Genomic DNA, 72,089 nt, shown 5'->3' with positions numbered 1-72,089 from the left:
ATGATGAACTTATTGAGATGAGAAAAGCTGGTATGAACTCGACCTCTCTTGTTTTTGTAAATATGATTAGTCCATCGTTCCTGATTTAGCCTATTATGAAAGAAACATATTTGCAATGACAATAGAGATTGTAGTTGCTTATGCCACGCTCAATTAGCTAGGAGTTTATAATGGTTTACATTGCGTGCCAACATGCTATTAAAATGGTTGTGATGTGGTATGATAGGGTGGTGTCCTCCTTTGAACGATTCGAGTGGCTTGACTTGGCACATGTTCACGCATGTAGTTGAAACAAAATCAACATAGCCTTCACGATATTTATGTTCATGGTGGATTATATCCTACTCATGCTTGCACTCAATGTTCATTAACTTTAATGCATGTTCATGGCTGTTGTCGCTCTCTAGTTGGTCGCTTCCCAGTCTTTTGCTAGCCTTCACCTGTACTAAGCGGGAATACTGCTTGTGCATCCAATTCCATAAACCCCAAAGTTACGCCATATGAGTCCACTATACCTTCCTATATGCGGTATATACTTGCCGTTCCAAGTAAATTTGTATGTGCCAAACTCTAAACCTTCAAATAAACATTTTGTTTTGTATGCTCGAATAGCTCATGTATCAACTAGGGATGTCTGTATCTTCCATGCTAGGCGGGTTATTCTCAAGAGGAGTGGACTCGCTCCTCACTCACGAGAAAATGGCTGGTCACCGGGATGCCCAGTCCCATGCTTTATGCAAATCAAATCAAAATATCTGCAAACAAAACTCCCCCGGGACTCTTGTTAGTTGGAGGCACTCGTTGTTTCGAGCAAGCCATGGATTGATGCTTGTTGGTGGAGGGGGGGGGGGTATAAACTTTACCATTCTGTTTGGGAACCGCCTATAATGTGTGTAGCATGGAAGATATCGAGATCTCTCGGTTGTTATGTTGACAATGAAAGTATACCGCTCAAAATATTATTCATATATATTTCAAAACCGAGCTCTGGCACCTCTGCAAATCCCTGCTTCCCTCTGCGAAGGACCTATCTATTTACTTTTATGTCGAGTCATCATCCTCTTATTAAAAAGCACCAGTTGGAGAGCACTGCTGTCATTTGCATCCATTACTGTTAGTTTACATTGAGTATGACTTGAATGGATCTCTTTTACCATGAATCACGATGTCTAGTCAGTCCTTGATCTTTAAAGGTGCTCTACATTTATGTTTTGCGGTCTTAGAAAGGGCCAGCGATATACTATCTTGTTATATATATTATGATTGTTTTGAGAATGTGTTGTCATCCGAGATTTATTATTATTGCTCGCTAGTTGATTATGCCATTGATATGAGTAAACATGAGACCTAAGTGTTATTGTGAATATGGTTAGTTCATAATCTTTGCTAAAAACCTAAATGCTGGCTTTACATATTTACAACAACAAGAGCAAACAGAGTTTGTAAAAGTTTTTCTTTATCACTTTCAGTTTATCAACTGAATTGCTTGATGACAAGCAAAGGTTTAAGCTTGGGGGAGTTGATACGTCTCTGTTGTATCTACTTTTCCAAACACTTTTGCCCTTGTTTTGGACTCTAACTTGCATGATTTGAATGGAACTAACCCAGACTGGCGCTGTTTTCAGCAGAATTGCCATGGTGTTATTTTTGTGCAGAAATAAAAGTTCTCGGAATGACCTGAAAATCAACGGAGATTATTTTTGGAATATATAAAAATACTAGAAGAAAGATCCACCTCAGGGGGCCCACACCCTGTTAACGAGGGTGGGGGTGCGCCCTACCCCCTGGGTGCCCCCCCGCCACGTGGCCCCCCTGACGCTCCACCAACCTCAACTCCAACTCCATATATTCACTTTCGGGGAGAAAAAAAGTCAGAGAGAAGGATTCATCGCGTTTTACGATACGGAGCCGCCGCCAAGCCCTAAACTCTCTCGGGAGGGCTGATCTGGAGTCCGTTCGGGGCTCCGGAGAGGGGAATCCGTCGCCATCGTCATTGAGGGAGTCTTGGATTCGGGGGTATCCGGACAGCCGGACTATATCCTTTGGCCGGACTATTGGACTAAGAAGATACAAGATTGAAGACTTCATCCTGTGTCCGGATGGGACTCTCCTTGGCGTGGAAGGCAAGCTTGGCAATACGGATAGGTAGATCTCCTTCCTTGTAACCGACTCTGTGTAACCCTAGCCCCCTCCGGTGTCTATATAAACCGGAGGGTTTAGTCCGTAGAACCAACAACAATCATACCATAGGCTAGCTTCTAGGGTTTAGCCTCTCTGATCTCGTGGTAGATCAACTCTTGTACTACTCATATTATCAAGAACAATCAAGCAGGACGTAGGGTATTACCTCCATCAAGAGGGCCCGAACCTGGGTAAACATTGTGTCCCCTGCCTCCTATTACCATCCGCCTAGATGCACAGTTCGGGACCCCCTACCCGAGATCCGCCGGTTTTGACACCGACATTGGTGATTTCATTGAGAGTTCCTCGGTGTCGTCATCGTTAGGCTTGATGGCTCCTTCGATCATCGATAGCGATGCAGTCCAGGGTGAGACTTTTCTCCCCGGACAGATATTTGTATTCGGCGACTTCGCACTGTGGGCCAACTCGCTTGGCCATCTGGAGCAGATCGAGAGTTACGCCCCTGGCCACCAGGTCAGGTTTGGAAGCTTAAACTACACGGCCGACATCCGCGGAGACTTGATCTTCGACGGGTTCGAGCCCCTGCCGATTGCGCCGCACGGTCACGATGAGCATGGTTTAGCTCTACCATCGGACAGTGTTCAGGAGACCGCACCGGCAACCGCTCTGACCCTCAATTCGGAGCCAATTGCGCCATCCATGGACGGGTGGATAGACCCCGCCACGGAGGCCGCATTCTCAGCGGCGATTGAGCCGAGTATCGACCTTACCCTTCACGAGAGCCGTGACGCCAAACCGCTGGATTCTTCCTCGGCCACGGACTCCGAACCGCCTGCGCCCGTGCCTATCGAATTCGACTGGGCGCCGATCATAGAGTTTACCTCCGCGGATATCTTTCAGCACCCGCCCTTCGGCGACATACTGAACTCATTAAGGTCTCTCTCCTTGTCAGGAGAGTCCTGGCCGAACTATGTCCGGCAGGATTGGGATGCAGATGGCGAAGAAATTCGCCGCCCACATACCACCCACTTAGTAGCCACTGTCGACAATTTGACCGACATGCTCGACTTTGACTCCGAAGACATCGACGGTATGGACGATGATGCAGGAGACGAACAAGAACCACTGCCCACATGGCACTGGACAGCCACCTCGTCATATGATATATATATATATATATGGTGGACACACCCAAAGAAGGCAATGGCGACGGGACAGCGGAGGATGACCCCTCCAAGAAGCAACCCAAGCGCCGACGTCAGCAGCGCTGCTCTAAGTCTCGCCAAGGCAAAAGCGGTGATACCGGCGCAGGAGATAATAGTACTCCGGACAGTGCTGAAGATGACGACAATCCCCTCCAGCAAGATTTAGAGCAGGAGGATAGAGAAGCCAACCCTCCCGAGAGAGCGGCAGATGGAGAGGCGGAGGACGATAATTACACGCCTCCCTCCAAAGACGAGGCAAGCCTTGACGATGACGAATTTGTCGTGCCTGAGGATCCCGTCGAGCAAGAGCGCTTCAAGCGCCGGCTTATAGCCACAGTAAATAGCCTTAAGAAAAAGCAACAATAGCTTCAAGCTGATCAAGATTTGCTAGCTGACAGATGGACTGAAGTCCTTGCGGCCGAGGAATATGAACTCGAACGCCCCTCCAAGAGTTACCCAAAGCGCAGGTTGGTACCCCGACTGGAGGAGGAAGCATTAAAACCTACATCTCCAGCGTATGACGCGGCTGATCGGCCACCTCGTGGCCGCGACAGAGAGGCATTTCAGCCAAAAGCTCAGCCTGCACCCCGACGCCACTCAAATAAAAATGTCAAGGCACGGGGAGACACACTAGACCTGCGAGACATATTGGAGGACAAAGCAAAACACGCAAGATCGATCTATGGATCACGAGGGCGCGCCACTATGCGAGACGATAACCGTCATGCCGGATACAGTAAAAGTAAATCCGGCCGGGCCGAACACAGCGGACAAGACTCATTTGAGCTGCGTCGCGATATACCCCAGTACAGAGGCGCCGCACACCCCCTATTCTTCACAAACGAAGTAATGGATCACCAAATCCCAGAGGGTTTCAAACCCGTAAATATCGAATCATACGACGGTACAACAGATCCTGCGGTATGGATCGAGGACTTCCTCCTGCACATCCACATGGCCCGCGGTGACGATCTACACGCCATCAAATACCTCCCACTCAAACTCAAAGGACCAACTCGGCATTGGCTCAACAGCCTACCAGCAGAATCCATTGGCTGTTGGGAAGATCTGGAAGCCGCATTCCTCGACAACTTCCAGGGCAATTATGTGCGACCACCAGATGCTGATGCAATAACATATCAAAGAACCATGGTACTTCGGATACCAAGGATAGCAATGGCAGGTCACGTCGCAACAAACACAAGCGCCGCATCAACAATGACAATACCGAGGATACGACAGTCAATGCCGGGTTCAGAGGCTCTAAACCCGGTCAGCGGAAAAGGCATTCAAAAGAAGACTCTGGGCCCGTCCAGTTTGGACCGTATACTCGATCGCTCGTGCCAAATACACGGCACCCCCGACAAGCCAGCCAACCAGACCAACAGGGAATGTTGGGTGTTCAAGCAGGCCGGCAAGTTAAATGCCGAAAACAAAGATAAGGGGTTACATAGCGATGACGAGGAGGAGCCCCGGCCGCCGAACACCGGAGGACAGAAGAGGTCCCCCCCACAAGTGCGGACGGTGAACATGATATACGCAACCCACATCCCCAAGAGGGAGCGGAAGCGTGCGCTAAGGGACGTATATGCGTTGGGGCCAGTCGCCCCAAAGTTCAACCCATGGTCCTCCTGTCCGATCACCTTCGATCGCAGGGACTACCCCACTAGTATCCGTCATGGCGGATTTGCCGCACTGGTCCTAGACCCAATCATCGACGGATTTCACCTCACTCGAGTCCTTATGGACGGCGGCAGCAGTCTGAACCTGCTTTATCAGGACATAGTGCGCAAAATGGGTATAGACCCCTCAAGGATCAAACCCACAAAAATGACCTTCAAAGGCGTCATACCAGGTGTAGAGGCCCATTGCACATGCTCAGTCACACTGGAAGTGGTCTTCGGATCCCCGGATAACTTCCGAAGTGAGGAGTTAATCTTCGATATAGTCCCGTTCCGCAGTGGCTATCACGCACTGCTCGGGCGAACTGCATTTGCGAGATTCAATGTGGTACCGCATTATGCATACCTCAAGCTCAAGATGCCAGGACCTCGGGGGGTCATCACAGTCAATGGAAACACAGAGCGCTCTCTCCGCACGGAGGAGCACACTGTGGCCCTCGCAGCAGAAGCACAAAGCAGCCTCTTCAGGCAATCCACCAGTTCGGTGATTAAACACCCAGACACCTTCAAGCGCGCCCGGAGTAATCTGCAACAAGACCGCCTTGCACGTTCCGAGCTCACATAGCAATGCGGCCCCCACCCCAGTCCCAGCCAAACAGCGAAATCTGTGCCACGCGTACATGATTACGCATTGAAAATACCATGGGCATAGGTGGGGGGCACGACTACGGTACGCCCCAAAATGCAGCTCAACCGCACTAGGGGCTTCCCGCCTTATTATTTTCTCTCTCTCTTTCAGGACTTTACTCTCTGGAAACCCCGTCCGGCAATACGATTGCTGGACACACGATACAACAACCAAGGAGGCAGAAAGCTACGACGCATCATGGAATTCCTAGGTGGTCTCTGATAACGAGTGAAATACCTGCTTTAAATACCATTCCTCAGCTTGCCCTTGGAGGGGACATGTCAAATAGTCCTACTTTTTGCTTATCGCACTACTTGTATCATTCTGCTTCGACGCACCTTTTCGAGTAAACAATGCATAGCACTAGACTATTACCGCATTCTCTATTCTTTTTATATATATGTTCATTCATGACATCCAGCACCCGTACACTCTGGTATGGCCAATACGCCAGGGGCTTAAGCATACCCCATAACACGGCGTGAGAAGTCCGAACACTTTCGACAGTGCGGCACCCTGAACTTATAGTATTATATGCATCAGCTCCGAATCATGTCTTGGGTCAATAGTTGGGTTTGCCTGGCTCCCATGTTTTGGTACCTTACGTTCCGCTATATCGGCTAAGGTAGCACTGGGAGAACTACTGCGATTGTGCCCCGGTTCATCTGGGCAAGCACCTTAGTAGAGAAAGCTAAAATTGACTGTCATGATAAGGCGAGAGCTGGTGGCTGTTCGAGAGGTCTCGAGTCCCTAAAGACTTATGCTGCTTAGGGCGAGGAGTCGGCTTTGTCCAGCTTAGGCGTGTATAGTGCCCTGAATTCGGCCTTCCAAATACTAGGGGCTTCGCCAAAATTTAAAATTGTAGACTTCTATGGCTAAGTGAGAGTGATAAAGCATTATAGTCCGATTGCCTTGTTCGTTGCACTGAGAACCTCCCTCGAAGGACCCAACAATGGGAAAAAGAGTGCTCAGATTTATCCCGAACACCCCAGCACTCGTGGCATGGGGGCAGAAGCCGACGACTGGTCATCTCTCAGATTTGATAAACAGCCGCACAGAAGGTAATATTTTAAATTCAAACAAGCGTTGCATAGCGCACATGAACAAGTTTTCATAATACAGGATCACACGAGCAAGTTCATTCAAAAATTACATCCTTCGCACACTCGTCCGCCACAAGACGGGCACCCTTCAGGACACCCTCATAATACATCTCAGGGTGGCGATGCTCCTTACCCTGCGGCGGTCCCTCCTTCACCAGCTTCTCGGCGTCCATCTTGGCCCAGTGCACGTTTGCACGGGCAAAAGCCCGGCGTGCACCTTCGATGCAGATGGACCGCTTTATGACTTCCAGCCATGGGCAGGCATCCACAAGCCGCCTCACCAGGCCGAAGTAGCTATTGGGAAGGGAGTCGCCAGACCACATCCGGGCTATAAGGCCCCTCATGGCCTGTTCGGCCGCCTTGTGCAGCTCGACCAGTTGCTTCAGGTGGTCGCTCACAGGCATCGGGTGTTCGGTCCCAGTATACTGAGACCAAAACAACTTCTCCGTTGAGCTTCCCTCCTCGGCCCGATAGTACTTTACGGCATCCGACACGCTGCAGGGTAAATCTGCGAATGCTCCTGGAGAGCTCCGGACTCGGGTAAGTAATAAGTAATTTACTTTCACATGCTTGCTTTGCATAATGAATGCCTTACCCGCCGCTATCTTCCTCATCGCCTCAATTTCCTGGAGGGCCTTTTGGGCTCCAGCCTTGGCATGCTTTGTGCTCTCGAGGGCCGCGGCAAGCTCGGACTCTCGCGTCTTTGAGTCAAGCTCCAAAGTCTCATGCTTCTTCACGAGAGCCTGGAGCTCTTGCTGCACCTCACCCACCCGTGCCTCTTGTTTCTCCCGCTCAGTGCGCTCCTTGGCCGCTTTGTTTTCGGTCTCGGACAACACTTGCTTCAGGGTCGCCACTTCGGTCGTGGCCCCTGGCACATCCATGATGATCCTATCATTTTGCATCCGCATCATTTTTTTATATATATACATATAGACAAGGTATTACTTACCTTTGTTCTCCTCGAGCTGCCTCTTGGCAAGGCCGAGCTCTTTCTCAGACCGCTCGAGGTTCTGCTTCAGTGCGGCGACCTCCATAGTCAGTGCAGCAGAGGTCAGCAGTGAAGCCTGCATACGCATATAGACATACTTGAATTAGACTCCTGCAGATATTATTTGATCCTCTATTCGGCTTTTCTTTGTGAACACCAAACAGAGCATCAGGGGCTACTGTCTATGCGGTAATATTTTCCTATATTTTAAACACTTACCTCAAAGCCTGTTAGAAGGCTGGCACATGCTTCAGTCAGTCCGCTCTTGGTGGACTAAACCTTCTTGATCACTGCACTCATAATAGTGCGGTGCTCTTCGTCGATGGAAGCGCTCCCAACAGGTTGTCCGGTGCCTCTAGATAGACAGAGGTCACCAGCACGGGCAGCTTGCCCCTCTTGCCGCCTGCCGGAGTCCGGAACCACTGGAGGTTCCGGCGCGGTGTTCGGCTGAGGGCCGAACTTGGAGCCCTTGGGAGTCTTGCTCCCTTTGTGCCTAGAGTCCGGAAGGTCTCCTTGAGGCGCCTCCGGGACTATCTCCCCCGGCTCGGTGCCCCTTGAGACAATACCTCGACATTGTCCGTAGGGCGAGGAGAGGAGGCGGATGGAAGTGTATCACTATTCATATCCGACGAGTCCAAGGAACCGTCCGACGAGGATACGTCGATACGGGCTCGGGGCGGACTGCATGATCATATTCGACGTTAGGAGAAGCAGTGCAATAAAAGTATGCTATGAGTTACTCTAGTATCCAAATACTTACGACTTCACCAGGGGCTTGGCCCTGAGTAACCACTCATCTTCGCTGTCGGCGGCGGTGGTGGAACAGTTTGGAAGGAGAGTCCTTCCCTTCTTGGACCCTTCAGCCTCCCCGGTTGGGGCGACCTTCCTTTTCTTGTCTCCCCCGGCTGGAGGGGGAGAATCTTCATATTCCTCCTCCTCATTTTTACGGGAGGAGTGCGTCTCGGAGTTATCGGACGATGAGTCCGATACCACCTGGCGCTGGGAACTCTTTCGGGTTCCCGTGGCCTTCTTCTTGATCTTCTCCGGCACCTCATAAGGAGTCGGAGTCCGCATCTCCGTCAGGAGAGCGTCTGCAGGGTCTTCGGGCAGAGGGGCCGGATAGTCAATCTGCTCCAATGTCTCCACCCAGTCATGTCAAAGGCATGGGAGCTCAGACCCCGCACATGGTTAAGCTATGGGAAATAAATACCCTAGCAGATGTACAGAACTTACCGGATTCGTAGGGCGCTTCACGCTTAGCCCGCGGTCCTCGGTAAGGGGAGGGGGGACCTCGGCGCCCTTGAACAGCACCTTCCAAACGTCCTTATGTGTCATGTCAAAGAGCTCGCGTAGAGTCTAGTGCTGGGCTGGGTCGAACTCCCACAAGTTGAAAGCCCGTTGTTAACACGGGAGGATCCGGCGGAAGAGCATCACCTGGACTATGTTGACAAGCTTGAGTTTCTTGCCTATCACGTTCCGGATACACTTCTGGAGTCCGTCCAGCTCCACCGATGAGCCCCAGGACAGGCCCTTCTCCTTCCAGGAAGTGAGCCACGTGGGGATTCCGGATCGAAACTCGGGGGCCGCCACCCAGTTGGTGTCGCGCGGCTCGGTGATGTAGAACCACCCCGATTGCCACCCCTTTACGGTCTCCATGTAGGAGCCCTCGAGCCATGTAACGTTGGGCATTTTTCCCACCATGGCTCCGCCGCATTCCGCTTGTTGGCCGCCTACTACATTCAGTTTGACATTGAAGGTCTTCAATCGCAGGCCGAAGTGGGGCCGGATGCAGAGGAAAGCCTCGCACACGACGATGAACGCCGAGATGTTGAGGATGAAATTCGGGGCCAGATCATGGAAGTCCAGCCCGTAATAGAACATAAGGCCGCGAACGAATGGATGGAGGGGAAACCCCAGTCTGCGGACGAAGTGGGTGAGGAAAACCACCCTTTCGTGAGGTTCCGGGGTAGGGACGATCTGCCCTGCGGCTGGCAGCCGGTGCGCGATATCCGCGGCTAAGTATCCGGCCCCGCGCAGCTTTTTGATGTCTCCCTCCATGAGGAGGAGACCATCCACTTGCCTCCGGCTCCGGACATGTTTGGAGAGGGTTGAGGAGAAGGATGTGGACTTGGGCGCTGGAGCTCGAGTGCGCGAGAATGGATGAGCAAGGAGGAAGAAGGCGTGGGTAGAAAAAGGTGAACCCTTATCCCTTTATAAGGCGGACTAAACTATGCGCCCCCACCAGCCTGGTAAAACTTGCTTATCCCCCAAGCACCGTAATTGATGGCGCAGTTGGGTTACCCATGCCCGTATTGATGGGAATCCCATAATAAGGGGACACGATCTCTGCTTCGACAAGACGTGCCAAGGAAACCGCCTCGCGAAACACGCTGAGGTTGGTTGTGAAAAACGATTCGAATGGTGACCTGGCTGTGGTGTGATGTGACACTGCAAAATGCGTCGGCAGATTAGATTTGTGAAAATATTATTCTCTCTACGGTTGTATGTGGAACTTGTTTTGTAGAGCCGGACACGATCCTCGCGTTCAAAATCTTCTATGAAGTATTCGGAGGAGGAACCCGCCTTGCAATGCCGAAGACAATCTATGCACCAGACTCATCGTCATTGAAGCCTGGTTCAGGGGCTACTGAGGGAGTCCTGGATTCGGGGGTATCCGGACAGCCGAACTATATCCTTTGGCCAGACTGTTGGACTAAGAAGATACAAGATTGAAGACTTCGTCCCGTGTCCGGATGGGACCCTCCTTGGCGTGGAAGGCAAGCTTGGCAATACGGATATGTAGATCTCCTTCCTTGTAACCGACTCTGTGTAACCCTAGCCCCCTCCGGTGTCTATATAAACCGGAGGGTTTAGTCCGTAGGACCAACAATAATCATACCATAGGCTATCTTCTAGGGTTTAGCCTCTCTGATCTCGTGGTAGATCAACTCTTGTACTACTCATATTATCAAGAACAATCAAGCAGGACATAGGGTATTACCTCCATCAAGAGGGCCTGAACCTGGGTAAACATCGTGTCCCCTGCCTCCTGTTACCATCTGCCTAGACGCACAGTTCGGGACCCCCTACCCGAGATCCGTCGGTTTTGACACCGACAGTCATCATCAACCTTCCTCCATCACCAATTTCATGATGCTCACCGCCGTGCGTGAGTAATTCTATTATAGGCTTGCTGGACGATGATGGGTTGGATGAGATTTATCATGTAATCGAGTTACTTTTGTTAGGGTTTGATCCCTAGTATCCACTATGTTCTGAGATCGATGTTGCTATGACTTTGCTATGCTTAATGCTTGTCACTAGGGCCCGAGTGCCATGATTTCAGATCTGAACCTATTATGTTTTCATCAATATATGAGAGTTCTTGATCCTATCTTACAAGTCTATAGTCACCTATTATGTGTTATGATCAGTTAACCCCGAAGTGACAATAATTGGGATACTTACCAGTGATGATCATAGTTTGAGGAGTTCATGTATTCACGATGTGTTAATGCTTTGGTCTGGTACTCTATTAAAAGGAGGCCCTAATATCCCTTAGTTTCCAATAGGACCCCGCTGCCACGGGAGGGTAGGAAAAAAGATGTCATGCAAGTTCTTTTCTATAAGCACGTATGACTATATTCGGAATACATGTCTACATTACATCGATGAACTAGAGCTAGTTCTGTGTCACCCTATGTTATGACTGTTACATGATCGATCGCATCCGGCATAATTCTCCATCACCGATCCATTGCCTACGAGCTTTTCCATATATTCGTCTTCGCTTATTTACTTCTCCGCTGCTACTGTTACAATCACTACAAAACCCAAAAATATTACGTTTGCTACCGTTACCTTTTGCCACCGTTACCACTACTATCATATTACTTTGCTACTAAATACCTTGATGCAGATATTAAGTTTCCAGGTGTGGTTGAATTGACAACTCAGTTGCTAATACTTGAGAATATTCTTTGGCTCCCCTTGTGTCGAATCAATAAATTTGGGTTGAATACTCTACCCTCGAAAACTGTTGCGATCCCCCATACTTGTGGGTTATCAAAGGTTGCGGCGGTGGAATTAGGTTTTCGTGGTGCTCCTCGATGTTTTCAGGGTACGTAGGTATATATAGGAGGAAGAAGTAGGTCGGTGGAGCCACGAGGGTCCCACGAGGGTGGAGGGCGCGCCCAGGGGGTAGGCGCGCCCCCTGCCTCGTGGCTTCCTCGTTGATTGCTTGACGTCCACTCCAAGTCCTCTGGATCACGTTTGTTCCAAAAATCACGCTCCCGGAGGTTTCATTCCGTTTGGACTCCATTTGATATTCTTTTTCTGCGAAACACTGAAATAGGCAAAAAAACAACAATTTGGGCTGGGCCTCCAGTTAATAGGTTAGTCCGAAAAATAATATAAAAGTGTATAAATAAGCCCATTAAACATCCAAAACAGAATATATAATAGCATGGAGCAATAAAAAATTATAGATACGTTGGAGACGTATCAAGCATCCCCAAGCTTAATTCCTGCTCGTCCTCGAGTAGGTAAATGATAAAAATAGAATTTTTGATGTGGAATGCTTCCTAACATATTTCTCAATATAATTTTATTTATTGTGGCAAGAATTCTCAGATCCGAAAGATTCAAGATAAAAGTTTAATATTGACATAAAAATAATAATACTTCAAGCATACTAACTAAGCAATCATGTCTTCTCAAAATAACATGGCCAAAGAAAGTTCATCCCTACAAAATCATATAGTTTGGTCATGCTCCATTTTCTTCACACAAGAATGCTCTCATCATGCACAACCCCGATGACAAGACAAGCAATTGTTTCATACTTTAGTAATCTCAAACTTTTTTCAACTTTCACGCAATACATGAGCGTGAGCCATGGATATAGCACCATGGGTGGAATAGAATATAATGAAGGGGGTTATGTGGAGAATACAAGAAGGAGAAAGAATCTCACATTGACGCAGCTAATCAATGGGCTAGGGAGATGCCCATCAATTGATGTCAATGCAAGGAGTAGGGATTGCCATGCAATGGATGCACTAGAGCTATAAATGTATGAAAGCTCAACAAAAGAAACTAAGTGGGTGTGCATCCAACTTGCTTGCTCACGAAGACCTAGCGCACTTGAGGAGGCCCATTGTTGGAATATACAAGCCAAGTTCTATAATGAAAAATTCCCACTAGTATATGAAAATGACAAAACAAGAGACTCTCTATCAGAAAGATCATGGTGCTACTTTGAAGCACAAGTGTGGAAAAAAAGGATAGTAGCATTGCCCCTTTTTATTTTTTTTTGGGCCTTCCTTTTTTTATTTGGCCTTTCTCCCTTTTTACGGGACAATGCTCTATTAATGATGATCATCACACTTCTATTTATTTACAACTCAATGATTACAACTTGATACTAGAACAAGATATGACTCTATATGAATGCCTCCGGCGGTGTACCGGGATGTGCAATGACTCATGAGTGACATGTATGAAAGAATTATGAACGTGGCTTTGCCACAAATACGATGTCAACTGCATGATCATGCAAGGCAATATGACAATGATGATGCGTGTCATAATAAACAGAACGGTGGAAAGTTGCATGGCAATATATCTGAATGGCTATGAAAATGCCATAATAGGTAGGTATGGTGGTGTTTTGAGGAAAGATATAAGGAGGTTTATGTGTGATAGAGCATATCGTATCACGGGGTTTGGATGCACCAGCGAAGTTTGCACCAACTCTCAAGGTGAGAAAGGGCAATGCACGGTACCGAAGAGGCTAGCAATGATGGAAGGGTGAGAGTGCATAATCCATGGACTCAACATTAGTCATAAAGAACTCACATACTTATTGCAAAAATCTACAAGTCCTCAAAAACCAAGTATTACGCGCATGCTCCTAGGGGGATAGATTGGTGGGAAAAGACCATGCTCGTCCCCGACCGCCACTCATAAGGAAGACAATCAAATAACACCTCATGTTTCAAATTTGTTACACAACGTTTACCATACGTGCATGCTACGGGACTTGCAAACTTCAACACAGTATTTCTCAAATTCACTACTACTCAGCTAGCACAACTTTAATATCACTATCTCCATATCTCAAAACAATCATCAAGTATCAAACTTCTCTTAGTATTCAATGCACTTATATGAAAGTTTTTTTTTAATATCAAAAGCAAAATTACCATGCTGTTATAAAGGACTATCAAAATAATATAAGGTGAAGCATGAGAGATCAATTATTTCTATAAAATGAAACCACCACCGTGCTCTAAAAGATATAAGTGAAGCACTAGAGTAAAAACTATATAGCTCAAAAGATATAAGTGAAGCACATAGAGTATCTAATAAATTCCGATTCATGTGTGTCTCTCTCAAAAGGTGTGTACAAAAGATGATTTGTGGTAAACTAAAAAGCAAAGACTCAAATCATACAAGACGCTCCAAGCAAAACACATATCATGTGGTGAATAAAAATATAGCTCCAAGTAAAGTTACCGATAGACGAACAAAAGAGGGGATGCCTTCCGGGGCATCCCCAAGCTTAGGCTTTTTGGTGTCCTTGGATTTTACCTTGGGGTGCCTTGGGCATCCCAAGCTTAGGCTCTTGCCACTCCTTGTTCCATAATCCATCAAATCCTTTACCCAAAACTTGAAAACTTCACAACACAAAACTTAACAGGAAATCTCGTGAGCTTCCGTTAGCGAAAGAAAACAAAACACACTTGAAGGTACTTTAATGAACTCATTATTTATTTATATTGGTGTTAAACCTACTGTTATTCAACTCTCTATGGTTTATAAACTCCATTACTAGCCATAGATTCATCAAAATAAGCAAACAACACACGAAAAACAGAATCTGTCAAAAACAGACCAGTCTGTAGTAATCTGTAACTAACGCAAACTTCTGGAACCCAAAAAATTCTAAAATAAATTGCTGGATGTGAGAATTTATCTATTAATCATCTAAAAAATAATTAACTAAATATAACTCTCCAATAAAAAATGGCAGCAATTCTCGTGAGCGCTAAAGTTTCTGTTTTTTACAGCAAGATCCAAAAAGACTTTCCCCAAGTCTTCCCAAATGGTTCTACTTGGCACAAACACTAATTAAACACAAAAAACACAACAAAACAGAGGCTAGATAAATTATTTATTACTAAACAGGAACAAAAAGCAAGGAACAAAAATAAAATTGGGTTGCCTCCCAACAAGCGCTATCGTTTAACGCCCCTAGCTAGGCATAAAAGGGAAGATAGATCTAGGTATTGCCATCTTTGGTAAGCAATCCATAAGTGGCTCTCATAATAGATTCATATGGTAATTTAATTTTCTTTCTAGGGAAGTGTTCCATGCCTTTCCTTAACGTAAATTGGAATCTACTATTCCCTTTGTCGGATGTGGGGTTTCGGCAAACCCTTAAGGTTCGAACACTGGGGTGCGTGCGAAGTCTCTTCCTCCCACCGATCTACGCCCTAGCTCGCTAAGATCTCACGGACAAACTCGATGCACTCGCAACACACAAAGACACAAGATTTATACTGGTTCGGGCCACCGTGTGGTGTAATACGCTACTCCAGTGTGGTGGTGGTGGATTGCCTCTCGGGCTGATGATGAACAATACAATGGGAAGAACAGCCCCCTGAGATTGAGGTGTTCTTGTGCTTGGCTAACTTGTGTGGGTGGGAGTGATATAAGATGTCCTCTCTTGCCTATGGTGGTGGCTAGTCCTACTTATAGAGGCCCTGGTCCTCTTCCCCAAATCTTGAGCAGGAAGGGAGCCAACAATGGCGGGCAAATTTGAAGGGGGACAGCTAGTAGAAGCTATCCTGACAAAAGGTGGTATGTGCCTGCGAAAGGCTCTGGTGGTGACGCCGTCTTGGGCTTCACGATGACCTCCGTCATGTCGTCCTTCTGGTCTTGGTCTTGTTGCACCAAAATGGCAACCTTTGCCTGATGCCTCGGTACTCCTCGCCTGCGCTGGTTTCCTTAGCACCAAAGAGGAAACAAGGACGCTGCGCGCGCTGGCGCCCGCCTGGGTTCGATCGTCATGGCTCATGTCATGAGAGCCTCGTGAGGTTCGCCTCGCCTTGATATCTCCGCTCCTCGTGAGCCTGCCTGACTAGGCCGCTCCAGAGGAGGTCTTGTGTCATCCTCCTCGCGAGGCTTGGCCCCTCGCGAGGGTCTTGGATGCCTTGTTGATGAAGATGGGCTGTACGGCCTACTGGCTTAGCCATGCAGCGGGCCGTAGGCAGGCAAGTCTGGGGACCCCCGTTCCCAGGACACCAAGAGTAGCCCCCGGTCCCAAGGCGCGCTCGGGCTTGGCTTCACGGCGAAGCCAAGGGCCAAGTACGGAGCACCGCGGGCCCCAAAAGCCTGCGACCTCGGTCGACGCGTGGCGGTTAATTGGACGTGTGTGTCTCCACTTCCCCACGCTGCCTCAGCAACTGCTCGACCTGACAAAAGGCTTATCTTTTTCACTCAGGACTGGGTATCCATGCCAGGTGTTATACCGGTAGCTTCAGGTGGTATTCATGTTTGGCATATGCCAGCTCTGACCGAAATCTTTGGGGACGATTCTGTATTACAATTTGGTGGAGGAACTTTAGGACGTCCTTGGGGAAATGCACCTGGTGCAGCAGCTAATCGAGTGGCTTTAGAAGCCTGTGTACAAGCTCGTAACGAAGGGCGTGATCTTGCTCGCGAAGGGCGCAGGCAACACTTGCCTTCATTGCTTCTCCCTTGCCTTGCTCCAGATCCCCTTCCTTGCTCTCCGCCACCGCTATCTCCAGATTCGCTCCAATCTCATCCCGTAGCTGCGATCCATGGCATTGCGCAAGGCCAATGCTTCCTCAGTGCCGGCTTGGTATGAGCCGGCCCTTGAGGCACCCACCGTCATGGAGAAGAGCCTCGCCTCCATACGCCTGCTGATGGCGGGCGAGAGCAATGAGTGGGGGACGACCGAGCTCCGGCTTGCCTCCGACGCGCCGGAGCTCGAGGGAAGCACCTTCTTCCCCTTCTTCTCGAGCAACATCGCCGTCGGGTTGGTTCCTCCCTTCTCCGATTTCTTTTACGAAGTCCTCGACCACTACAGGCTGCTGGCGTTGCATCTCCATCCCAACTCTGTCCTCCTCCTTTCCATCTTCGCCTACTACTGTGAGGCGTACCTGGGCGTGATACCATCTGTGGCGCTCCTGCGCCATTTCTTCTTTCTCCGTGTCAGCGAGGGTAACATCTCTGGATGCGCTAACTTCGTTGCATCCGGCAAGGCCAACTCGATCTCGAGCACCGGGAAGAGGGACGACAACATTCGATCCAAATGGGTCATGATGGACGCCAAGTGCGCCAATCCGTGTCTGGCATTGCCCACGGTGGCGCCCTCTTTCCACAGGGGATGGCCCAGGGCGGAGCTTGCTGATGAGCGGGCCTTGTTGGTGTTGGGGCAGATGGTGACCGACCTGAAGCCGGGCAATGTGAGGGCGGCAAAGGTGACGGGGGTCATGCTTCTGAGGGAGTTCTTGACCCCGCGAGTAGCTCCACTCTAGGCGTGTGCACGCCCCCTGTGGGAGCTTGAAGAAGAGGGGAACATGACCCGCCTGAGGCCAGGGGCCCTGCGTGACGATGAATTGGCCGCTGTCCTATGCCTCATAGTTGGGGACAACCAGGAGTACCCACCAAGCGCCTTAGTCCCCCTGTTCCAGCGCAAGGATAGGGAGGAATTCGTCGCCTCCAGGCCATCCTTTGATGCACGTGGGTTGGTGCCGCCAGTGCTCCTGAGAGCCCCCGCGGCACCGAAACCGGTGGAGGTGTCTTCTGGCGAGCCCCGCGGGGAGGGGGAAGAGGAGGTGGACCCGGAGAAGACTCTGGAAGAGGTAGGGGAGACTTCCCCTCTGAGCAAGGCTGAGATCCTCCGCGCCCTTCCTGACAATGCCGAGGCCGACGCCCGCCAAAGGGAGAGGGAGCAGCCCCCATCCCAACAAGGGGTAGGTCGTAGTTGATGCCTCGCGATGCCGCCTCCGCCCCGATGCTGTCAGGCTTCAGGCTTCCTAAGCGGAAGTATGTCGCGGTGGATCAGTAAGTGTCTCAAGCTTCGCCTTGTCCCTGTTTGCACTCTTCATTTCCTGATGCTGGCCTTTGGTTGGTTAGGCCGACGTCTTCTGTGAAGAAGATGAAGGAGGATCCGGCGTTCGTGCCTCCTTCCTCAGGGAAAGGTGGGAGCAGTACCCACATCTTCCCAGCCCGGTCGTCCTTGCGGGGCCAAGAAGAGCATCGCCACGTGGAACCAGCCCCCATGGACCTGCTAGCTCCAGAAGTGCTGGCGCCTGGCGCAGCTGACGAGGTCCCATCTGCTTCGGAGGTCGCGATCTCCCAGGCCCTGGTGATGATGTCGCCTCCTCCCACTGCTGCACCTCCACTTCCAGGTTCTTCTGCTCCTGCTGCTGCTCTGGAACATGCTCTTTCGGGGATGGCCCAGCTGCAGGCGGATCTCCTGGGCGTAGACCCACGCCTTGTGGCCGGGCGCCTGGAGTTGGCTTTAGGTTGGCTCCATTCCGACTTGGCGGTTCGCGCGGTGCTGGGCCAGGCCACTGCGGCTTCTAAGGAGGAGAAGCAGAGTACCGCCAAGGCCGCAGCCGGTCGTGAGATGGCGTTGAAAGACGCCGAAGTCGCCCGTGACCGCTGCCAGGCGCTGGAGGACGAATTGCAGGGCCTGCGCACCAAGCTCACCAAAGAAGCACGCTGCCACCAAGCGAAGGAGGGGGAAATGAAGGACCGGGAGGATGCCGTCAAGAACCATGATGCCGAGCTGGCAGAATTGGGGTGGACGCAGGCCGCCGAGCGCAACCGGTTGGAAGAGCTGGAGTGGGAGGTGAAGGCGAGGGAGGCTGAGCTCGACGCCAAGTTGCGAGTCCTGACCGAAGACCGTGCGGCCTTTGCCGATCTTGAGAAGAGGTCTCGCAAGGCACTGAATATGCTTTACGAGCACGGCCTGGAGAGGTCGCTGGCCATCGACGAGGACGGCCCCGCCCAGCTGCTTCCTCTCTTGGTGTAGGCGCTCGAGGAAGTCGTTGACGGCGTTGGTCCTATGGCGGAGGCGGAGGCTCGTGTCCTGTCTTCAGCTGCATTGACTCGCGTCTTCAGCCACCTGCACCTTCGCGACCCCGATGCTTGCCTTGACGAGCTGCTGGAGCCTCTGGCTGAAGACCAATACGAGGCTGCTGCCGCAGCTGTGCAAGGTCAGGTGGAGGCCTTGTTGGAGAAGTTCCGCGGCTTTGTCTCTACTCCTCTGTCCGGCGATGTCGCCGATCCTGCAGCTGGTGGTGAAGGCGAAGACAACGTTGCTCACGAGGTAGCGCCTTCAGCAGGCGGCGTCCAAGGGTGACTTGCGGCTACTCTACTTTTTCGTTCCCGCAACATGCATTAGGCCTCGGGGAGGCGTTTAGACTTTTCATTTGGTATCATGAGGATGATGTGTGAGGACAATATGTTTGTAATATTTGCTTCGAGATTCTGCGATTTCCTTCCTATTTGCTTTGCGTTCTGCGTCAGCAGAGCCCGGCCCCGCGCATACCTCAACCGCCATTGGGCCGACCGAAAACCAGGATGGACCAAGGAGTGAGGGGCTAAGTGACCAGTTAGGCTCCTGAGTCGCGATGCTCAGGAGTCCCCCTTGACGCGCAAACAGCTTATAGGGAGAGTTCGCGAGGATAGACTGATGTTCTATGTCGGCAGGGCCCGGCCCCGCGCATACCTCAACCGCCATTGGGCCGACCAGAGACCAGGACGGACCAAGGAGTGAGGGGCTACGTGACCAGTTAGGCTCCTGAGTCACGATGCTCAGGAGTCCCCCTTGACGCGCAAACAATTTCCATACCTGCCCTCGCCGAGGCCTCCGGAGGGGCGCGTGACGCCCAGGTCCGGGAGACCTGATTGGGTGGCGTGCGCTTGGGTGTGGCCCGAGCGCAGCCCCCATGCCCATCCCCCTCGCGCGGCTCTCCCGAGGGGAGGCATTGCGGTGAGGCTGGGCGCTGAGCTTTGGGCTCCCTAAGGTTGGTACGACCATGGGGCCGCCCTCAGTTGTTTATCACCGGCGCGGAGCATAGTGCTTCCGCTTGTGCACAGGCATAGCCACTCCACGGCAGTGTCAACGGCCAGCGCGGAGCATGGTGCTTCCACTTGTGCATGGGATGGGGGCCCCCTCCGGGAGGATCCCCTGGGTGTGTACAGCCCCACTCTGACACGTGGCTTGCATGGCAGGGCTGTGAGGTGTATCTGGGCACTCGTGAGCCAGCGTGAGACTCACAAGGCCCTACCTCAAGGCGGGTTGTGCCTGGTCTTGAGTCTTGGTGACTGTGTGTTCCTGCAAGGCGGTCAGGTGCAAACACTCTACGTCCTCAGGTCCCGGCCCCCGAGCGAGCTCAGCTGCCGCTGGTATGCCAGGTTGCAATGCCGTGGTCAAGGCCAGGGGTGAGGGCTGGAGAGCCAGTAAGAGCTCCTGAGTCGCGATGCTCAGGAGCCCCCCTTTTAACATGCAAGTGAATTGCACGGGGTGAATGTATCCACGGCGGGTGGCAATCGAGCAGGCGATAACCATAGGCAGGTTAAGCAGGGAAGGCAGATCAGCTTGGGTAAATGCAGGAAGATACATGTCACTGGGTCCGGCCCGAGCGGCTTGGGGATGATGCAGCCCGAGGGGCGCCCCTAGCAAGGTAAGCTAAAGACATAAGCAAATGGGATACATGCCGTAGGGAAGGACCCACACGGCCTGGGAATAATGCATCCCAAGGGGCGCTCCCAGCTTAAACGAGCTTGGAAGATGTCACCTGGTTCTGTAGACGAAGCAGAGCTGGTGCAGCTGAAGGCGTGCGTCGAAGAAAGGACTCCTCATGAGCCATCGGAGCCCTGAGCCTCGGGAGGCTCTGGGGGCTCAGGAGGCTTCCTGAAGACCATCTCCATTCCCTCCAGGACGACACGGTACCTGGCCTCTTGAGCCGCCAGGTCATGCCGCATGGCATGCTGATAGGCCGACGCCACGCTCGGCAAGCCGAGGGGCATGCGAATGTAGCTGTGCGCGGGCCCTTGCAACGTCCCACACGCGAAGGCCAGAAGCGCTCCTGAGACGCGGCCCTGTTGAGCCCTGGGACGTCGATGCAGACACGCAGCTCAGCACCCTCGCTTGGGTGGTGAGCCGCGCCCTGTGAGCGGTTGTCGCCGCACATGGCTCTTGCGTCTTGCAGTTCCTATGTGGTCTTGGCGATGAACTCCTGAGCGGTGGGCACCCCTTGCCCTGCGTTCTCCTAAGGAAAACATGCCGTGTAGCACACCTCCAAGTGGCGCCCAAGCGCCTCCCTCGTGAGGTTGGCAAGGCCTGAGGCCCTCCGGAAGAGAGCCCCCGAGCCCTGCCCGAGGAGGGCGCTGGGCGTGCCTTCCTATGCGATGGAGGGAGGCGCCCCTGGGACGGACGCTGATCCTGACGAGGCTCCTGCCGTGACACCATCCTCCCGAGGCCCTGCGCGGCGCAGCTGCTTCTTCTTGGGGATGGCCTCCAGAGGGCCCTCACTTTTGCTGTCGGGGTCGTCGATTGCTGCAGCTTGGAAGGCGCGCTCGAGGGAGCACACTGCATCCCTTTCTTCACATGGGACCGTGATGACCCCACCACTTCCAGGCATCTCGAGGACGTTGTAGCCGTGGTGGGTGGGCCATGAACTTGGCCAGGGCCGGATACCCGAGGATGGCGTTGTACGGCAGGCGGATGTGCGCGACGTCGAAGTCGATGAGCTCGGTGCGGTAGTTGTCATGTGCCGAAGGTGACAGGCAGGCGGACCTGCCCTATCGGTGTGTGGAGCCGTCGGTCACTCCTGAGAAAGGCTTGTGGGCTGGAGCTGCTCATATGGCACTTGGAGGTTGTCGAATGTGTCGACGGACAGGACGTTGAGCCCTGCACCGCCGTCGATGAGGGTCTTGGTAACCTGCACATTGCTGATGACTGGAACACAACATCGGGAGGACGCCGGCGGTGGCCGCGCACTTGAGCTGATCTGCCGAGTTCGAAAGTGATGGCGCACTGGGACCACTTGAGCGGGCGCGCGGCCTCAAGCTTGGGGAGCGCCGTGTTCACCTCGCGAGCGAACCGTTTGAAGATGCGCTAAGAGGCTGGGGCCTGGGCGCTACCCAAGATGCAGGCGATTGCACGCGGCTCCTGGAAGCCCCCAGCCCCCTCGTCCTGATGATGGTCATCGTTCCTTCTTGGTGGCGGCAGCGGAGGAAGACCGGTGTTGCCTTGGGGGCAATCCTCACGAAGCTGGTCCCTCCAGGGCCCCTCGCGAGGATGGTCCTGCCAACGGTCCTCACGAGGCCTGTCGCGCCATTCCTGGCGCGGGCCATGGTCGTCCCAGTGTCTGCCTCCTCGTCCTCCTCCACGGCTGTAGCCCCGGTCACTGTGCTCGGGGCGCCGACTGTAGCGTCCCTCGCGTAGGGCTCGAAGCTCTTGGCAGTCGCTGGTGTTGTGGGTGTTCAGGTTGTGGAAGGCGCAGAACGGTCGGCTGTTCTTGGATGACCCGGGCTGATCACTGCCCCATTTGATGTCGGGCTCCGCAGCTAGCACTACCGCTTCCTTGCGCTTCACGTCCTTGGCCTTGGCTTTCTTCTCCTCTGTGCCTGCGGCTGGCAGCTCAAGGAGGGAAAGGCGCCCCTCCTCAGCTCTTGCGCACCTGGTCGCCAGGTTAAACAGCTCCTGAGACGTGCAGAGCTCCTCGTGGATAGCGAGCTCTTCCTTCATCTCGACGTCACGGACGCCGTCGGAGAACGTGGAGATGATGGCCTCATCCATGACCTTGGGGATCTTGAGGCGGGTGCTGTTGAAGCGTTGAATGTACTTCTGGAGGGTCTCCCCCGGTTGTTGCTTGATGCGGCGCAGGTCGGTCGCGGCCGGCAGGCGGTCGAGAGTGCCAAGGAAGTTGGCGACGAAGAGGTCGCGCATCTCGTCCTAGGAGGAGATCGAGCCGTGTTGCAGGTTCAGGAGCCAGGTGCGGGCCCCATCCTTGAGAGCCATGGGAAACCAGTTCGCCATGACTTTCTCGTCGCCGCTGGCTGCTTCGATGCTTAGCTCGTAGAGCTGCAGGAACTCCGCGGGGTGGCGGTGCCGTTGTAGCGAGGAGGCAGATCTGGCTTGAACTTTCCTGGCCAGGCAATGCTGCGCAGCTCGGGGGTGAAGGCGCGGCAACCGGCCATGGTTACTGGCGCCCGCCTTGGAGGTGGAGCTTGATCTTGTCGAGGTCCGCGCGGCGGCGCCGCAAGCGGCGCACGGTCTTGATGAGGCGGCGCGGGAAGTGCGGGTGCAGCTTCTCGCGGCCGTGGGATTTCTTGGCAGCTTCTCTCTTCGCGCGCGGGCACCGGTCATGGCGGATCGCATTGCGGGGCCGCACGCCTTGGTGCCAAGGCGCCGTCTTTGGGCTGGGTTGGTGGAGGTGCGCCTCGGGCCTCATCGCCCATGGCTGGCTGAGGGTGAGGCCGAGAGAGGGACGGCGCCTCGTCTCCAGAACGCCGACACCCTTTGATGTCTACTACACAACCTTCTTCTCGTAGACGTTGTTGAGCCTCCAAGTGCAAAGGTTTGTAGGACAATAGCAAATTTCCCTCAAGTGGATGACCTAAGATTTATCATTCCGTAGGAGGCGTAGGATGAAGATGGTCTCTCTCAAGCAACCCTGCAATCAAATAACAAAGAGTCTCTTGTGTCCCCAACACACCCAATACAATGGTAAATTGTATAGGTGCACTAGTTCGGCGAAGAGATGGTGATACAAGTGGTATATGGATAGTAGATATAGGTATTTGTAATCTGAACTTATAAAAACAGCAAGGTAACTAATGATAAAAGTGAGCGTAAACGGTATTGCAATGCGTTGAAACAAAGCCTAGGGTTCATACTTTCGCTAGTGCAAGTTCCCTCAACAATACTAACATAATTGGATCACATAACTATCCCTCAACATGCAACAAAGAGTCACTCCAAAGTCACTAATAGCGGAGAACGAACGAAGAGATTATGGGAGGGTACGAAACCACCTCAAAGTTATTCTTTCCAATCAATCCGTTGGGCTATTCCTATAAGTGTCACAAACAGCCCTAGAGTTCGTACTAGAATAACACCTTAAGACACAAATCAACCAAACCCCTAATGTCACCTAGATACTCCAATGTCAGCTCAAGTATCCGTGGGTATGATTATACTATATGCATCACACAATCTCAGATTCATCTATTCAACCAACACATAGGACCTCAAAGAGTGCCCCAAGTTCTACCAGAGAATCACGACGAAAACGTGTGCCAACCCCTATGCATAGGTTCATGGGCGGAACCCGCAAGTTGATCACCAAAACATACATCAAGTGAATCACGTGGTATCCCATTGTCACCACAGATACACACTGCAAGACATACACCAAGTGTTCTCAAATCTTTAAAGACTCAATCCGATAAGATAACTTCAAAGGGGAAACTCAATTCATTACAAGAGAGTAGAGTGGGGAATAAACATCATAGGATCCTAATATAATAGCAAAGCTCGCGATACATCAAGATCGTATCACCTCAAGAACACGAGAGAGAGAGATCAAACACATAGCTACTGGTACATACCCTCAGCCCCGAGGGAGAACTACTCCCTCCTCGTCATGGAGAGCACCGGGATGATGAAGATGGCCACCAGAGAGGGATTGCCCCTCCGGCAGGGTGCCGGAACGGGTCTAGATTGGCTTTCGGTGGCTACGGAGGCTTCTGGCGACGGAACTCCCGATCTATTGTGCTCCCGGATGTTTTTAGGGTATATGGAGATATATAGGCGGAAGAAGTACGTCAGGGGGGCCATGAGGGGCCCACGAGGGTGGAGGGCGCGCCCAGGGGGGTGGGCGCGCCCCTGCCTCGTGGCCTCCTCGCAGGTCCCCCGACGTGCACTCCAAGTCTTCTGGGCTTCTTTCCTTCCAAAAATGAGTTCTGTGAAGTTTCAGGTCAATTGGACACCGTTTGATTCTCCTTTTCTTCGAAACCCTAAAACAGGGTAAAAACAGAAACTGGCACTGGGCTCTGGGTTAATAGGTTAGTCCCAAAAATGATACAAAAGTGTATAATAAAGCCCATAAACATTCAAAACAATAGATAATATAGCATGGAGCAATCAAAAATTATAGATACGTTGGAGACATATCATGTGGCGTACCGCAAAACAGACTTGTGTTGGAGCACTACGATCGAAACGGGGGTCCTGTTCATTGGGAGGGGTGTGGCGTACCGCAAAACGGGACTCCACGGGATATTTTTCATCTCCACCATCGACCTCCTCTAGCCTCCACGGGCTACCGTCGACCTCCTCCAGCCTCCACGGGCTCCTGTTCATCCAGCCTCCACCGGCTACTGTTCAACCACCCCTCCACCGTCTACTGTTCATCCAGCCCTCCACACCACGGGGTCCTGTTCAACCACCCCTGCACGGGCACCCTCCACCGTCTACTGTTCAACCAGCCCTCCACCACACCACGAGGTCCTATTCATCCAGAGGCAACGCCACCGCTCACTGTTCATCCAACCCCCCCCCCCCCCCCCCCCCCCCCCACCCCCCCCCCCCCCGCAATGCTCACTGTTCATCCCAGAGGCAGCATCGATCGGCTTCAGTTAGCAGCAGTAGCGAAGGAATCGCTCGATCAGGTTTAGTTAACAGCAATCGATCGATCGCTCGGGTTCAGTAATGTGTAGCCTGCAGTGCAATCGCTCGGGTTCAGTTAGAGCCCAACGCCTCACTCGGGTTCAGTTAGAGCCAACGCCTCGCACACACACGCGTACGTGTACGAGAGAAACGCGCATCGCTCGGCCCCCGACGTCCCACCGTAACCGGGAACTCCCTGAAATTTTCCTCCCCCTCGCTTCTACCACGGTTTTTTCGGTCATGGACGGCCCAAAGAATGTCATGCAGCTGCGTCTCCGGTCCGCCCAGGATGAAAAGCCCATTTTCTGTCATGATTTTTTGTCATAGAAGTAGGAGCCCACCACATGTATGATGATACCGGGTTTTGTCACAATTATCGTCATAGAAGTGTCATATGTATGACGGAGAAAAAATTCATTCGGCCCAAAATATCATGGATGTGTCTTTTTTTTGTAGTGTAAAGCTAAAGATGTTAAGAATTTACCTCCTATTGAAGAAATACATGGTCTTAATTTAGCCCGTTGAAGAAATATATAATCCAAATCCTTCTCCTATTGAAGAAACTCGTGGTCTTGATAACCCGACACAGGTAGTAAAGGTAAATTCTCTCTATAGATATGATAAAGCTGTAATCTCATTTACTAAAATTGCTAGCCCATGCTTAGATGAGTTTGATAGATTTATGGCTAAGCAAGAAGATTTTAATGCTTATTTTGGTAGACAATTAAAATACAACTCAAATATGCTTGGACACTTCGGTGATTATATGGCTAATGTTAAAAGTGAACTTAAACTTATTAGTAAACATGCTTCTATGGTTACCACTCAAGTAGAACAAGTACTTAAAGCTCAAAATGATTTGCTCAATGAATTGAATAGTAAAAATAATGATAATGATGTTAGAGTGGCTACTAGAACTGGTAGAATGACTCAGGAACCTTTGTATCCTGAAGGCCATCCTAAGAGAATTGAGCCAGATTCTCGGAAAAATAATATAGATGTACCTAGCTCTTCTAAAAAGAAGAAAAAGAAAAATGATAGGACTTTGCATGCTTCTAGTGATCCTATTGTTGAAACACCTGAGAATCCAAATGATATTTCTATTTCTGATGCTGAAACACAACCTGGTAATGAACCTGAAACTAGTGATAATGCTAATAATAATGTTCATAATGATGCTCAACCTAGTAATGATAATGATATAGAAATTGAACCTACTGTTGATCTTGATAACCCACAATCAAAGAATCAATGTTATGATAAAAAAGACTTTGTTGCTAGGAAACATGGTAAAGAAAGAGAACCATGGGTTCAGAAACCCATGCCTTTTCCTCCCAAACCATCCAAGAAAAAGGATGATGAGGATTGTGAGCGCTTTGCTGAAATGATTAGACCTATCTTTTTGCGTATGCGTTTAACTGATATGCTCAAAACCAATCCTTATGCTAAGTATATGAAAGATATTATTACAAATAAAAGAAATATACCGGAAGCTGAAATTTCCACCATGCTTGCTAATTATACTTTTAAGGGTGGAATACCAAAGAAACTTGGAGATCTAGGAGTACCCACTATATTGTGCTCTATTAAAAGAAATTATGTTAAAACTGCTTTATGTGATCTTGGAGCCGGTGTTAGTGTTATGCCTCTCTCTTTATATCGTAGACTTGATTTGAATAAGTTGACACCTACTGAAATATCTTTGCAAATGGCTGATAAATCAACTGCTATTCCTGTCGGTATTTGTGAGGATGTGCCTGTTGTAGTTGCAAACGTTACTATTTTAACAGACTTTGTTATTCTTGATATGCCCGAGGACGATAGTATGTCTATTATTCTTGGAAGGCCCTTTTTGAATACTGCAGGGGCTGTTATTGATTGCACTAAAGGCAATGTCACTTTTCATGTTAATGGTAATGAGCATACGGTACACTTTCCGAGGAAACAACCTCAAGTCCATAGTATCAACTCAATTGGAAAAATTCCATCGATTATATTTGGAGGTTTTGAATTTCTTCTTCCTACTGTCAAGAAGAAATATGATATTCTTATTATTGGGGATGTGCATATCCCCGTTGAGGTAACCTAGTGTTATTCGAAATTTCTCCGGTTCCATGTTATTTGGAATGAGTTCGTTAACAAGACTTGATCAACCTTGTTAGTGGATTCCTTTTGATGATCATGAGATGGATGAAACTAGAAGGCACAACCTTTTGTACCCCACTTTTACTTTCTGCTATTAAATAAAATAAAAATAAATATTTTTATGTCTGTTATCTGATTAGCCGTGCAATATAAAAATACCTCGAAAATAAAAGTTCTCCAAATGCCCTGAAAATTAAATATGATTTTTTCTAGAATATTTGAGGATTTATGGAACAAAGAACACACCAGGGGGGCCAGCCACCTTGCCACGAGGGTGGAGGGCGTGCCTACCCCTCTAGGGCGTGCCCCCTGCCTCGTGGGCCCACGGTGGCCCTCCTCCACTTATTCCTGCACCCACACACTTCATCTTCCTCCCCAAAACACGAAAAACCAGCTCAAACCTGAGTCCAAGCTCATTTTGCTGCCATTTTCGATCTCCTTGCTCAAAGCACCTCTCACAAAACTGCTTGGGGAGATTGTTCCTTGGTATGTGAATCCTCCATTGGTCCAATTAGTTTTTGTTCTAGTGCTTTATTCATTGCAAATTTGTGTTGTTTAGGTGACCCTGTTCTTGAGCTTGCATGTCAAATTTATATGGTCAAAAGTAGTTTTGATGCATGATATAGGCCCTAAGCACTTGTAGGAGTAGTTGCTATCAATATTATTGAGTTTGGTTTACTTTTATTTTGAAGTTACTAAAAAATTACAGAATTTTTTAGAGGAATAAAAATGCTTAGGAAAATGTTCCAAGGTGGTTCTTCAAAGAAGCGAGGACCCAGGCTTGCAATGCGTGATGCTGACGAAGAGCCACCAAGAGACGCTCCAGCGCATCCTTGTGAGTGGCCTTTTGAAATTTTATGGATCAAGCGGGAATAAAAGAAGAATTCAACGCATATTTGCGTAACGCTGATCTCGTGAGCTTCGAGGAAGAGAAGTGCAGTCAGTATCATGAGCTCACTAGCTCCTTTGTGAGGAGGTTTGAATTTTCAACTTCACGTAATTCTCCAACGGTCCTGTTTGATCTTTATGATAAATCTTATACCATGGACTTAGAGGATTTTACCACTGCATGCAAACTTCCGCAATGGGGTAGTATAAGGGATCCTCGTAAATCTGAATTTAGAGATTTTCTTACTAACATAACTGTGGGAGAATCTAGAGATATTACACAAGCTACCATAGGGAGCATTCACTTTCCTGCTATACATTATTTTGCTCTATTTATAGGTAGATGCATAAATGGTAAAGATGAGTCAGGTCACATGTGTGTCCTTGATCTTAGTATTCTTAGGAGTGCTGTCTTAGGAGACAAATCATATAATTTGGGAGCCATTGTTGCACGTAGGTTGCATCTTAATAGACGTAATGGAGATTTCTTTGGTGGAATTTATGCAACCCGCGTAGCTAATTTTATTGGTATAGATGTGCGCGAAGATGATATTGAATTACCTCCTGTCTATCTAGATTTTAATGCTATGGTTCACCACCAGTTTGTCGAGAGGAACGAATCACCTCTCCAGTATCGATTAATCTTTGACAGACGTTGTGCTTTCTGTATTACTCTCCCCGCTCCTGCTTTCTTTAATTATCAGGCAAGAGGAGGATATACTATTACCAGAGAGGAGGCAGATGAGTACGAGAGGAGAGAGGAGGCCGCTCATCGCCATGCTGCGGCTTAGCAGGCGATAGCTGCTGCATCACGGTACGACCCCAGCTACTATTATGGGTATCCGCCAGGCCAGCCGTGGCCATAGACCAACTTAGGCCAAAAGCCTAAGCTTGGGGGAGTACGTATTTCTAACCGACATTACATTTATGTTCACACACTCATTGCTACATGTCGGTGCTCATACTTTTTCATTTGTATCATCCATGCTAGTTTATTTCCTTTTTATGCTTTCTTCTTATGTGTTTAATAAACCTTAAGAAAAACCAAAAAAATAGTTGTAGCTTTTAGCTAGTTTTAATTTCCATGCTTGTAGTAGTAATTAAAAAGAAAACCCAAAAAGATTTATTGTTCTTCTTTTGCTTGTTGGGAGCTTTCCCGTGTAAATAGTTTTATTTCTTTTCTTTTCTTTGGGGGTCAATAGGAGAAGACTATAATTAAATTGTTGAAGTGGCTTTTATATGCATTATTCTTGATCTGACAAAAGAGCCCATATTGCCCTGTCTTCTCCTGTTGATTGAATGCTTGCAGATTCCAGCTTAGTCCAATGCACGTGCACTATTATTATTATTCACCCTATTCGGTCGTGCAACTGAAAGGCAATTATGACGATATATGATGGACTGACTAAGATGAGAAAAGCTGTTATGAACTCGACCTCTTTTGTTTTTGTAAATATGATTAGTTCATCGTTCCTGATTCAGCCTATTATGAATAAACATGTTTGCAATGACAACTAGAGATCATAGTTTCTTATGCCATGCTTGATTAGCTATGAGTTATAATGGTTTACCTTGCGTGCCAACATGCTATTAAAATGGTTATCATGTGGTATGATAGGGTGGTATCCTCCTCTGAATGATTTAAGTGACTTGACTTGGCACATGTTCACGCATGTAGTTGAAACAAAACCAACATAGCCTTCACGATATTTATGTTCATGGTGGATTATATCCTACTCATGCTTGCATTTGGTGTTGATTAATTTTAATGCATGTTCATGACTGTTGTCGCTCTCTAGTTGGTCGCTTCCCAGTCTTTTGCCAGCCTTCACCTATACTAAGCGGGAATACTGCTTGTGCATCCAATCCCTTAAACCCCAAAGTTATTCCACATGAGTCCACTATACCTACCTATATATGGCATCTCCCTGCCGTTCCAAGTAAATTTGTATGTGCCAAACTCTAAACCTTCAAATAAATATCATGTTTTGTATGCTCGAATAGCTCATGTATCAACTAGGGCTGCATGTATCTTCCATGTTAGGCGGGTTATTCTCAAGAGGAGTGGACTCCGCTCCTCACTCACGAGATAAATGGCTAGTCACCGGGATACCCAGTCCCATGCTTTATGCAAACTAAATGAAAATAATTGCAAACAAAACTCCCACTGGGACTCTTGTTAGTTGGAGGCACTCGTTGTTTCGAGCAAGCCATGGATTGATGCTTGTGGTGGAAGGGGGAGTATAAACTTTACCATTCTGTTTGGGAACCGCCTATAATGTGTGTAGCATGGAAGATATCGCCATCTCTTGGTTGTTATGTTGACAATGAAAGTATACCGCTCAAAATATTATTCACCTCTATTTCAAAACCGAGCTCTGGCACCTCTACAAATCCCTGCTTCCCTCTGCGAAGGGCCTATCTATTTACTTTTATGTTGGGTCATCATCCTCTTATTAAAAAGCACCAGTTGGAGAGCACTGCTGTCATTTGCATTCATTATTGTTAGTTTACATTGAGTATGACTTGACTGGATCTCTTTTACCATGAATTACAATGTCTAGTCAGTCCTTGGTCTTTAAAGGTGCTCTGCATTTATGTTTTGCGGTCTCAGAAAGGGCTAGCGAGATACCATCCTGTTATATCATATTATGATTGTTTTGAGAAAGTGTTGTCATCCAAGTTTTATTATTATGGCTCGCTAGTTGATTATGCTATTGATATGAGTAAACTTGAGACCTATGCGTTATTGCAAATGTGGTTAGTTATAACCTTTGCTGAAAACTTGAATGCTGGCTTTACATATTTACAACAACAAGAGCAAACAGAGTTTGTAAAAGATTTTCTTTATCACTTTCAGTTTGTCAACTGAATTGCTTGAGGACAAGCAAAGGTTTAAGCTTGGGGGAGTTGAGACGTCTCCAACGTATCTACTTTTCCAAACACTTTTGCCCTTGTTTTGGACTCGAACTTGCATGATTTGAATGGAACTAACCCGGACTGACGTTGTTTTCAGCAGAATTACCATGGTGTTATTTATGTGCAGGAGCAAACGTTCTCGGAATGACCTGAAACTTCACAGAGACACTTTTCAGAAAATAAGAAAAATACCTGCCAAAGATGAAGGCCAAGGGCCCACCGTCTTGCCACGAGGGTGGGGGGCGCACCCCCTACCTCATGGGCCCCCTGTTGCGTCTCCGACTCCAACTCCACCTCCATATATTGAGTTTCGATGAGAAAAAACTTAGAGAGAAGAAATCATCGCGTTTTATGATACGGAGCCGCCGCCAAGCCCTAAAACCTCTCGGGAGGGCTGATCTGGAGTCCGTTCGGGGCTCCGGAGAGGGGAATCCGTCGCCATCGTCATCATCAACCATCCTCCATCACCAATTTCATGATGCTCACCGCCGTACGTGAGTAATTCCATCGTAGGCTTGCTGGACGGTGATGGGTTGGATGGGATCTAACATGTAATCGAGTTAGTTTTCTTAGGGTTTGATCCCTAGTGTCCACTATGTTCTGAGATTGATGTTGCTATGACTTTGCTATGCTTAATGCCTGTCACTAGGGCCCGAGTGCCATGATTTCAGATCTGAACCTATTATGTTTTCATCAATATATGAGTGTTCTTGATCCTATCTTGCAAGTCTATAGTCACCTATTATGTGTTATGATCTGTTAACCCCGAAGTGACAATAATCGGGATACTTACCGGTGATGACCGTAGTTTGAGGAGTTCATGTATTCACTATGTGTTAATGCTTTGTTCCGGTTCTCTATAAAAGGAGGCCTTAATATCCCTTAGTTTCCGTAAGGACCCCGCTGCCACGGGAGGGTAGGACAAAAGATGCCATGCAAGTTCTTTTCCATAAGCACGTATGACTATGTTCGGAATACATGACTACATTATATCAATGAACTGGAGCTAGTTCTGTGTCGCCCTAGGTTATGATTGTTACATGATGAACCGCATCCGACATAATTCTCCATCACTGATCCATTGCCTATGAGCTTTCCATATATTGTTCTCCGCTTATTTACTTTTCCGTTGCTATTGCTATCATCACAACAAAATACCAAAAACATTACTTTTACTGCTGTTACATTTTGCTACCGTTATCACGACTATCATATTACTTTGCTACTAAACACTTTGCTGCAGATATTAAGTTTCCAGGTGTGGTTGAATTGACAACTCAGCTGCTAATACTTGAGAATATTCTTTGGCTCCCCTTGTGTCGAATCAATAAATTTGGGTTGAATACTCTACCCTCGAAAACTGTTGCGATCCCCTATACTTGTGGATTATCAGTTGTGTGTCTTACGGGACCACGTCACCAATTGGGTGGTATTAGGATCTTTTATTCCTCGTCTATACTCTGGGACTCTGATCTCTCTTCTATTTTCGGGTTAAATGATTTTACTAACTCGAACATTAGGATCTCGTGATCACATCCTGCTACCACTTGAGCACTACGTTGGTTTTCCCCAAAGAGGAAGGGATGATGCAGCAAAGTAGCGTAAGTATTTCCCTCAGTTTTTGAGAACCAAGTTATCAATCCAGTAGGAGGCTACGCGCGAGTCCCTCGTACCTGCACAAAACAAATAAATCCTCGCAGCCAACGCAAATAGGGGTTGGCAATCCCTATAAGGCCACTTACGAGAGTGAGATCTGATAGATATGATAAGATAATATTTTTGGAATTTTTATGATAAAAGATGCAAAGTAAAATAAAGGCGAAGTAAATAGCAAAGGAAATAACTAAGTAGTAGGAGATCAATATGATAAAGATAGACCTGGGGGCCATAGGTTTCACTAGTGGCTTCTCTCGATAGCATAAGTATTCTACGGTGGGTGAACAAATTACTGTTGAGCAATTGACAGAATTGAGCATAGTTATGAGAATATCTAGGTATGATCATGTATATAGGCATCATGTCCGAGACAAGAAGACCGACTCCTGCCTGCATCTACTACTATTACTCCACTCATCGACCGCTATCCAGCATGCATCTAGAGTATTAAGTTAAAAACAGAGTAACGCCTTAAGAAAGCTGACATGATGTAGAGGGATAGACTCATGCAATATGAAGAAAACCCCATCTTGTTATCCTCGATGGCAACAATACAATACGTGCCTTGCTGCCCCTACTGTCACTGGGAAAGGACACCGCAAGATTGAACCCAAAGCTAAGCACTTCTCCCATTGCAAGAAAGATCAATCTAGTAGGCCAAACCAAACTGATAATTCGAAGAGACTTGCAAAGATAACCAATCATACATAAAAGAATTCAGAGAAGATTCAAATAGTATTCATAGATAGACTTGATCGTAAACCCACAATTCATCGGTCTCAACAAACACACCGCAAAAAGAAGATTATATCGAATAGATCTCCACAAGAGAGGGGGAGAACATTGTATTGAGATCCAAAAAGAGAGAATAAGCCATCTAGCTACTAACTATGGACCCGTAGGTCTGAGGTAAACTACTCACACTTCATCAGAGAGGCTATGGTGTTGATGTAGAAGCCCTCCGTGATCGATGCCCCCTCCGGCGGAGCTCCGGAACAGCCCCAAGATGGGATCTCATGGATACAGAAAGTTACGGTGGTGGAATTAGGGTTTTGGCTCCGTATCTGATCGTTTGGGGGTACGTGGATATATATATAGGAGGAAGGAGTACGTCGGTGGAGCAACAGGGGGGCCACGAGGGTGGAGGGCGTGCCTGGTGGGGGTGGGCGCGCCCCCCTACCTCGTGGCCTCCTATTTCCTTTCTTGACGTAGGGTCCAAGTCTCCCGAGTCTTGTTCGTTGAGAAAATCACGTTCCCGAAGGTTTCATTCCGTTTGGACTCCGTTTGATATTCCTTTTCTTCGAAACCCTAAAATAGGCAAAAACAGCAATTCTGGGATGGGCCTCCGGTTAATAGGTTAGTCCCAAAAATAATATAAAAGTGGATAATAGAGCCCAATAATGTCCAAAACAGTAGATAATATAGCATGAAGCAATCAAAAATTATAGATACGTTGGAGACGTATCACATCCGCCCGGAGAGCCCCTTATTTCAGATGGTCGATTGCTGCATCAGAAGATTCCGAAGATACTCTACGATATTCTCTCGAGACTTTGTGCCTGTTGCCTTTGCAATTCCCTACCACCGAAATATCCTTATGGATAACTACACACACTTGCCAATCTTACATTCTATCCCATTGATCCTGTTATTACCAGATGCCCTGAACTGCTCTCCTTCGTTCCGAGAATCCTTTGAGCTTACTGCATTGCAGTTCCTTGTCATCTGGATACCCCTACAGATAACTTTGTGCACCTATCGAGTATCCGCTCATCCTCAGTTGATTCATGTACTTCACAAAAGTCTTCGTAATACCGTTCGTTCTTGTGAAAATCCTCAACAGCCTATTGTTCTTGAATTTCTTGCTTGCTTTCATTATGGTTAGTACCATAAGTCTAGTAATCTTATTGTCAGCCTTTGTCATTATCATTTTGAGTCCATTGTTACAATATGTTGCGAATGCTCGCAATCCTCAATCAGATCCTAGAATTCATCCTTCTGGCTCAGACGTCATTTTAACATGTGCTGAATCTCGATCAATCAAGTCGCCATCGATTGTACCCCTAAGGCTATTCTACCTATCCATCCCTAATCAGAGCATTGCTTCTGATCCCTTGTCTTGGAATTCATAATTCCTTTGCAATTGAGCTTTGACTTAGTCAGTTGTTTCTATAATCTGATCGCGTTGCATTCTTCTTCCTCTGGTTGAATATTGATGCTCACATCGGATCCCTTGTGGACCACCAGACCCCCTTTTTCGGATTTTATCCGACAACGTCCTTCATATTCAATAAGCTTGTGATCTTTTCCTCGGATACATAATGCTTTTGGTAAATTGTATCCTCCGCTTTCTCAAGCGTGCTCTACTACCGAGCTTGTGTTATTTATTCTTGAAATTTATGGTATATGTTCCTAAGATGCCCCAATGGGTTGAACCTATGCCTTCCCTAATCTGTGTGAACTCGAAAGTTATGCGGGTATACTCTACTGGCTTTTCGTCAGATAAAATTTCAATACTACAGCTTCATCAAGAGCGAGAAGTAAAATGAAAGGTTATGCATTGTAGAAGTGGGAGTCGACCCTGAACCTTGTGTTCATGCCCACGGACACAGTATGGGACTTATCATGAAAGCTTCTTACAAGGATATTTAATCATTTGAATAATTCTTCCGGTATCGTGAATTGGATCCCTTGTAGTTATTGTCCCGACCATATTTCCTCCTTGATCCCATTTACTGGGTAAGTTACAATTACTTATCCTCTGCAAATCATTCCCCGTTCCAACCTCTACTCCGATTTACCTTCTGGCATTACACCTAGTACTTGATACTGGGAAGCTTTATACCCCATCACATCATTCCTAGCCTGATCGGCTATATTTTTATCATGTCAACTTTTTAACTGTGCTACCTGGTCCTTATGCCCGGAGCAACTTTCGACGATGAGCTAAGCTTACGTCGATCTTCCTCATCTTATCATTTCTCCTTGAACAACAAGCTTAATTTCGAGTTTGTGTCGTACCCATGGTTCCAATAACCTTTCGATTCATCATTCCTCTGACTGGATGTCATCGCCGATCGATTACATCTTCATGAAATCTCTCGACAAATGTGTCATGATCATCATCAACATTCCGAGCTTTTCCAGGATATCAATCGAATTCATGATGAGAAATACAATCCTTCCCCTCGATGATTTGTGTTATCATCGACAACATTCTTGTCCTTTCCCCAACACAAACTTGTTCATATAATATTACATCCTTTTTTGGCATGTCAATGGATTTTGGCTGAGCCCGTCGGCCACACCCTCATGTGTTCCCTGCTAAAATTGTATGACTTATTTTCTAAATTGTTTTCAATGGATCCTCGGTGTATCCAAAGTCTGACCTTTGCTTGAAACCATGTGAATGCTATCTCGAGGCATGTCTGCGGTAATCCGATCTCCAATAAGAACATTTGAAGCACGATACTAAAATTTTCTTTATCAATTATCCAAACATCGTTGTATGGGTAATGTCATGAAATTTCTTTCCCCTTACCTAAATGGTTTTATACTTCTATCCTGTCATGGATATCATGCTCTGCTTATCCTTGGGGAGGATATACCCCCGAAATATGTGTTCAAACACATTTTCCTTTCCATTGTTCTGTTTAATCTGACAATTACATTTTCCTTTCCATTGGTTTGTTTAGACCTTATTGTGATCTATAGTATATAAGTAGTAATATTTCCCTACTTATGTAAACACCTCGTTGTATCACTCTGTCAGTAAGACCCTGTTACTATTGTTGATGACATTCCGGTAGCCACCGATGGGCGAGAACTTTGCCTAATGGCCTGCCTCGTTCAACAAGCAGGAAAATGGTTCTCTTCGTCCCTCGCCCTTGGTACCGACGTTGTTGCCGACATAACTGTCAGACTACCCTCTGACATGTCGTGCTATCATGACCGTGCAAGATGTCGTCGCTCCTATTTTAACCCACATGGTGGGCCCATAACCCACATTTCCATAGGATCGGAACCTGACTCTCATGTATATCCTTTATTCCGAAGTATCATTTGCTCTTGGCTTTGTGTGTTGTCACGAGCCACCGTCCGATAGATGATCTATTCTCGATGCTCTGAACCCCCTTCTCACACTCTGTTCAGGTATCGATCGTTTGTCCATTCACTTGAAACTTCCTATTGTACCTTCATATTTTGCTCTCGATGTTTTCTTAAGTTTCAACTCGAGAGATACTTCTGGCACATTCCCATTGTTCATTAGATAATTAACTCTATAAGGGTTAGTTCTCCCGAAGTTACTCTTTACTTTCCCACTTAAATCTCGGGACGAGATTTCTTGTAGTGGAGGAGATTTGTAACATCCCCAGCATCACACTACAGTAATCTCCCCTTAATGAAGGTCATGTCACCATGATCATCATGCCAAAATGCCACTTGTCCAAAAATCTGCTTCAAATTCAAATTCTAAGTGCATGTCAAATATTTGCTTCTTCTTTCATAAAATAGTTCACACTATGGCAAATATTCTCTAAGTATTTGTCATGATGAAACCTACCTCTGTTGGATTCCAAAAATGCTCCTGGAAATTATTTGAGTGGTCCAACAATAATTAAATTGGCCTTTTTCAAGTTCTAAAAGTTCTTAAACATTTCCAAATGCTCAAAACAATTTTTGTGCAACTTCACAATATTGCAAAGTATTTATTGTGGCATGTGGCACATTTTTCAAGAGTCATATGGTGCTCGGAATAATTGCAAAATAGTAAGCTATCCTTTTTATAAAAAATAATAATAATAAAAGAAACAAAAATAGAGAAAAGGAACCCCCCTAACTCCCCCACGACCCCCACTCCCTCTGCTCGACCCCCCCTTCTCCCACTTCCCCGATCCCCTTCTTCCCCCTTCCGATCTGGGAGCCCCGTCGGCCTCGTCCCGACCCCGCCGCCTCTCCCCGGCGACCACGCCGCCCCACTCCTCGACGCTGGCGCCTCGCCTCATCACCGACCCCAAAGCTGCCGGATCGAGCCGCGCCCCGCCGCCTAGACACCGCCGCCCCAAGTCGCCGTCGCCCGTTGCCCCGAGTCGACAGACCACCTCGCCGTCGGACGCATCTTGTCTCGGAGCCGCCCCCGTCGCGCCGAACCTCCCAACATCGCCGTCGTCCCCGACCTCCGTCAAGCCCATTGCCCCGACCCCTGCTCCGCACGGTGAGGCCACGGCCTCCCTCTCCTCCTCCCCGCGAGGTCGCGCTCGCCCGTGCCCGCCGTCGCTCCCTGGCACCCCTGACGCTGCTCCTCTGTCGCCCGCTCGTCCCGCGCGTGTGTTCCACCGCGCTGCCCCGCGCCTGGCGCCGCTCGACTCGTCCCCGCGCGCCTCGCCCATCTGCTCCCGCTCCGTTCCGCCCCTTGCCAGGTGCAGCCCGCGCGCTGGCTGCGCCCAGCGCCTCGCCCGCCGCTGCAACACTCCGCCACGTCCACTGTCACCTCGCCTCGCGCCACCGCCTCCCCTGCTCCGGCCACCTCGGCCATGGCCTCGCCCCTCTCCTGGCGTCGTCGTTGGCCGTTGGCCGCGCGCGCCCCACAGCCTCCACCGGCCGCCCGTGCGCCTGCTCTCCTCGCCCGGGTCCAGTCGCCCGCGCCCTGCCGCCCGCGCCGACATGCGTCGTGCGCGCTCCGCGCCCGTTCGGGCTACGCCGCACCCAGCGCCCGCTAACCCGCATGAGCCCCCTGGGCGAATGACACGCGGGGCCCAGCCCCCATAACGTTTAAAAAAGAAGAAGAAGAATTTAAAAATATTAATAAATAAAAATATTAATTAATTAATTAACTTAATTAATTATGTTTAATTAACCATTTTAATCTTGTTAGTCAACCTATTAACTATCTAATTAGTCTAACTAAAATTGTTAGTTAACTAGGCAGTATGACAGGTGGGCCCCACCCCTGTTGACCAGTCAAACTTTGACTGGTCAACTGGGACCCTCCTGGACCCACATTTCACCCTCTGGTACACCTTAGTGTACACAGATCTGGGTGCACATAGCATTTTAACTTTTAATTTCAAATTAATACTGATTCTAGAATATTGTTAAAACTTTAGAAATTCGTAAAAAATAAACCGTAACTCGGATGGAAAAACTTTGTACAGGAAAGTTGCTCAGAACGATGAGACGAACCCGGATACGCAACCCGTTCGTCCGCCACGCCTCCCTAACATAGTGAACACGCAACTTTCCCCCTCCGGTTCATCTGTCCGAAAACACAAAACACAGGGAATACTTTCCCGGATGTTTCCCCCCTTTGCCAGTATCGCCTGGTACTGTGTTAGGTCACCCCTGGCACCGCGTTTTGCCTTGTTATGTTTTGTGATGCTTTGTTTGCCCCGTATTTACTGTTTCTCCCCTCTCTTCTTCTCCGGTAAACCCCGAGACCGACGTTGATGCGACTGAGTAGGACTACATCCCCGACGACCCCTCCTTGCCAGAGAAACCAAGCAAGCAAACCCCCCTTGAGCATTCCGATATCGCCCATTTCTTTCCCTCTCATGCTTGCATTAGAACTGCTACTGCTTTATGTATGATCCTACTCTGATGCATAGCCTGTTTTTGTTACCTGCTTTCATACCTTACCTGCTTATCCTAAACTGCTTAGTATAGGTTGGTTAGAGACCTCACCTTGTCCCAGTTGCCTCACTTTATGTTCGATGACTCGATCAACGTGATCGACGTTCAGGCCCCGACACCGCACATCACCCCCCTAGTTGTACGACTCTGCATAGTTACCATCGAGTGCCGAGGGTGGAACCTCTTACATCACTCCTGATGGAACCTCTATAGTGTAGCTATACGGTCGAGGTCATCGAGGGTGATTTCCTCCTTAACCACTTCCATTACGGCTCTGCCGTGCAACCCCTCAAGTGTGAACCTCGAGGGTGGATCCTCTTACGTTCACCTTGATGATAACATCGAGTGGAATTCACCGGGGGTGATTCCTCGGGTTTTCCCCTTGGTTTTAGACACACGGTTACTATGGTTACTATGACTTTACCATGAACCATGTTACTAAAGACGGTCGGCCCTGAGGGGTACCCGCGAGCTTAATAGCGGGTGATGTGGAGACGGGTTGACCTGGAGGGTGCCCAAGAGATACTTACGAGGCGTGGCCGGGCATTCCTAGCCCTTGCTGCAAGTACTCGAGACGGGGCAACGGGGTCACATCTTTCGTGAGTCTCTGCTTGTTACCGCGTGCTCCTAATCCACTACGATTTGGATATTTGATCCGAGGGGCCTCTGGCCTGATAGCACTAACCATCATATGGGCATAGTATGGGCGTTCTGCATCGTATACATCAGCCGAAGCTTAATCGACGTCAGCGACTGAGCGGCACGCGCCGGGTTGGACTGTGTAAGCACCTGCCTTTTTGAAGGAGGTAGCTACGTCTGCTCACCGGCCGCCCACGCAACATGCAGGAGTTCCCGGGGCGATGGCCCATGACCCCTGGGGGCATAGGTTTAGTCCGGCGTGCTGGCCTCTCTATTAAGCCTAGGTCGGGTTGCGGGGTATTGTTTGGTCAAGGCCGGGCATGACCCAGGGAAGTGTGTCCGGCCGGAGTTAATCAAGCGTGGTGGGTAAGTTGGTGCACCCCTGCAGGGAAGAAAACATCTATCGATAGCCTGTCCTACGGTAACGGACACTTGGAGTTGTATCCCGATCGATACAACTAGAACTGGATACCTGAGATGAGAAATGGATTGTGAATGAGAAATGGATAGTATGGCTCTAGGATTGCTTTCTCGCAGGGAGTCGAGAAAAGATCTCTGGCCGAGGTTGATAACACTACCACTACATTACATTATGTTGATATGTACTCTTCTATATGCTTGAAGATGCTAGTCTTCGATAGGCTAGGCTTTCCCCTTCTCTTCTGGCATTCTGCAGTTTAGTCTACAGATACAACCCATTCATTTGATACAGATGCATACTTAGTTTAGATCTGATGTAAGTCTTGCGAGTACTTTGGATGAGTACTCACGGCTGTTTTGCTACCTCTTTTCCCTCATACCCGTTTGTTGCGACCAGATGACGGATCCCAGGAGCCAGACGACACCACTGATGACTACTGCTACCCCGAGAGTGCCTACTACTACGTGACGGCCGCTGACGACTTGGAGTAGTTAGGAGGCTCCCAGGCAGGAGGCCTTGCCTTTTCGATCGATATTGCTTTTGTGCTAGCCTTCTTAAGGCAAACTTGTCTAACTTATGTCTGTACTCAGATAATGTTGCTTCCACTGACTCTTGTGTATTCGAGCCCTCGAGGCCCCTGGCTTGTAATATAAAGCTTGTATTATTTTATTTGTGTCTAGAGTTGTATTGTGATATCTTCCCGTGAGTCCCTGATCTTGATCATACACATTTGCGTGTATGATTAGTGTATGGTCGAATCGGGGGCGTCACACTGGTGGTGGTGATGATGATGATGATGACGACAATGATGATGATGTTGACGTCCCCTTGTGCTTGGTGGTGAAGATGATGATCTCCTCCTTTGCCAATCTGTCCTCTGGATCGCTTCGGAATATAGGGTGTATGTTCTCCTCTGATCCCCGATCAGATTTCACGGGATGGAAGTAGTGAACGAGGCGACGACGTTGGCACCTCATACGACCACCGCCCATACGAGCGGGCGCGCTCGTATGGAACATCGTCTTTTGCTTTGGAGGCGCCACAGGGACCCCTCCTTTGATCCCTTTGAGTCATTCTTTTATGGTAGTTGATTATCACATTAAATACATCATTTCACTATCATTTCCTGGGATTTTTTTTATAAAATATTATTTGCTCCAAAAGGCGTTACCTGTGGAATACCAACAAAAAGAAGTACATGAACGCAATAAAATTCCACAAAGCCTACCGTGTAGGCGCAAAATAATTATCAAAACCATCACATAAATTGGACTCATCACCTGGCCGCAACCTGACTAATATGGCCCACCTATTTGGCACGATCGAGGATGGCTGCCAGCGCATCCGCTACAACGTTAAATAACAAGTCGGATAATGGATCCCCTTCCCTCTCATTTCTAAAGAAGGATCCAACTTCTCTATTGATTTCACCATCATTTGTCCACCTCGGACTAACAACATCATCCAACTGGTTCACATGGGATCAAACCCTTTCTTATAAAGAACCTATCTAAGCTGGTGGTATGCTTTGTCAAAAACTAAGTCTAAGATAAACACCTCCGCTCTGGAGCATCTAATCTCATGCAACACGACCACACCGTCCAGGATACATGCACCCCGGTCCCCGGATGAAGGCCGTTTGGTTATGATGAATTACTTTATGTGCCACCGGGTTCAGTCTAGTGGCGAACCCTTTTGCCAATAGATAGAAACTCACATTTATCAAGGTTCTTGGCTGATATTGATGAATACTATCGCCCAACTCACCTTTGATAGTAAAGCCAACACCCCACAGTTTAGACGCTTACTGTCAATTAAACCACCAGTGAAATCGTCAACTAAATCGAAAACATTACTCCCCCACAACTCCTCAAATTTTCTCATAGAAAGTCACGGGAAACCCATCTAGACAAGGAACCATACCTGTTTGCATTTCCTTAAGGTTATTCGTGATCTCGCAAAGAGAAAACATCTACTTCGGAAACAGAAATATCCACATTAATAGCGGGGGCAAACCTCCTAAATAGAACATCGCGTCTTCCATAACTTCCTGTAATGATCATTAACGTGTTTTCTAACAAGCTTAAAAAGATACCCAAAGAGAAAAAATGAGAGTGATTGTTCATGAATTAACTCTTGTATCAAACTCATGACATATGCCTATTTGGCATCTCCGATGCGAACTCAAAGCCTATGTTTTTCTTTCTTAAATGATTAAAACCCAAAGTCTATGTTGTTGAGATATGCTTCCGCAAAATCTCAATATGGGTGCCAGAGTCGATATGAGCAACCAATATCTTGTTTGATTGCAGATCCTTGGAAGCTTCGTCATCATTATAATCAGCGTCCATTCCTGCCTGCTGTCCCTTGAAGAAAATTCCCGTTGATGTGCCCTTGTGCACACATCAGCCCCTAATAATGCTAAAAATCATCATTCATTGGTTTGCATACGCCCGCCACACAAGAGCGTCATCGTCGTATTCATATTGGCTGGTGAATGGCAATCATAAGTCCAATAATGGCGAACCAATAATTTAGTCCACGTAAGAGGTAAAAGTGGCCTCGTCACGTACAAATTACGAGCACCCTGCAAAACTCGAAACTGTACAGCCGTTATGCGTTGGCAAGCTAGCGTTGGCTTGAAAAGAGCTCGTCTAGCTAGACACGAAAAGAGGATCCACGATAGTTATCCACGTGATGCAAACTCACGGTTGCGTTGCGTGGCGTGACTCAACTGATCTGGCCAAAACTGGAGGTGGCCAGCTCGGCCAGCTTAGTACGATGTCGATGCCTCCCCAAATTGGAAATTGGAAATGGGACAGGGATGAGCACGCTGTGCCACTCGATGACTCGATCGTAGTACTACGTGACAGGGCATAATTCCACGTACCCATTTTATTTCCTTGATTGAAACGATACCGAATCCAGTCCACGCCGGGCTGCTCCTCCCATCCACTTGCGTCCTCGTGGGCGGGCTGGTGGGCCTGTGGGCGGTGGATAGTGCAACTTTGATATTTTTCGTCGGCCTAAAACGTACGCAGCAGGGTAAGGCCGAAACCTCCCCTCCCCAAGGCCAGCCAGGTCCGCGTCACCTCACCCGAATCCTCTGGAAACCGTGTGCCCTCAGCCTCCGTTTAAATACCTCCCCCATAAGCTTCCAGTCTGACAAATCTCTCTCGCTCAGCTTACGCCACTCCTATACTAATCCCCCAAAAAAAACTCTCACAGCTTTCGTCCCGACCCACTCTCGATTCCCCTCCCCGAAACGCCGCTCCAGGATTCAGCCGCGATCCGATCGCCGAGGCGACCGCGCCGTCCCGCCCACTCGATTCGGTCGTGTGCGCGCTAGGAAGTTCGTCCGTCACGCGCCTCGCGGTTTTGTGTTCGTTTTCCCGTTCTGGTTTCCTGTGGCTCGCTCGGTTACCGCTTTTAATCTTATAGCTAGCTCGATCCATCTGTGTTACTGTGTAGGTATGTGTGTTCTTCTGATTGCCTGCGCCTGAAGTAGATGCTGGTCATGACTAACTGCTTGATTGATGGATTGCTTGATTTTGGTTGTGGTGACTAATTTCCTAATTGGATTTAATCCTGCTCCTCAATTGGTTCGTTGACTGCTGCTTGATGTTATTGATGTGCATCCCGAAAATTCGATCCAGTTCACTTTAAACCAGTGGCGTGGGTTCCATCTATTTACTGGCCACGACTATTTCTATTTGGGCGTGTGGGATCATGGCTGCACAGAGCATTATCAGTAATTCACACTAGTACCATGTATTTATACATACGGCCGATGAAGCGGCATGAGCTGTGCAAATGGACTCCTGTTATTTCAGAAATTTTGAACTTCGTAGATCCTATCATACGTCCTATATTTTTGGATTGAACTGGCAACTTATATCCTTCTTGATCACACTCGTGCTGTTCTGGCTAATCCAAAAGTACCATGGACACTGGGCCACTGCATTTTGCTTCCTCTCCATGTGCCTGAAACGGTGCCCCTGTTTTGGTTCCTCATTCAACTCTCATTTGTGCTTTTGTTTTCGTTCACCAATTAAAAAAAAACAGTGGATATGCTTGTAAAAACGTGTTGAGGGCTCATTCTCGAAAAGAAAAAGAAAAACAAGGTTGAGGGGAAACTATCACTCTTCTAGACAAGTTACCTTCAGGCATCCTAGTTAAAGAGAGCATGTCCAGAAGGCAGCAACTTGCCGACTACTTACTTGCTGCGTGCAGCATTGGTTACTAATTTTTTTTACTGCTTTGGCACAGAGTTGGGGGAATTCACTTATGCAGGTTCTTTCAATGATGCTGCTTCACTAGTTACTGAGACGATCCCTATTCAGTAGGAAATTGTAGATAGGTTACATTTCAGGTACAAACCACTGAAGTCTTAATTAGGACGCTGGCTTTCTCAAGATGTTCTTGATGGGAGAATTAGAGGAAGTTTAGTTTATTTGCGGATATTGCACGACTTTAAACCAATGTTTGGACAAGTTTCTTCCGTTCAAGATGAAGCCGGTGGCTGCTGGAGGTAGGCTTCCTTGTAATCTGACTTCTTAAGGGACCTTTCTGTTCGATAAAAACATTCAACGACGGTACTAGCTAACACGTCAAAACCTTATCATGAAACCATCCCATCGCCTTCACTTTTTTTTTCCTGGCATTTGATGCTCTTGCCTGTTCCTCTTGCCAGAGAACGGGGGGCCAGCACCACGGTAAAACAGATGCAGATGGATCACTGTGTACGAATTGCTTGGAAATTCTTCTCTGGATGGATATCAGTTGTGTAATTTGTTTTCTCACAGCTCACAATCCAGCTAGTTTCTTCTAGCTGTGACTATGAGGTTTTTGCTGATTGGAGCAGTCCGGCGTTGCTTTGGTCTTGTGTCAATATGCCTGGTCTTCAGCAGTATTCAGCAACCAGAACTACATGCAGTGGTTTCCTCTGTGACTGCATTCTCTATTGAGAGTCATCCTGCTAAATGCATAATACTTGCAGGTATTTGTGTTGCATTTGCAACGCGATAGCTTTTGTGCTACCAAACAGCCGACATGGGTGCCGTGCAGCTCGAGTCTGTTGCTGCTCAACATGCACATGCTAAGCTAAATGTGGATTCACTTCCTCAAGGCCCTTCGTTGTTTGATGGAAATGACACAGCCAGGATTGATGGTTCTAAGTCTGATGAGTACGAAAGATTTGAGAAGGGATTAATGCAGTATGGGTATGTCCTATTATCTCATGAGTCAATCCGCTCACAGTAATGAGTTCCTTGATAAATTATTGTCGTGAGAACTTTACAAGCATGTGCTGTTGCAGATGTGCGCATTACCGAAGGAGATGCCGCATACGAGCTCCATGCTGCAATGAGATTTTTGATTGCCGGCACTGCCACAATGAATCAAAGGTACAATTTCAAGAACAATGTCTTGAGTTTTTAATTTTGCATTCATATTCTCAGTGGTTGTAAGGCCGGAAACTAGAATTGATGATAAGTTTGTACATGGGGTTTGATTAGAGCTTTGACTGTTGTTTATGCTGCTATTTGAATCTCACGGTGGAAAAATAATCTGATTTAGTACATGTTATGTGCTGATTCAAGGACACTATTAACATTAACGGTATGTTGGGAGCTATAATATCGTGTGATATGTCGAAACATCATTAACATTTAAGCTTGACAATTAATATGATCAAGTCTTGTTCTATCTCTTGATTTTTTTTCTGGATGCATGTAAGGTTTTCCACAAATGATCTATACTTTCTATTATGGTTTAAGTGTTCATATTTTTGTTCTGGAATGATTTTTAAAAATATAGAGAGTCATATTAACAGCATGTTGGGAGCTGTAATATCATGAGATAGAACACCATCCACATATTGTTAACCGTTGTTCTATTTCTTGGTACATCTCTTATACTTTGCTTATATTGTGTATAAGTTTTTTCGTAAAAGATTATGCGTTCTGTTACGGTTTAAGTGCTCATTATTTGTTCTGGATTTTATTTTATTTGGAAAATGTGGAGAAATAATGTACTATGTATTCACAGAATTCGATTAAAATTGATACTCCTAGGCGACATGAACTTCCACGCCATGAACTGCAGCAGGTTTGTTTTGTTTTGTTTTGAGGTATACCACTACTTTGCAACCCTCGTTACTCTTACAGTCATGCTGAGTTGGTTCTTGATCTAAGCAGGTCATATGCTCATTGTGTGGCACTGAACAAGAGGTTCGTGACTGAACCATAGTCATTGCTTCATAAAAGTAGTGTTTTCCTGTATAGCGTCAATGTATCATGACGATGCTTCTTGCTTATCTGTTGCCAGGTACGACAAATATGCATCAACTGTGGTGTATGCATGGGAAAGTATTTCTGTGAAGTGTGCAAGCTCTTTGATGATGATGTGAGTAAGAGGAGTTTCCAGTTTTGGGTGTTTTGTCTTCTTTGATCAAGTTGTGGCAGTATGCCGTGCTAAGACTTAATTTTGTGATTCCAGGTCTCAAAACAGCAGTATCACTGCCATGCGTGTGGAATATGCAGGTATGCAATTTTTTCCTGGATAATTTCCAGTATTGGAATTGTATGGATGTATCTCTCTGAACTATTTCTTTTTTAAACTTGTGTTTAAATTTGAATTTCGTTCTTATCTTTGCAGAATTGGTGGCAGGGAGAATTTCTTCCACTGCTCAAAATGTGGTAATGCGTCGCTCCTGTGTCTAAAATTGCTTTCTTGAAAGTACAATGTACTAGTATGATGTCATGTAGGAGGCTTGCTGCAGCATGTTTGTGCACGTATATTTGTTTGTAGACTTGTGCGGTTACACAATGTTTCGTGACTTGTAGTTGATTTGGCCAGAAAATAACAAGAATTGTTCTCAGAGATATTTTCATTTTGTTGTGCGTTATAAATTACTAGGTGAATAATGCTATATAGTATTTTTCAACTTTCAACTCCAAAATCCACGAATTTATTAGTCTATTCCTCAAGTTCTTTAGTCATTCTAAAGCCTTAACTATACTATAGTTCACTTCTGTTTTTGAAAGAGTGTACATTTTATTCGTGCTACCTTTGTTTAAAAAATCTCAGTTTAATCGGGCTTATGTCATTTTTTATGTTTACGAATCAGTTTCATATAACTGTAATCACTTTATTCCATTCAGTTGGTTTAACCCTTCTTGTTTATGTATCTCATGCAGGATGTTGTTATTCCAAAGTGTTGAAGAACAGTCATGCATGTGTTGAAGGAGCCATGCATCATGACTGTCCAATCTGCTTCGAGGTTGGTGTTCAGTTGCTCATTTGTATTGCAGCATATTGTTTGATGAATGGCTTAATTTCTGATTTCAAATTATCTTCTGGCTGACCCTGTCATGATTTCCAGTACTTGTTTGAGTCGAGAAATGATGTCTCTGTTTTGCCATGTGGTCATACAATTCATGAAAAATGCCTGAAAGAGATGAAGGAGCATTGCCAGTAAGTTTAACTTGGCCTTTCGATATACGCTGGTTTATCATGTGTAGAACTAGGCCTATGGCAGCTGCCATGTCTAAAACCAAATTTTAGATTTGCATGCCCGCTCTGCTCCAAGTCGGTATGTGACATGTCGAAGGCATGGGAAAGACTGGACGCGGAACTAGCGACTCTGTCAAACTCCTTCGACGATAAAGTGGTAATGTTCTCGTTTCACGTCGTTTTCTCATACGAGCATCATACTCGGCACATTGTTAACCAATTTCATTGCTAGATAATTTGAACTGAAAAGTTAAATATGTTGGCCGCTGCTGATCCACTTTTCCTGGTTGTAGGTTCGCATATTGTGCAATGATTGTGGGGCAGTATCAGAGGTGCAGTTCCACTTAATTGCACATAAGTGCCATAGTTGCAAGTCGTACAACACCCGGCAGATTTGAAGTAGTGAAGCCCTGGAGGGATTGTACATTCTTCCTGGAAGTTGGTGAGAGTGCTACGGCGGTGGAGATTCATTCATCTACGTGATGTTTGCTGCGAAGGCACATCACTGGACAATTTATCTGCGTCCACTGCAGTTAGCAGCCGTGGTTGTCCTTCATTAGTTTCTTCATCGTTTCTGTTAGTTCAAAAAGTGTGTAACAGTTTCCGCGTTTCCGTTCAAGCCTTGCATATTTCAGCACAACGTGGCAGACTGGTAGAATTGTGCTCTACTCGATTGGCATCATTTCCTCGGCATTGGTCAGGTCTGCAACGGATAGGATCTCCTCTCCAGGGAGAGTGGTGTGTGCATGCAGCAGGCTGTGTGGCGTAGGGTTTATGGTTGCAAAATGTCTTGATCAACAATTTCAATTTCAGTGATCACCAAGTTGGGCTGTCATTTCCGGGCCTACATTGTTGCAGCTTTTTCATTCAGTTTATTGCATGCCTTGCCGGTTAATGTTCCTGGCACCTCTTTGGGAGGATTGTTATCTGAGCAATGCTGTTGATGCAAAAGCTCGGCAGAGGCAACTCCTCGCTAGGCGTGGAGTCGTGTAGGTTCCTCGAATGGCGGTACTGCCAATGCTAGTTAGGGTTCTTGGGCTTCATAGAGATGTTATTTTAGGACTAAAAATATTTGTTTAATCGTATGCAACTCTTTTCTTAGAGATACATTCTGTATAAGTATTTCAGCTCAGTTGAAATTATGAGATAGATTTCCCCCGCAAAAAGAAAGAAGTTATGAGAAAGATTCAATTATTCTAGTATGTTGTAGCAAAAAACATTATTTCAATCATATTGTACACAAGAGGGCAATTATGCAAATGTTCAAGTCCTCAAACAGAAAAAACTGAATGTTTTTTTTACAACACACATGTTCATGTCTTTTATACGTGTACACAAAATTTCGTGAAGAAACAATGTGTTGTGAGTTGTGACCTAGGAAAAAAAAGTGCCCTACAAAGCTTATATTGTATTTTGTCGTATCATTTGTAGCTTCACAAAAATTTACACGCAGTCATAACAAGTTTGTTACAAAAGAAAAATTAAGAAATTTTGTACCCCTGAAAGCAAAAAAAAAGCCCTTGTGTCACAATTATGTGTTCTTCCTATTTCAACCTTTCAAAAAGAAAAAAAGATCATATAAACTTGCAAAGCCAACTTGTAACGCCCTCGATGCACTCACTACAGAGCATGACATGGCAAACTAAGCATACACCCATCAAGAATACATGACATAGAAACTAGACATGGCAAGAACAATATAGCATGCACGGATCAATAGCAACATACTCGGCAAAATCGCTAACAAGTCAACAATCTATCAGAATTCACGAAATAGCAAAAGTAGAGCTCGATTGACTCAAGGTAGGGTGCTCCATAATTGCAAACAAAGACATGGATGGATAGAGCACCACCATGTTAACAAATCATCCTTACTGATCATCCTCAAAAGAGGCATGGATCACTAGGAAACAACATGAACATATGGCATAACGACAAAAACAGATCAAGGACTTAGTGAAATTCTAAGTCACTGAAATCAGCATTACCGATTGCACTACTTTGCAAGCTTGTGCTAGTCACACACATATCACAAAAATACATGGTAAGCACTTCTGTAAAGATGGCATGGCATATAACAAAACTCATGTAGACCTCAGGAGCATATCATGCACACATTAATCAGGGCAAAAATGACAAATATCTATTTGATGAAACAGATCTGGCAATTTTATCACATAGCCCTCTTCCAACAGCATTTCGGGCATCAAGATGAGCTCAAATGAAAATGATGTAATGAGAGGAAATGATGTACTCGTTGAGACGAACATTTTGATATGCCACACGCGCAAATCGGAGCTACGGATGCGGAGTTACGACATGAAGAAAATCGCTAAAAATACTGAGAAACTAGGGACTTAGTGAAATCTTTACCCTCCGGATCTAGGGTTTACTGTTCACCGATCCAGATCCAGTCGCGGTACTGTAGCTGACGGCGCTCGAGGTCACCGGCGAGTGCGGTGGTCACCGGAGGAGAGCCGTCCGGCGATGGGGCGGCGGATCCGGCGAGAGGGAAGCGGCGACGCGGCTCTGCAGGGCGTCGGGACGCCACGGTGACGTCGGCGAGGCAGGGGCAGCGAGGTGACGATGGAAGCCACGGTGGCCGGCGATGGCGGACGCGGTGGCGCGAGGCAAGTCCGGCAAGGGCGGGCGCCGGCTCGGGGGAAGGGGAAGCGGGCGCGGGCGGCGCTCGGCTCGGGCCGGGGAGGGAGGCGCCGGCGGAGTGACACATGGCAGCCTACGAGTGGCTGCGGGTGGCGGCGGAGAGGCGTCTGACGCGGGCGGACATGTCCGGCGCGGCGTGAGGAGGATTCTAGGGTTAGGGGGGAGAAGACCCGTGATTTCGGAAAGGGGTCTATTTATAGGCCTAGAGGGAGTTAGGAAGCTCAGAATGAGGTGCGGTTTTCGGCCACGCGATCGTGATCGAACGCTCTAGACGATGGGAGATGTTTTGGTGGGTTTTGGGCCAGATAGGAAGGGTGTTGGGCTGCAACACAAACGAGGCCTTCTCGGTCCCTCGGTTAACTGTTGGAGTATCAAACGAAATCCAAATGGCACGAAACTTGACAGACGGTCTACCGGTAGTAAACCAAGGCCGCTTGGCAAGTCTCGGTCCAATCCGGAAATGTTTAACCCCCACACACGAAAATAGGTAGAAAGGGGCACCGGAGGAGATAGGAGCGCCGGAATGCAAAACGGATAACGGGGAAAATGCTCAGATGCATGAGACGAACACGTATGCAAATGCAATGCACATGATGACATGATATGAGATGCATGACAAAGGCAACAACACACGAAGACAAAACCCGAACCCGAGGAAATAAAATAACTTAGTGTCGAAAATGGCAAGAGTTGGGATACATATAAGGTAAATTACATCCGGGGTGTTACAACACTCCACCACTACGAAAGGATCTCGTCCCGAGATCTAGGACTGGAAAAACGCCAGGTACTCAGAATGAAGGTGATCCTCGCGTTCCCAGGTAGCTTCACGGTCGGAATGGTGTGACCACTTGACTTTGAGGAATTTGATTGACTTATTGCGAGTCTTGCGTTCAGTCTCTTCAAGAATAGCAACTGGGTGCTCACGATAAGAGAGGTCTTCTTGGAGATCAATGTCTTCGAAGTTGACGGTGCGGTCAGGGGTCTTGAAGCACTTGCGGAGCTGAGAGACATGGAACACGTCGTGCATGTTTGCAAAGTTTGAAGGAAGCTCGAGTTGATAGGCGAGATCGCCTCTCTTGCTGACGATCTTGAAAGGACCCACGTATCTAGGGGCAAGCTTCCCTTTGATACTGAAGCGACAAGTACCTTTCATTGGAGAGACACGGAGGTAAACATGGTCTCCGATCTCAAAAGCCAAATCACGATGCTTACTATCATAGTAGCTCTTCTGGCGCGATTGCGCTGCTTTGAGGTTATCACGAATGACCTTGCACATCTCCTCTGCCTCTGTGATCAAGTCATTTCCGAGAAGTTGACGTTCACCGGTTTCTGACCAGTTAAGAGGAGTACGGCACTTCCTGCCATAGAGAATTTCAAATGGGGCCTTGCCCGAACTTGCTTGAAAGCTGTTGTTGTAGGAGAACTCGGCATATGGAAGACAATCTTCCCACTTCATACTGAAAGAGATAACGCAGGCCCTGAGCATATCTTCGAGAATCTGATTGACACGCTCGACTTGACCGCTAGTTTGAGGATGAAAAGTTGTGCTGAAACGGATGTTGGTGCCCATGGCCTTCTGAAAAGAATCCCAAAACTTGGAGGTAAAGATGCTGCCACGGTCTGAAGAGATCAACTGTGGAATGCTGTGCAGAGAGACAATCCGAGAGGTATAAAGCTCTGCCAATTGAGCTGCTGTGATAGACTATTTGATAGGCAGAAAGTGAGCCACTTTAATGAGTTTGTCGATGACAACGAATATAGCATCATTGCCACGCTTGGACTTTGGAAATCCCGTCACGAAGTCCATCTCAATGTGGTCAAACTTCCATTCTGGAATGGCAAGAAGTTGGAGGAGACCAGCTGGTCGTTGGTGTTCTGCCTTCACTCTTCTACAGACATCACATTCATTCACGAACTGAGCAATCTCGCGCTTCATTCGAGTCCACCAATAAGTCTGCTTGAGGTCCTGGTACATCTTCGTACTCCCAGGGTGGATAGAGAGGAGTGAATTGTGAGCCTCGTTCATAATGACTCTACGAAGGTCACCTTTAGGCACAACAATGCGATCCTCGAAGAAGAGAGTATCCTTGTCATCAAGGCGATAACACTTGTACTTGGGTTGACTCTTGGCAATCCCAATCTTCACCTTCTTCACCATAGCATCAAGAAGTTGAGCCTCACGAATTTGATCTTCCAAAGTAGGAGAGACTTGAAGGTTGGCGAGGAAACCTTGAGGAACAACTTGCAAATTGAGTTTGCGGAAAGCTTCACAAAGCTCGGGTTGGTAGGGCTTGAGAATCATACTGTTGCAGTAAGCCTTCCTGCTCAATGCGTCAGCAATCACATTGGCCTTGCCTAGAGTATATTCGATGTTCAGATTATACTCTTGAATCATTTTGACCCAACGAGTTGTTCGGGATCGTAGCAGAAATTTAAAATTTTCTACGCATCACCAAGATCAATCTATGGAGTAATCCAGCAACGAGGGGAAGGAGAGTGCATCTACATACCCTTGTAGATCGCTAAGCAGAAGCGTTCAAGTGAACGGGGTCGATGGAGTCGTACTCGTCGTGATCCAAATCACCGATGATCCTAGTGCCGAACGGACGACACCTCCGCGTTCAACACACATACGGAACGGAGACGTCTCCCACGCCTTGATCCAGCAGGGAGGAAGGAGAGGTTGAGGAAGAGAGTCCAACAGCAGCACGACAGCGTGGTGGTGATGGAGTGACAGTTCTCCAGCAGGGCTTCGCCAAGCTCATGCGGAGGAGGAGAGGTATTGGAGGGGAGGGACTGCGCCAGGTTCAAGGGGTTGTGGCCGCCCTCCCACCCCTCCACTATTTATAGGTGGGGAGAGAGGGGGCCGACCCCCCTTAGATCCCATCTAGGGTTGGGGCGGCGGCCAAGGGGGGAGGAGTGCCTCCCAAGTCAAGTGGAGGCCCTCCCCCTTAGGGTTTTCCCTCTCCCATGCGCATGGGCCTTGGGGGGGCTGGTGCCCTTGGCCCATTAAGGTTAGGGCACCCCCCTACATCCCATTATGCTGTATTGGACATGGTGGAACATTTTCTGGACCTCCGGACCCTTCCGGAATCCTCCGGAACCTTCCAGAAGCTTCCCGGTACAATACCGGAAAAAACCGAACTTTTCCCGGAACCCGAACAACAACTTTACATATATAAATCTTTACCTCCGGACCATTTTGGAACTCCTCGTGACGTCCGGGATCTCATCCGGGACTCCGAACAATATTCAGTAATCACATACAAGTCTTCCTAATAACCCTAGCGTCATCGAACCTTAAGTGTGTAGACCCTACGGGTTCGGGAACCATGCAGACATGACCGAGACAACTCTCCGGCCAATAACCAACAGCGGGGTGTGGATACCCATGTTGGCTCCTACATGTTCCACGATGATCTCATCGAATGAACCACGATGTCGAGGATTCAATCAATCCCGTATTCAATTCCCTTTGTCCAGCGGTATTGTACTTGCCCGAGATTCGATCGTCGGTATCACGATACCTTGTTCAATCTCGTTACTGGCAAGTCTCTTTACTCGTTCCGTAACACATCATCCCGTGATCAACTCCTTGGTCACATTGTGCACATTATGATGATGTCCTACCGAGTGGGCCCAGAGATACCTCTCCGTTACATGGAGTGACAAATCCCAGTCTCGATTCGTGCCAACCTAACACACACTTTCGGAGATACCTATAGTGAACCTTTATAGCCACCCAGTTACGTTGTGACGTTTGGCACACCCAAAGCACTCCTACGGTATCTGGGAGTTGCACAATCTCATGGTCTAAGGAAATGATACTTGACATTAGAAAAGCTTTTAGCATACGAACTACACGATCTTTGTGCTAGGCTTAGGATTGGGTCTTATCCATCACATCATTCTCCTAATGATGTGATCCCGTTATCAACGACATCCAATGTCCATGGTCAGGAAACCGCAACCATCTATTGATCAACGAGCTAGTCAACTAGAGGCTTACTAGGGACATGGTGTTGTCTATGTATTCACACATGTATCTGAGTTTCCTATCAATACAATTCTAGCATGGATAATAAACGATTATCATAAACAAGGAAATATAATAATAACCAATTTATTATTGCCTCTAGGGCATATTTCCAATAGTCTCCCACTTGCACTAGAGTCAATAATCTAGTTCACATCGCCATGTGATTAACACTCACAGGTCACATTGCCATGTGACCAACATCCAAAGAGTTTACTAGACTCAATAATCTAGTTCACATCACTATGTGATTAACACTCAATGAGTTCTGGGTTTGATCATGTTATGCTTGTGAGAGAGGTTGTAGTCAACGGGTCTTGCCATATTCAGATCCCTATGTATTTCGCAAAACTTTATGTCATATCGTAGATGCTGCTACCACGTTCCACTTGGAGCTATTCCAAATTGTTGCTCCATTATACGTATCCGGTATCTCTACTCAGAGCTATCTGGATAGGTGTTAAGCTTGCATCGACGTAACTCTTTACGTCGAACTCTTTATCATCTCCATAACCGAGAAACATTTCCTTATTCCTCTAAGGATAATTTCGACCGCTATCTGGTGATCCAATCCTAGATCACCTTTGTACCCTCTTGCCAGACATGTGGCAAGGCACACATCAGGTGCGGTACTCAGCATGGCATACCATATAGAGCCTATGACAAGAGCATAGGGGACGACCTTCGTCCTTCCTCTTTCTTTTGCCGTGGTTAAGCTTTGAGTCTTACTCAACTTCACACCTTACAACTCAGGTAAGAACCCCTTCTTTGACTGATCTATTTTGAACTCCTTCAAAAACATGTCAAGGTGTGCGTTCTTTGAAAGTATCATCAGGCGTCTTGATCTATCACTATAGATCTTGATGCCCAATTTGTAAGTAGCTTTATCCAGGTCTTCCTCTAAAAAACACTCTTCAAACAACCGTTTATGCTTTCCAGAAATTCTACATCATTTCAAATCAACAATATGTCATCCACATATACTTATCAGAAATGTTGTAGCGCTCCCACTCACTTTCTTGTAAATACAAGTTTCTAGCAAACATTGTATAAACCTAAAAGCTTTGATCACTCCATCAAAACATATATTCCGATTCCGAGATGCTTGCTCTAGTCCATAGAAGGATTGTTGGAGCCAGCATACCTTTTAGCATCCTTAGGATCGACAAAACCTTTTATTGTATCACATACAACTTTTGTTACGAAAACTTGGTAAGAAAACTTGTTTTGACATCCATCTGTAAGATTTCATAATCGAAAAATACAGCTAATGCTAACATGATTCCGACGGACTTAAGCATCGCTACGGGTGAGAAATTCTCATCGTAGTCAACTCCTTGAACTTGTGAAAAGACTCTTTCCCACAAGTCGAGCTTCATAGACGGTAACATTACCGCCCACGTCCATCTTCTTCTTAAAGATCCATCTATCTCAATGGCTTGCCGATCATCGGGCAAGTCCACCAAAGTCCATACTTTGTTCTGATATATGGATCCTATCTCGGATTTCATGGCTTCTAACCATTTGTCGGAATACGGGCCCACCATCGCTTCTCTGTAGCTCGTAGGTTCATTGTTGTCTAACAACATGATATCTAAGACAGGATTACCGTACCACTTAGGAGTAGTACATATCCTTGTTGACCTATGAGGTTCGATAGCAACTTGATCCGAAGCTTCATGATCACTATCATTAACTTCCTATTCAACAGACGTAGGCGCCACAGAAAACATCTTTCTGTGTTGCATCACTCTCTGATTGAAGTAAAGGTTCGACAACCTCATCAAGTTCTATCTTGCTCCCACTCAATTCTTTCGAGAGAAACTCCTTCTCGAGAAAGGACCCGTTCTTAGCAACAAACAATTTGCCCTCGGATATGAGATAGAAGGTATACCCAACTGTCACCCTTGGGTATCCTATGAAGATGTGTTTGTCCGCTTTGGGTTCGAGCTTCTCCGGCTGAAGCCCTAAGCATCGCATCCCCAAACATTAAGAAACAACAACTTTGGTTTCTTGCCAAACCAATGTTCATATGACGTCGTCTCAACGGACTTAGATGGTGTCCTATCTAAAGTGAATGCAGCTATCTCTAACGCATAACCTCAAAATGAAAACGGTAGATTGGTAAGAGACATCATAGATCGCACCATATCTCATAGGGTTCGATTACGACGTCCAGACACACCATTACCTTGTGGTGTTCCAGGTGGCTTCAACTGTGAAACAATTCCACAATGTCTTAAGTGATTGCCAAACTCATAACTCAGAAAATCCCCTTTTGATCAGATCGTAGGAACATGATCTTATTGTTATGATGATTCTTAACTTCACTCTGAAATCGCTTGAACTTTTCAAACATTTCAAACCTGTGCTTCATTAAGTAGATATACATATATCTACCCAAATCGTCAGTGAAGATGAGAAAATAGCGATATCCACCGCACGCTTCAATTCTCATTGGATCACACGCATCAGTATGCATGATTTCCAACAAGTCACTTGCCCGTTTCATTGTACCTGAAAACGGGGTCTTACTCATCCTGCCCATGAGGCATGGCTCGCATGTGTCAAGCGATTCAAAATCAAGTGACTCCAAACATCCATCGACATGGAGTTTCTTCATGCATCTTACGCCAATATGACATAAGCGGCAGTACCACAAGAAAGTGGTACTATCGTTATTAACTCTACATCTTTTGGCGTGAACATGTGTATTACTACGACCGAGATTCAATGAACCATTCACATAGGGTGCATGACCATGAAAGGTATTATTCATGTAAACAGAATAACCATTATTCTCTAACTTAAATGAATAACCGTATTGCAATGAACATGATCTAATCATATTCATGCTCAACGTAGACACCTGATAACATTTATCTAGGTTCAATACTAACCCCGAAGGCAGATGGAGCATGCGATGGTGATCTCATCAACTTTGGAAACACTTCCAACACATCGCCACCTCGCCCTTAGCCAGTCTCCATTTAGTCCGTAGCTTTTGCTTCAAGTCATCAATAATAGCAACTGAACCGGTATCCAATACTCAGGTGCTACCAGGAGTACTAGTAAGGTACACATTAATAACACGTATATACTTTTTTGAAGTTTCCAGCCTTCTTATCTACCATGCATTTGGGGTAATTCCGCTACCAGTGACCGTTCCCCTTACAATAGAAGCACTTAGTCTCGGGTTTGGGTTCAACCTTGGGTTCCTTCACTGCAGCGGCAACTGGTTTGCCATCCATGAAGTTTCCCTTCTAGCCCTTGCCCTTCTTGAAACCAGTGGTCTTGTTAAACCATCAACACTTGATGCTCCTTCTTGATTTCTACCTTTTACGGTCTTAAGCACCGCGAACAGCTCCGGGATCAACTCCATCCCTTGCATGTCATAGTTCATCACGAAGATCTAGTAGCTTAGTGATAGTGGCTAGAGAACTCTATCAATCACTATCTTATCTGGAAGTTTAATTCCCACTTGATTTAAGTGATTGTAGCACCCAGACATTCTGAGCACATGCCCACTAGCTGAGCTATTCTCCTCCATCTTGTTGGCAAAAGAACTTGTCAGAGGTCTCATACCTCTCAACACGGGCATGAGCCTGAAATCCCAATTTCAGCTCTTGGAACATCTCATATGTCTTATGACGTTCAAAACGTCATTGGAATCCCGATACTAAGCCGTAAAGTATGGTGCACTAAACTATCAAGTAGTCATCAGGATGTGTCTGTCAGGTGTTCACAACATCCACAGACAACGTTGTAGAGGTTTGCACATCGAGCGGTGCATCAAATACGTAAGCCTTCTGTGTAGCAGTGAGGACACTCCTCGTACTACGGACCTAGTCCGCATCATTGCTTACAATATCTTTCAACTTAATCTTTCTCTAGGAGCTACAACGTGAGCTATTTATCTACAACATATTTGCAAAGACAATTTAGACTATGTTCATGATAATTAAGTTCATCTAATCAAATTATTTAATGAACTCCCACTCAGATAGACATCCCTCTAGTCATCTAAGTGAAACATGATCCGAATCGACTAGGCCGTGTCCGATCATCACGTGAGACGGACTAGTCATCAACAGTGAACATCTCATGTTGATCGTATCTTCTATACGACTCATGTTTGACCTTTCGGTCTTCCGTGTTCCGAGGCCATGTCTGTACATGCTAGGCTCGTCAAGTCAACATAAGTGTATTGCGTGTGTAAATCTGGCTTACACCCGTTGTATTCGAACGTTAGAATCTATCACACCCGATCATCACGTGGTGCTTCGAAACAACGAACCTTCGCAACGGTGCACAGTTAGGGGGAACACTTTCTTGAAATTATTACGAGGGATCATCTTATTTAAGCTACCGTCGTTCTAAGCAAATAAGATGTAAAACATGATAAACATCACATGCAATCAAATAGTGACATGATATGGCCAATATCATTTTGCTCCTTTTGATCTCCATCTTCGGGGCTCCATGATCATCGTTGTCACCGGCATGACACCATGATCTCCATCATCGTGTCTTCTTGAAGTTGTCTCGTCATCTATTACTTCTACTACTATGGCTAACGCTATAGCAATAAAGTAAAGTAATTACATGACGTTTAAGTTGACACGCAGGTCATAAATAAATTAAGACAACTCATATGGCTCCTGCCAGTTGTCATACTCATCGACATGCAAGTCGTGATTCCTATTACAAGAACATGATCAATCTCATACATCACATATATCATTCATCACATCCTTTTGGCCATATCACATCACAAGGCATATGCTGCAAAACAAGTTAGACGTCCTCTAATTGTTATTGCAAGTTTTTACGTGGCTGCTATAGGTTTCTAGCAAGAACGTTTCTTACCTACGCGAAAACCACAACGTGATATGCCAATTAATATTTACCCTTCATAAGGACCCTTTTCATCGAATCTGATCCGACTAAAGTGGGAGAGACAGACACCCGCTAGCCACCTTATGCAACTAGTGCATGTCAGTCGGTGGAACCAGTCTCACGTAAGAGTACGTGTAAGGTCGGTCCGGGCCGCTTCATCCCATGATGCCGCCGAATCAAGATAAGACTATTAACGGCAAGTAAATTGACAATATCGACGCCCACAACTGCTTTGTGTTCTACTCATGCATAGAAACTACGCATAGACCTAGCTCATGATGCCACTGTTGGGGATCGTAGCAGAAATTTAAAATTTTCTACGCATCACCAAGATAAATCTATGGAGTAATTCAGCAACGAGGGGAAGGAGAGTGCATCTACATACCCTTGTACATCGCTAAGCGGAAGCGTTCAAGTGAACGGGGTTGATGGAGTCGTACTCGTCGTGATCCAAATCACCGATGATCCTAGTGCCGAACGGACGGCCCTCCGCGTTCAACACACATACGGAACGGAGACGTCTCCCACGCCTTGATCCAGCAAGGAGGAAGGAGAGGTTGAGGAAGAGAGTCCAACAACAGCACGACGGCATGGTGGTGATGGAGTGACAGTTCTCCGGCAGGGCTTCGCCAAGCTCACGCGGAGGAGGAGAGGTATTGGAGGGGAGGGACTGCGCCAGGTTCAAGGGGTTGTGGCCGCCCTCCCACCCTCCACTATTTATAGGTGGGGAGAGAGGGGGCCGGCCCCCCTTAGATCCCATCTAGGGTTGGGGCGGCGGCCAAGGGGGGGAGGAGTGCCTCCCAAGTCAAGTGGAGGCCCTCCCCCTTAGGGTTTCCCCTCTCCCATGCGCATGGGCCTTGGGGGGCTGGTGCCCTTGGCCCATTAAGGTTAGGGCGCCCCCCTACAGCCCATGCTACTGTATTGGACATGGTGGTACATTTTCCGGACCTCCGGACCCCTCCGGAATCCTCCGGAACCTTCCGGAAGCTTCCCGGTACAATACCGGAAAAAACTGAACTTTTCCTGGAACCCGAACAACAGCTTTCCATATATAAATATTTACCTTCGGACCATTCCGGAACTCCTCGTGACGTCCGGGATCTCATTCGGGACTCCGAACAACATTCGGTAATCACATACAAGTCTTCCTAATAACCCTAGCGTCATCGAACCTTAAGTGTGTAGACCCTACGGGTTCGGGAACCATGCAGACATGACCGAGACAACTCTCCGGCCAATAACCAACAGCGGGATCTGGATACCCATGTTGGCTCCCACATGTTCCATGATGATCTCCATGATGTCGAGGATTCAATCAATCCCGTATTCAATTCCCTTTGTCCAGCGGTATTGTACTTGCCCGAGATTCGATCGTCGGTATCACGATACCTTGTTCAATCTCGTTACTGGCAAGTCTCTTTACTCGTTCCGTAACACATCATCCCGTGATCAACTCCTTGGTCACATTGTGCACATTATGATGATGTCCTACCGAGTGGGCCCAGAGATACCTCTCCGTTACATGGAGTGACAAATCCCAGTCTCGATTCGTGCCAACCTAACAGACACTTTCGGAGATACCTATAGTGAACCTTTATAGCCACCCAGTTACGTTGTGACGTTTGGCACACCCAAAGCACTCCTACGGTATCTGGGAGTTGCACAATCTCATGGTCTAAGGAAATGATACTTGACATTAGAAAAGCTTTAGCAAACGAACTACACGATCTTGTGCTAGGCTTAGGATTGGGTCTTGTCCATCACATCATTCTCCTAATGATGTGATCCCGTTATCAACGACATCCAATGTCCATGGTCAGGAAACCGTAACCATCTATTGATCAACGAGCTAGTCAACTAGAGGCTTACTAGGGACATGGTGTTGTCTATGTATCCACACATGTATGTGAGTTTCCTATCAATACAATTCTAGCATGGATAATAAACGATTATCATGAACAAGGAAATATAATAATAACCAATTTATTATTGCCTCTAGGGCATATTTCCAACACGAGTCTGCCTGAGGTTGAGATTAGGCCGAGTGAAGATGTACTTGAGACTCTTGTGGTCAGTGAAGATGTCCACGTTTCTTCCCAATAAGAGATGTCTCCAAGTCAAAAGAGCATGCACAACTGCCGCCAACTCGAGGTCATGAGTGTGTTAAAGTGCAACTATCCCTAGGTGGTTTTGGTAATTTATAACAACATATAGCTCATTGAGCTAATGCTATTCCAAGATGACTATTTCAGGAAAGCTCAATGATTGGCATGGCATGGATGTGAAAGTGGAATCCTCAAAATGCTAAGGACAAAGGATTGGCTCAAGCTCAAAAGCTCAAGACTCTTCATTTTATATTTTAGTGATCCAAGATCACATTGAGTCTTTAGGAAAAGCCAATACTATCAAGGAGGGATGAGGTGTTGCTTAATGAGCCTCTTGCTTCATGTGCTTAGTGATATGCTCCAAAACCCTCAACTACTTTCCCACTTCCACAAATGACCTAAACCCTAAGCCAAACTCGGTCATACCGATTCTTTCTATCCGGCGCCACCGAGTTTCACTTGTCATAAGCCACTGCCAAACCCTAGCAATTCGGTTCTACCGATAGGGATCTCGGTCTCACCGAGATGGGATTGCAAACTCTCTGTTTCCCTTTCGTAACTTTTCGGTCTCACCGAAAGAGCGAATCGGTCCCACCGAGATTGCAATGTAAATTCAGTGTTTCCTTTTTGTAACTTTTTGGTCTCACCGAAAGAGCAAATCGGTCCCACCGAGTTTGCCTGACCAACTCTCTGGTTAGCTAATTACCAAATTCGGTCTCACCGAGTTTGTGTAATCGGTCTCACCAAGATTACGTTATGCCCAAACCCTAACCATATCGGTCCTACCGAGTTGCATGTCAGTCCCACCGAAAATCTCTAACGGTCACTAGGTTTACCTTTTCGGTCCGACCGAGTTTGTTGATTCGGTCCCACTGAGATTGGAAAACTGTGTGTAACGGTTGGATTTTGTGTGGAGGCTATATATACCCCTCCACCTCCTCTTCATTCGAAGAGAGAGCCATCAGAACACATACACAATTCCAACTCATATGTTCTGAGAGAGAACCACCTACTCATGTGTTGAGATCAAGACATTCCATTCCTACCATATAAATCTTGATCTCTAGCCTTCCCCAAGTTTCTTTCCACTCAAACCTTATTTCCACCAGATCCAAATCCTATGAGAGAGAGTTGAGTGTTGGGGAGACTATCATTTGAAGCACAAGAGCAAGGAGTTCATTATCTACACACCATTTGTTACTTCTTGGAGAGTGGTGTCTCCTAGATTGGCTAGGTGTCACTTGGGAGCCTTCGACTAGATTGTGGAGTTGAACCAAGGAGTTTGTAAGGGCAAGGAGATCGCCTACTTCGTGAAGATCTACCGCTAGTGAGGCAAGTCCTTTGTGGGCGATGGCCATGGTGGGATAGACAAGGTTGCTTCTTCGTGGACCCTTTGTGGGTGGTTGCTTCTTCGTGGACCCTTCGTGGGTGGAGCTCTTCGTGGACTCACGCAACCGTTACCCTTTGTGGGTGGAGCCCTCCGTGGACTCGCGCAGCCGTTACCCTTCGTGGGTTGAAGTCTCCATCAACGTGGATGTAGGATAGCACCACCTATCCGAACCATGGGAAAAACATCCGTGTCTCCAATTGCGTTTGAATTCTCCAAACCCTTCCCTTTACATTCTTGCAAGTTGCATGCTTTACTTTCCGCTGCCAATATACTCTTTGCATGCTTGCTTGAATTGTGTGATGATTGCTTGACTTGTCCTACAATAGCTAAAATCTGCCAAGAACTAAAATTGGAAAAGGTTAAGTTTTTTTTGGTCAAGTAGTCTAATCACCCCCTTCTAGACATACTTTCGATCCTACAAGTGGTATCAGAGCTTTTGTCTCCATTTGCTTTGATCTCCATAGCTTTTGGTGGTCATGGCCTTGGTTTCGGAACCTAGGAGAGTATGGCGTCTAGCGAGGGAAATTATCACCGTAGAGGTCATTACTTTGATGGTACTAATTTTGCTAGTTGGAAGCATAAAATGAAAATGCATATTCTTGGACATAACCCTGCCGTTTGGGCTATTGTGTGTGTTGGTTTGCAAGGTGACTTCTTTGATGGGAAAGAACCAAACCGTGAAGCTACCGCGGATGAGTTGAAGATGTTGCAATACAATGCTCAAGCTTGTGATATTCTCTTCAACGGATTGTGCCCCGAAGAATTCAACAAAATCAGCCGTCTTGAGAATGCAAAGGAAATTTGGGACACTTTGATTGATATGCACGAAGGTACCGACTCCGTCAAGGAATCCAAGTTGGATGTGCTTCAAAGTCAACTTGACAATTTCAAAATGAAGGATGGTGAAGGTGTCGCTGAAATGTACTCTAGGCTTGCTCTCATCACAAATGAGATTGCCGGCTTAGGAAGTGAAGAGATGACCGATAGATTCATCATCAAGAAGATTCTAAGAGCCTTGGATGGAAAATATGATACCGTGTGCACATTGATCCAAATGATGCCCAATTACAAAGATCTCAAGCCAACGGAGGTGATTGGAAGAATTGTTGCTCATGAGATGTCACTTAAGGATAAAGAGGAACTTCACAACAAATCAAGTGGTGCCTACAAAGCCTCATGTGAAGCCCCTACATCATCGAGTGAGAAACAAGACTTCAATGAATAATTGAGCTTAATGGTGAAGAATTTCAACAAGTTCTACAAGAGTAGAAGCAAATAGAAGCTTCAAGTCGTCGAGAGCGAAACTGCTACAGTTGTGGAAGACTCGGACACTATTCCAATGAGTGTACGGCTCCCTACAAGAGAAGAGAAGAGTCTCCAAAAAGAAGAAGCAAAGAATCACCACCAAGAGAGAGAAGGAGTAGAGATGATCGTTATGAACGAAGATACTCACGGAGAAGCAAGGATTCGGAAAGGAAGGAAAAATCATCAAGGATCTACACAAAACGAAGACATCAAGCTCATGTTGGTGAATGGGTATCCGGCTCCGACTCCGACAGCCACTCCGAGAGAAGTTATCACTCCGACTCCGAAGATACTCAAGATGAAGGTGTTGCCGGTCTAGCACTTGTGTCAACCAACTCCTACAACATATTTGACTCACCAAATGAAGGAATTGGAAGATACTTCATGGCCAAAGGTCCTAAGGTAACACACCCCGAGTATGTTGATTTCAATAGTGATGAAGATGAATTGTTAGGTGATGATTTGCTTGTTGACAACTCTAGTGATGAATACTATGATGAAACGTCAATTAATCATGCTAATCAATATAAAATGAATGACAATGATAAGGAGAAGATTGAGGCTCTAACTAAAGAACTAAACACTCTTAAGTTAGCTCATGAAACTATCTTCGAAGATCATCGAGAACTTTTAAGAGCTCATGAGAAATTACGCTTTAAAAAGCTCAATCTTGAGCAAGAGCATGAGTTCTTAAAAGCAATCAATGATGATCTCCGCAAGAAAAGTTCTTCTTACATTGCCAAGCGTTTACTCTTATCCACTTACATGCCTCAAGTCAAGTCTAGTAACAAGAACAAGAAAGATTCTTCCTCTAGCAGTAACAATGATCTTGCTAAATCCAATATTGTTGCTTCTAGTAGTTCTCTTGATTCCACTAATGATTCTCTTAGCCAAGTTACACTTGAGCAAGAAAATAGCTTATTGAAGGGAATTATAGAGAAAGGAGTGTACAAAAGCCTTGCCGGGAGTAAGCAATTCGAGGAAATTGTGCGCAAGCAAGTAATGCACCGGAAGAATCAAGGTGTTGGTTTTGAACGAAAATTCAATGCCAATGGAGTTGAGTGGGAAGAAGATCAATACCCCAAGACAAAGTTTGTTCCTCAACAAGAGAAGTATGATACTTCTTTCAAGGGGACACAAGCTCAAGATGATCTTCCACCACAAGACTACAAGCAAAAAGGCAAGGACAAGCTTCAAGAGGAAATTGATGCATTTGAAGAAGCTCCTAAGACCTTAGTCAAGTGGATTCCCAAGACTACTTCAAGTTCCACTTCATCAAGTATGACTACAACTCCAAGGATTCCCATCAAGATGGTGTGGATCCAAAAGAAGAAGAACTAGAGAGTTCTTGAGGGTGACTCCGCCAACATACTTCACTCTTATCATTTTGGCAAGAACAAGTGCAATCAACTTCCACATCTTGCACTAGTTCAAGGAGTCACAAACCCTCTTGTTGGTAAGACAAGGGACAAGGTAACCTAAAAGTTTTCATGGACATCATCTTGTTTGTGCATCACTCTATGTCTATGGATATCCTTGTTTGTTCCTTGTGGGACTAACCCATGTAGGTATTGAAAGTGCAATTCACTCAAATGGATAGCTCCAAGTAATCTACATCAACATTGAGCATCCACATCTTCAACATCTACATGAAGTCATCATCGACAAAACCCAAGGTTAGTTCATCCCTCTAAGGGGGGATATCACATCTATGGGGAGCTTTACTCTAAGACTTGAGCTAAAGCAACTCTAAAGATGTGAACACAACAATGCTTTATGTAAAAGTGGTAACCCCACTTGAGCTTAAACGATGAGTATGACCTATGATCAAGTGTTCTCACTTGACTCCTAAGTCAATATACTCATATATAGATGACCTTGTCATCGCAAATTGCTTGATAGATGCTAGAATTGGTTGTGCATGCCTTGTCACATATTTCATTTGCCATCTTATTGTGTGAGCATGCTGGTTGCATATTTTACTCATTCGAGGACATCCACTTGTTGTTTTGATTGTTTGGTTTTATTTCCTTTTGCCAAGTGGATGGACAAGAATGCCTAAGAACCTCCTTTAGCTATCTATGCTTTTCTCGTCTCAAACTCTATTCATGCTACATCACAAAATTTGATCAAGTCAGATTCAAACCACTCTGTGTGAGGAGCGCTCGGAGTCCCCGATTCGTCATAGACTTAAACTTCCAAAACCTCTTTATGATTCTCGGTTTGACCGATACCCCACTTTCGGTCCTACCGAGATCATTAAGTTGATCTAGGTTTTCGATCTCGGTGCAACCGATTTGAACCATTCGGTCACACCGAGTTGCAACAATTGTATACAGTTTTGCATCTCGGTGCCACCGAGTTGTTCCACTCGGTCACACCGACAGGGTCGGGCTATATATAGTCACGGGCAAAAATTTGGAAATTTCTCCGAACCCCTTCGCCCGCGCAATAGCCTGCTCTGCCAACTTGGTCTCCGGATCGTCTCCTCACCGCCAGCCGCCTCCAGTCACTGGTCTCCGTCGCCGTCAATGGAAATTCAACCCCGCCGTTGCCGCCGTAGCGAGTCTCCGCCGAACTAGGGTATGGACTCGATCTTTGTGCTATTTCCCAATCCGATTCTTAGCACATTGTGATCATCATGATTCTTGCCACGTTTGTTAAACTTCTATCCAGTCAATGAACTCGTAGATTAGGTTTAATTCGAAAATTTTAGGGATAGGTTTCCGCCGAAACCATCTCGGACCCACCGAGTTGAAAAACTCGGTCCCACCGATTTGGCTTATGCCATTGCACAAGTGAGACTCGGTCTGACCGAGAATTACTTATCGGTGTGACCGATTTTGGAACTCTGTGAAACCCTAGCAGTCTCGGTGCCACCGAACTGTGACTCGGTCTGACCGAGTTCACTAGTTTAGGTGCCAAAACTGCTTCGGTATCACCGAGTTTAGAAATCGGTAGATCCGAGATGCTTTCAGTGGGAAACTAAAACTAAGATTTTGAATCATTCTTTTGCAAAAAATCTCTGCATTTTGTGATGCTCATCCACTCTACCTCATCTATAAACTATTCACAGGGTCAGCAGTCAGCTTGTTCATCATGTCAGACCAAAGTGATAGCCAGAACACGTCAGAACAGCCAGTGCATATGAGTGAGGGCACTAGTCCCTCAAGTTCTTTAGATGAAGGCGGCAGGAGCACCCCTAGCAATCTGCCAAAAGCTGCCACAAGACAAAGGAAGAAGAGAACCTCAGAATCAGAGGATGAGGACTATGTGGCAGAAGAGGAAGCAACTTCAAAGAGAGTAGTGCTCGAGAAGGAACATGGCTCAGCTCAAGGCACAAAGCCAGGATTGAAACTCAAAAGGCCAGCAGGTAGGCAGCCTATGCCAAAGGCCAGAGCCTCAACTCAGATTCCTGAAAAGCCTGCAACCATAGAGCCAGTTGCTGCTGAAGGAAAGAAAAGGAAGGAAAGGGTCAAGAAGACCGTAGCCAGAGTGATTGGAAAGGCTTCCATCATGGAAGAAGAGGAAGAAGAAGAGGTTGCTGCACCAGCACCTAAGGCACCCAAGCTAATGGGTGATGCTATCAAATCAGGGGCTACTGCATCTAAGCCCAAGGAAGCACCCAAGGCTGCATCAAAGGTCAAGACAGCTCCAAAGAGAAATACGAGGAGCATACCTGCAACTGAAAAGAACAAGGCCCCAGTGCCTGAAGCTGCTGAAGAAGATGATGAAGAGCATGTTCTGAGAAAGGTCAAGCCCAAGATCCCAGACCACAATGATGCTCATCCTGTGGCTGAGGACATGAAGCTCAGAAGAGACTCAGGGCTGAGGAAGTGGAGAGAAGCAGATCCGTATGCTTCAAGGAGAAGAACTGCTGTTGATTACAGGTTTCACACTAAGGAACAGCAGGACTTCTATGAGACAGTTTTGTTGGACAAGAAGCCCATAGTTTGTGACATGAGATGGGTTGATTGGGAGTACATCAAGGAAAATGAAGAGCACTATCCTGGAGTGCAGGACAGCTTCAATGCTTGTGGAGTAGCAGACTTTGTTGGGCAGAAGCTCACAAAGTGGAACGAGGAGCTTATTATGCAATTCTACTCCACGGCACACTTCTATCTAGATGGTAGGATAACTTGGATGCCTGAAGGTATGAGGTACCAATCTACAGTTGCTGAATGGGCTCAGCTGATCAATGCCCCAGAAGAGCAGGAAGATGACTTGGATGTATATGCCAAGAAGAAGATGGACCACAACTCTATGTCCAACATGTACAAGGAAATTCCAAATGAAGCACTTGATACTTTCAAGTTTGGCTCAGTGCATTATCTTCTGTCAGGGCTGCCAACTATCAACTGGATCCTTAGGCACACCTTGTTGCCCAAGTCAGGTGATCACAAGATGATCAGAGGCCATGCGATCAATTTGCTTCATATATTTGATGTGCCACAGAAGTTCAAAGTGATGAGCCTCATGGTAGAGACCATTAAGAGGACAGCAGCTGATCAGAAGAGGAGCTGTGGATATGCCCCACAAATTCGGGAGTTAATCAACTTCAAGATGGGCACAGGCATATACTTATTGGACAAGGAACACCTGCCCATCCGTCCAGATTTTGAAGATAATCAAGTTGTCATGAATGAGAATGAACCATCATCTGCACAAGCACAAGCAAAGAAGGAGAAGGCAAGGAAGGAGAAAGCTGCCAAGATGCCAACTCAAGAGGAGGCATCTGAGTATTTCTTGAAAACCAAACAAGAACAGCTTGGTTACTTGATTGCATCCACACTGAGGATTGAGCAAGAACTAGCCACCCTAACTCAGAACCAGGCAAGCTTAGAGAGGATCATGGAACAAAAGTTCTATGACTTGGATGTCAAAGTGACAGAGATTCAGACTGCAGTGGAGCAGCTCCAGGATGACATGCAGGAGAGGAGAGGCAAGACTACAACTGATGCCTTTGCCAGAGTGCCACGAGGTCCGAGGTCATCTGCAGTGCTAGTTGCTGACCCCAGAGCCACCACGTCTGCACCAGCTACAGCCTCAGTTCCACCAGCCCCAGCGTCCACTTCAGCCTCGACTCCGACCACGTCTACAGAAGGCTTCGTCCTTGGAGTGCTCCGGACTCCACCACCACCTGAAGATCAAGTCTGAGTGTCGACTTAGCACTATGCATTTTCTAGAAACTTTTTGGTAACTTGTTGCCAAAGGGGGAGAAAATGTATAGATCATAGGCTTCGAGAGAGACTGTTGCTTTTATTCTCTCTTGTTTTATTTGGTGGTTTTCCGAACTTGTTTGCTTTTGTGTGAGATACTATGTCATTGCTCGTGAGACATTGATGATCATGTGTTTGATCATAAGCTACACTTAATGTTTGCTTAATATTATCATCTTATCTATCTTATGTGATCATTCACTATTCTTGGTGATGAGTGCATGTATTTCATTCTTATCATTTTAAGCGCTCCATCAAGATGTATGTGACATGAAAGAGTAACCCATGACTCTAACTCTTTGTGCATTTGCAGTCCAAAGCAAATTTTAAATATGCACAAATTTAGGGGGAGCTCTTACTTGTCACATACTTCTCAAAGCGACGATATATTTCATACTTATTATCATTTGTCGAAGCTTTGATCTATATGTTGTCATCAATTACCAAAAAGGGGGAGATTGAAAGTGCAACTATCCCTAGGTGGTTTTGGTAATTCATAACAACATATAGCTCATTGAGCTAATGCTATTCCAAGATGATATTTCAGGAAAGCTCAATGATTGGCATGGCATGGATGTGAAAGTGGAACCCTCAAAATGCTAAGGACAAAGGATTGGCTCAAGCTCAAAAGCTCAAGACTCTTCATTTTATATTTTAGTGATCCAAGATCACATTGAGTCTTTAGGAAAAGCCAATACTATCAAGGAGGGATGAGGTGTTGCTTAATGAGCCTCTTGCTTCATGTGCTTAGTGATATGCTCCAAAACCCTCAACTACTTTCCCACTTCCACAATGACCTAAACCCTAAGCCAAACTCGGTCCTACCGATTCTTTCTATCCGGCGCCACCGAGTTTCACTTGTCATAAGCCACTGCCAAACCCTAGCAATTCGGTTCTACCGATAGGGATCTCGGTCTCACCGAGATGGGATTGCAAACTCTCTGTTTCCCTTTCGTAACTTTTCGGTCTCACCGAAAGAGCGAATCGGTCCCACCGAGATTGCAATGTAAACTCTGTGTTTCCCTTTTGTAACTTTTCGGTCTCACCGAAAGAACAAATCGGTCCCACCGAGTTTCCTGACCAACTCTCTGGTTAGCTTATTACCAAACTCGGCCTCACCGAGTTTGTGTAATCGGTCTCACCGAGATTAAGTTATGCCCAAACCCTAACCATATCGGTCCTACCGAGTTGCATGTCAGTCCCACCGAAAATCTCTAACGGTCACTAGGTTTACATTTTCGGTCCGACCGAGTTTGTTGATTCGGTCCCACCGAGATTGGAAAACTGTGTAACGGTTGGATTTTGTGTGGAGGCTATATATACCCCTCCACCTCCTCTTCATTCATGGAGAGAGCCATCAGAACACATACACATTCCAACTCATATGTTCTGAGAGAGAACCACCTACTCATGTGTTGAGACCAAGATATTCCATTCCTACCATATGAATCTTGATCTCTAGCCTTCCCCAAGTTTCTTTCCACTCAAACCTTCTTTCCACCAGATCCAAATTCCTATGAGAGAGAGTTGAGTGTTGGGGAGACTATCATTTGAAGCACAAGAGCAAGGAGTTCATCATCAACACACCATTTGTTACTTCTTGGAGAGTGGTGTCTCCTAGATTGGCTAGGTGTCACTTGGGAGCCTCCGACAAGATTGTGGAGTTGAACCAAGGAGTTTGTAAGGGCAAGGAGATCGCCTACTTCGTGAAGATCTACCGCTAGTGAGGCAAGTCCTTCGTGGGCGATGGCCATGGTGAGATAGACAAGGTTGCTTCTTCGTGGACCCTTCGTGGGTGGTTGCTTCTTCGTGGACCCTTCGTGGGTGGAGCCCTTCGTGGACTCGCGCAACCATTACCCTTCATGGATGGAGCCCTCCGTGGACTCACGCAACCGTTACCCTTCGTGGGTTGAAGTCTCCATCAACGTGGATGTAGGATAGCACCACCTATCCGAACCACGGGAAAAACATCCGTGTCTCCAATTGCGTTTGAATTCTCCAAACCCTTCCCTTTACATTCTTGCAAGTTGCATGCTTTACTTTCCGCTGCCAATATACTCTTTGCATGCTTGCTTGAATTGTGTGATGATTGCTTGACTTGTCCTACAATAGCTAAAATCTGCCAAGAACTAAAATTGGGAAAAGGTTAAGTTTTTATTTGGTCAAGTAGTCTAATCACCCC

General features: G+C 46.9%; 1 protein-coding gene across 1 annotated transcript; it reads left to right on the top strand.

Moving 5' to 3' along the window:
- The first annotated feature begins 43,925 nt into the window (after window positions 1-43,925).
- On the top strand, window positions 43,926-49,121 carry LOC125544763 (probable E3 ubiquitin-protein ligase RZFP34). The gene is made up of 11 exons (XM_048708513.1): window positions 43,926-45,993; window positions 46,089-46,176; window positions 46,820-46,879; window positions 46,969-47,001; window positions 47,099-47,176; window positions 47,270-47,313; window positions 47,429-47,469; window positions 47,971-48,053; window positions 48,156-48,247; window positions 48,338-48,443; window positions 48,580-49,121. Exons 1-11 carry the CDS (start codon window positions 45,824-45,826, stop codon window positions 48,682-48,684), a joined length of 900 nt encoding a protein of 299 aa, XP_048564470.1. The 5' UTR covers window positions 43,926-45,823; the 3' UTR covers window positions 48,685-49,121.
- The last annotated feature ends 22,968 nt before the right edge of the window (window positions 49,122-72,089 follow it).

This window comes from Triticum urartu, chromosome 3, assembly GCF_003073215.2.
Source record: "Triticum urartu cultivar G1812 chromosome 3, Tu2.1, whole genome shotgun sequence".
In the NCBI taxonomy this organism is placed as follows: domain Eukaryota; kingdom Viridiplantae; phylum Streptophyta; class Magnoliopsida; order Poales; family Poaceae; genus Triticum; species Triticum urartu.
This window is presented reverse-complemented; position numbering and strand designations above follow the sequence as displayed.

Excerpts from the sequence above, each read along its gene's own strand:
- LOC125544763 (XM_048708513.1), top strand. The coding sequence starts at position 45,824 with ATGGGTGCCGTGCAGCTCGAGTCTGTTGCTGCTCAACATGCACATGCT. Across the intron at positions 46,880-46,968 it reads CACGCCATGAACTGCAGCAG|GTCATATGCTCATTGTGTGG; the intron begins GTTTGTTTTGTT and ends TGATCTAAGCAG. Across the intron at positions 48,444-48,579 it reads ACTCCTTCGACGATAAAGTG|GTTCGCATATTGTGCAATGA; the intron begins GTAATGTTCTCG and ends TCCTGGTTGTAG.